At 45.5% G+C, this 70,341-nt stretch overlaps 1 protein-coding gene across 3 annotated transcripts; it reads right to left on the bottom strand.

The window, feature by feature from the left end:
* Window positions 1-7,602: 7,602 nt before the first annotated feature.
* GIMAP8 (GTPase, IMAP family member 8) lies at window positions 7,603-39,108 on the bottom strand. 3 transcript variants are annotated; one of them, XM_033193688.1, is made up of 7 exons: window positions 38,810-39,108; window positions 38,532-38,661; window positions 37,787-37,902; window positions 25,555-26,218; window positions 15,710-15,755; window positions 11,946-12,572; window positions 7,603-9,900 (listed from the first exon to the last, which is right to left on the bottom strand). In XM_033193688.1, the coding sequence occupies exons 3-7, from the start codon at window positions 37,822-37,824 to the stop codon at window positions 9,212-9,214; spliced, it is 2,064 nt and encodes a 687-aa protein (XP_033049579.1). In that variant the 5' UTR covers window positions 37,825-37,902; window positions 38,532-38,661; window positions 38,810-39,108; the 3' UTR covers window positions 7,603-9,211. The 3 variants fall into 3 exon arrangements, with proteins under 3 accessions (XP_033049579.1, XP_033049581.1, XP_033049580.1); XM_033193690.1 differs by lacking the exon at window positions 37,787-37,902 and adding an exon at window positions 37,548-37,623 and having other exon boundaries at window positions 38,810-39,040; XM_033193689.1 differs by lacking the exon at window positions 37,787-37,902 and having other exon boundaries at window positions 38,532-39,108.
* Between the last annotated feature and the right edge of the window lie 31,233 nt (window positions 39,109-70,341).

Genomic DNA, 70,341 nt, shown 5'->3' on the forward strand with positions numbered 1-70,341 from the left:
CCCAAGAAACAATGATTATTTTTAAAAAACTGTGGGAGAACCAGGTAGACAAGGTGGAATCAATATATCTTAATATTTGCCTTTTCATATTCTTTTGTTGTTTGAATCAGGTAAATATATTATTTATTCAAAAATTAGATGTGAAAAGAGTCCCCAGTCTTCCTTATCACAAAGTCATAATATATTCTTTACACTTAAGTTTATTTTTTCCAAAGGAAGTTGAATGTAACATCTGTGCTGTGTTGCAGCTGCCCCAACAACCAAAGATTGCTGTTGTACCCTTATTTGTACAGAATATAATTCTCTAGCTGAACCTTGTCTGACGTTTACAGTCTGTTTTATTTTACCTCACAAGTGTAAGGGGAGAAGTGGATTTTCAGAAACAGTCATCCATTAATGAATAAAACTTAAAACAAATATCAGAAGCCCCAGAGATTGTCTTTAAAAATTGTGTACTAAGAGTTAGTAGTAGCTAGAGGTGATTCATTCATTAATTAAAAGGGAAAATAGTTTGTAATGTTAAGCTAATATCAGAGTACTTTTGGGGAAGATAAATGTGATTAAAATATTTTGGGCCGGGCGCGGTGGCTCAAGCCTGTAATCCCAGCACTTTGGGAGGCCGAGACGGGCGGATCACGAGGTCAGGAGATCGAGACCATCCTGGCTAATACGGTGAAACCCTGTCTCTACTTAAGAATACAAAAAACTAGCCGGGCGACGAGGCGGGCGCCTGTAGTCCCAGCTATTCGGGAGGCTGAGGCAGGAGAATGGCATAAACCCGGGAGGCGGAGCTTGCAGTGAGCTGAGATCCGGCCACTGCACTCCAGCCTGGGTGGCAGAGCAAGACTCCGTCTCAAAAAAAAAAAAAAAAAAAAAATTTTGGTATGCTCTTGGAGTGAAATAGAAAAACCGATTGTCTACCCCACCAGGCATGACCGTTGATTTACTTAGACAAAACCTTGGCTTGCAATGTTGTTGGATTTATGCAAAGCCATTTTCTTGAAGTATTTGAATCGAATATTACCTTTATTTTTCTCTTGGCATCTCTTTTGTAACCAAACATATCTTAATTTCACCTGAGGACAGATGGGTGCCTCCAGCAGAATTTAGGATGTTCATGTACTTAGAAATACCAAAAAGTAAGCATGTTAATACTTTTCGAACCACTATTCACATTCCGGGTGTTACTGTTTAGATTCAGAGTGCCGATGAGCCTCTTCTTTCCTCGATAGCTCTGAATAATAGCATATATGCATAAAGAATGAAGTCAGTTGGGCAAATGATAACCTTTTCATCCAAAACACAGAACCCCCTAAGATGTTGGAGTGAAGAACACAGCAAGAATCAAAGTTCAAAATGAGGCTTCCCAAATCTTCTTTCTAAATGGAGTAACATGAGCCCACAGTACAACTCAGCTAACATCCATACCACATGAGACTGAGAAAAGTAAACCTGAAGAGGAAAGGTTAGCCTGAATCTGCCCGAAATAGACCTACTCCAGTCAGCTTATAACATGGAAACAGGAAGCCCCAGGCAGGCTAACTACACATGGGTGCAGGGAAATCTAGGAATCCAAGAGAAGGAACATGGCATCTTGGTTTGAGGCAAAGTAACATTAGTAGTGAGATCTAAAATACAATCTAAAAGTTACCGGTGAGCTGCTACTAGGTAGTATAGCTGTCGACAAAAAAAATAATTTCCAAACCAGGAACAAAACAATACTTTCCAAAACAGGTTCCAAACCAGGAACCTTTTCCTGGTTTGAGGCAAACTAACATTAGTAGTGAGAACTAAAATACAATCTAAAAGCTACCGGTGAGTTGGTAATAGTGCAGATGTCGACAAAACCATAGTTTCCTACTGTCAATAACAAACATGTTTCTATATTGCAACAAATAAAATGCTATAATGTAAATACTGAAGAGTGATCCCATTTTTAATGAGGTGGGCCTTCTAGGCACACTCTTGTCAAAGCAGCAATTCTCTACTTGCTGTGTGATTGTAAACTTGACTTTGGAACTGGCTCTTGTAATACAGTCTACTACAGCCTTCATACATATTGCCACTGTATTCATACATATTACTACTGTAGGGGTTTGGAAATCAAGGGGACAAATTGTGGGGTGTTAAAAACCACAAACTTTTTTCCAAACCTGTAGCTTCAAATTTTACATACTTTGCTTGGTGCCGAGATAAAAGGCAGTACAATGTTTATTCTGCATCCAATGAGATGATTATGCAATTTTTGTCCTTCATTCTATTAATATGGCGTAATACATGACTGATATTGTATACTGAACCTGTCTTGCAACAATTACTACATGTGCCCCCAGGTTATGTGTTAATAATAGGTGCGAGATTTTGCATTATACTAGCTCTATCCTGCACAAGAATAGCATGCCATCAAGTGCAGAAATCCTTAGCAAAAAATTCTGGACGTAGTATTTCCAATAAAATCAGTAACTTATCAAGCAGTTCTAAGTACCCTGTGAGGAGCCAATATTGCAATGACTTTTAGAACTCCAGTTAGAAGAAATGAACAAGTCATTGATCTTAAGCTGCATGAGGAGGGGCCACAGAGAATATGAAACTACAAGGGTAAACGATAAGCCATTTCCCAAAACATCCCCTAAGAACAAAGGAAGTATGAGGCCAATCGCTGCAAAACAGGAAACACACCCCAAAATATCTTCTCTCAGCCAACATTAAGAGATTTTAAGATAGTGGGGAAAACATGAGAACCTAAGAAACTGAAAACAATCAAACAACTGAAATAACAAGCAGCAACCAGCAAACAGCTAGGAAAAAAAGCAGCTGGAGAAAATTCAAAAAGAAACAGCCCTTCTCCAGGAGCTAGAAGATTTAGAAATGAGTCTTTTAGATATTTAAGGAACATAAATTGAATGCCAGAAATCAGTATAAATATATCTTCTTGTTAAACCTGATGGGGTACTCTAAACATTCTTATGCCCATACTTGATAATCATTTATGACGTATCCAATATTCTGAATACGTGGGGTTTTTAAATGTTTATTAAATTGACTTTTCCTACCTTTCAGTATAATGTGGAAGGGGGTAGGAATGAGTTTTCTTAACCAAAGCTTGACAGACTAAAAGAGAGATATTATTATCCACTAAAGAACAGTCTCTCAAAGACACAAATAAAAGCATCTTACACTTTTTTAAAAGAGAAAGGAGCAAAAGGAAGAGTGATCAAAATCAGGAAGGAAGGCTGCGTGCTGACTCTGCATGTTCTCTGCAGAATCTCCAGTAAAATTTCCTGAAACTAACACAACAGGAAAAACAAAAAGTCAAATAGGAATAATTGTGCGTGTGAATACCAGGTTTTTTTGTTTGTTTGTTTGTTTTTTAAGTAACAGTAAAAACACCACATTTTAGGCTTTCGGAGTCTTGCACCAACAAAGAAACAGTGCATAATTCCATAGGACTGAGGATGTAGGGGAAAGGCTGAGGAAAAAGAGGACTTTTAGAAAGTGGAGAGGATTTCAGGATTTTTCTTTCTTTTAAATTAGTATTATATTTATTCTTTTTCATTACCTTGCTCCTTTTTTAATTTTTATTTTTATTTCAATAGTTTTTGGGGTACAGGTTTTTTTTTTTTTTTTGGTTACATGGATAAGTTGTCTAGTGGTGATTTCTGAGATTTCAGTGCACCCGTAACCCAAGCAGAGTACAGTGTATCCAATGTGTAGTCTTTTATTCCTCATCCCCCTCCCAATTTCCCCCCGCCCAATTCCTCAGTCCATTATATCATTCTCATGCCTTTGCATCCTCATAGCTTAGCTCCCACTAAGAAGTGAGAAAATACACTATTTGGTTTTCCATTCCTGAGTTGCAAGTGGGATCTCCCAGGGCACCACTAGACAGGTCAAATAATGACGTTTTTCTAGAAATGGGACTTTTAAGGAGGTCTAACTCCATTCAGCCCCCTTCAGTGGCTTCCAGGCTGCTAGTTTTCACAGTGATTTCAGTTTTTTGGTTTTTGAGGTTACCACAGAGTCCCTGGGGGTAATTAGAAAGGGGCAAGTTGAAACATGACAAAACTCACTATTCTTACTATTTTTCTTGAATGAACACTCTCAATATTGCTTCAAGCCTTGGATTGATACCCAGAGTTCTGGGGAAAAAAAAAAAAAAAAAAAAAAGTTGATTCTTACTATCTTTGACAGTGTTCTCTATTTTTGTGGAGATTTTTGGAGGGCATTATTCTGCTATTCCCACTGACATCATCTCACAATTATATTTGTCTTATAAATATACAGCATTATGGTTGCAGTGTGAAAGGTAATTTGAGAGAAGCAAGCCTCAAAACAGGTCCAATCCAAAGAAACAGTTGCAACAATCCAATCCAGAAATGATGGTGACCCTAACTTGAGTAGAGATAAGGAAAAAAAAATGTGGATGCTCCAGCGAGATATGAAGCCTTTATAATCACAACTCTTTGTTATTTATTGGAAGAAACAGTCAAGGCTTCTGGCTTGGACAACTTGACAGATTATGGCACCATTTGCAAAATAGGAAACCCAGGAAGGAAGGGATGAACAGCCAGTGGAGCCAAAAGTGGTGCCCATGAGAACCTCATTACCCAGTGAAAACACAAATAGAGGAAAGACCAAAGGTGTTTAGCGCATGCTCCAATACCCAGTAGACCTTGCAGTGTTGACTTGAAGCTATGGTGGCCAGCAGGATTGAAAGGCATGCTTTGTAGTTAACAGTGCCTAGTAAGCAGCACCCAGTGGAGAAGGATTTGGATGAGGACAAAAGTAAAAGATAAATGCCACGTGACAAGTGACAGAAGTTTTCGGAGCTAATGTAACTCATCCATTGGGAAACCTCAGAAATAAATTGAGAGGAAACAGGAACTTGCTGGCAGCCCATAGTGCCGCAGGAGCAGGTGGGTTGCAAGCTAGGAAAACATTCATAATTATTGTCGACACGATGTCATTTTAAACTTCAGGTTACTGATGATTTTCGAAGGACAAGTTACAAATATATTCCCAGAGGGTCTTTTAGGCATGACACCTTGGCCCTGGCTTGGCCCCTTTTAATCAGCCTACACACTGCCCTATAATCTGTGGGTCAGGAAATGCAAGCCCGCCACACCACCACCCACCAACATACATGAGGACGATGTGAAGTGAAGAGCAATAAACAGGAGCTGTTTGTAGCTGAAGAGGAAAATACATCATGCTGATCAAGTTGTTCACAACTAGATTCTACACCAGCCTGTTGAGCACATCCTGTGTGTATTCACAGAAATACAGAGGTGCAAGAGTGAAGGCCACGGAGGTTTGTAAGGAACATCAAGCTGCCTCTCATGGGAGAATGAGAGGTGAGGCCTGCTAATGCCTTCATCTGCTAGGGAGGATGATAGTGCGCTAGTGGTAGAGGCTGGACCAATGGGCCCATGGAACAAACTAATGTAATGATGGGCTAAGAAGGAGAGGGCTTTTACTGAAAAGGTGGATGCTTCATTTGAGGTAGGAGGAGAAGAGGCTCATAGCTAAGTGGCCTGGGGATTCTTCTAGGGAAGTGAGCTTGCTGGCAGGCTTCACAGATCATGTCAACAACTTAGCTGACTCCCTTGCAGAAATGTAGCCAAATTTTATGGGATTTTCTGTCTTTATGGTATCATGAACCTTTTTTTTTTTTTTTTTTTTTGCTCTTTATGCTAAGTTCATCACAAAAGCCTTGTCCTTCAGTACATCTTTCTCAGTGCAGGAAAAGAGAGAAATGAAGTGAAAAAGATTGCTATGAGGAAGGAGAGGAGGCTGGGGGTGCTGGAAGACATTGTGAAAAAATAAGCATGTTCTGAGTGCATTAGCAAAACAGAGACACTGTAAATAGGCAAAAACCACTTCCTTAGAAGTTACCTCTCCCACTGTCTAGTGAAAAGAGGTTTGGACCATCTGTATGTCCTGCAATCTAGCACATTGTTCCACTGTATCAGGGTCTCTCAGCCTCGGGACTATTGACATTTGGTCCAGATAACTCTGTTGTTGGGGACTGTCCCGTGCATCTCAGGATGTTCAGTAGCATCTCCGGACTCTATTTACCACATGCCAGTAGCACCCACTCCCTGTTGTGGCAACTAAAAATTTCTCCAGGAGGCAGGGCGCGGCGGCTCACGCCTGTAATCCCAGCACTTTGGGAGGCCAAGGTGGGCAGATCACGAGGTCAGACGATCAAGATCATCCTGGCTAACACGGTGAAACCCCATCTCTACTAAAAATAAAAAAAATTAAAAATTAGCCGGGCGTGGTGAAGGGCGCCTATAGTCCCAGCTACTCGGGAGGCCAAGGCAGGAGAATAGCCTGAACCCGGGAGGCGGAGCTTGCAGTGAGCCGAGATCGCACCACTGCGCTCCAGCCTGGGCGACAGAGCAAGACTCCGTCTCAAAAACAAAACAAAACAAAAAATTCTCCAGGAATTGCCAAATGTCTTCTACAGGGCAAAATTGTTTCCAGTTGAGAACTAGCACATTACCTCAATGACGTCACATTTAAGAGGCAGGAAAAGCACTAGGTGCCCAGCATGATAGCGGCCTTGGTAAGGCACATATGTTTGAGAGAGAGCAGAATATCAATTCTGGACTTTCAGCTCAAGGAGGGTCTTCAGTGAGGCATGGAGGATGTCAGGCAGTTACGCCAGTGAGGAAGGGATGCCACTCTTGAAGGCTTTCACTTCAGAAAGCAACTTGCCGTTCAGCTCCAAGGAATGCAGCTAGCTGGCAGCCTCCAGCTGCAACGCTGTCAGGCCCCACCTCAGCTTCTGAGCTGAAGCCATGCTTTCTCCAGCCAGTCCCTAGCCTAAAGCTGAGCACAGCAGAGCTCCTAGTGTCTGTCCAGTGCAGGACTTGGCTATTGATCTGTCTTTGCCCCAGAATTCCTTACTGAGCTGGCCTGGGCTTTGCCAGGCTCTCCCTGCCCAACTCGGCTCCTCCCCACTTTCCTCTTGCAAGTGTCCAGTCTAAATGACAGTCTGAAGGCTTTCCCTGACCAATTCTGCTTCATCCCTCTTTTGTCTTCCATGGGCATTCCCCGCAAATAAACCTCTTGTGTTCCTAACTCTTTCTCAGCGTGTACTTCTCAGAGAAACTGACACAGCAGTATTGTCGCCCCGCTCAGACTCGGACCTAAAGAAAAACAGCAAGGTACGTTAGAGCCAACCTGTGAGAGGATGCCACATTGCTTAGCCTACACATCACCCGCCTTGTGCAGCTCCCAGTGTCACCTGCTCAGCCATAGGTAGCACACTGGGATTGGTTTCTGTCTTCAAGCAGAAGGGAAACTCAGGGAAGAAGCACAAAATGCCTTTCAGACTTTATTCCTCCCATGTTTCTGGTTCTGATACTGGTTACATTGATTTGTCTTTGCTATAGTAAGATGTCCAGAGTGAAAGATCACTGAGCTGTCTGGGACCTGCCACCCAAATGGCTGTCACCCAGTCTAAATAAATGTCCTCAGGTACCAAGGATACAAAAACCTCGCCTGAGTCAAGGCATCTAAACATCGCAATTGTTTCTTCATGAAGATAGGCTCCTTCCCTAAATCAGAAAACTAGAAATCAGAAAGAGAATATGAATTCATAATCTGATTCATCTTTATTATTTCATTCAACTAAATATATTTACACACTTTTTTTTTTACTTTCCAACTTTTATTTCAGGTTCAAGGGGTACATGCACAGGTTTGTTACATGGGTAAGTTGTATGTCACAGAGGTGTGGTGTACAGGTAATTTTGTCACCCAGGAAACCAGCATAACACCAAATAGGCAGCTTTTCAATCTTCACCCTCCTCTCACCCTCCACCCTCAAGTAAACTCTGGTGTCTATTGCTCTCTTCTTTGTGTTCATGGCACACACATTTTCTAGAAGTTCTCATGTTAAGGGTTATATGGAATCCAAAAGTATTAATGGCAACAGCCCATGCTCTTTTAAATGGATTAATGTTGACAGTAACCTGATATTGTCTAGGGGAAGAAAATGGATGACAAAGATTATGCCCTCAAACCATGTACAAAGTGCTCAACATTTAAAACATCTTACCCTATATCTACCCAGAAGAAGGTTCCAGATTTCTCTTCACATATCACCCATCTCTCAAAATAATCTGCTCAGCCATGGAAAGAACACCACTGTCTTGAAACCAAGAAGCAAGCTCGAGTGTAGAAGCCACATCCCAGTGCAGGTGCGACAGAAAGATAGAACAAAACTGGGATGTTGACACCCACAGACCCAGACTGCCTACTCCTTGGCTTCCCGACATGAGATACAGGAAGCCCCTGCTGTTTTTAAACCATTATTATTGGAGTTCTCTGAGTTTTAACCTGTTTCCTAACCTCAGCAGAAAGAGAGGGAGAAAGAGAAATGCAATGGAGATTCCAATTAACCTTCTCTAGAGGAAATCTAGAACAACACTTAGAATTATAGAACTTTGCAAGATTCTCTGATTTTGGCAATCTTACTATGCTTCTAATTTCTGTTCTAGTCTATGTCACTGTGATAATTAGCAATAAAATCATTCAGAACCTCCATGACTCATGTCTGTTTCCTCAGGGACAGCCAGCAAGAGGAGACTATGTCCCATTTCACACCTAGGCGTGGAATATGAAGAGCAGTAAGGAATAGCTACCATATGAAGAAAGGAACACTCTAGCTCTGAGTCGCATCCCAAAGGAGACAGGAGAGCTCAGGGAGCCAACAGCCCTGGACAACAGAGAGGCCCTCTGGAGTCTACTTCCCACTTCTGCCATGCCCAGGAGTATGCTGAACGCTGCCCTGGTCTCATGTATCTGGATCCCCTGGGTTGCTGCACGACTATCTATATTCTGATCCCAGGTGGCCTCAGCCTTGATCACAGTGTCTATCCTGATTCCAACCTACCTACACAGGTAAGGTGATTCTTGTGACTTGATTCTACCTCTTATTATCAGCCTAATGTCTGAAACCTTTTTCCAGATTTCCCCACCTTGTATCTTCTCTCTCTGTTATAATCCCCTACTATTCACCCCCACCTGCCATTTATTTATCTACAAATAACTGATACATCACAAGGTGGGATGCATTTGCCTCTCAGGCCCTTAAAGCCATGAACCCTCTTCCCTTCCCACAAGTCATACCATGCCCCGCCCCTCCCCCCAACCTGAGGGTATCTCTAACCGAAGAGACCCCAGGCACTTCGGCTACCTATGGTAACTTATCTTTTAAATTTTTAAGGAGTTTTTTGGCTTGGGAGGTTTGCTGGACATTTTTGGTTAGTTTGCTGACGTTCTCCTGTGTATGGGGATACCCGGACCACCCACTTTTCTTTCTCAGGTTATTGACCATTGTTAAAAGAGCTTTCACCTGGGTTTCCTGGGCCTGGCCAGTTTCTTTGTTGTTAAAAGCACAATAACGCCGCTCACACTTTTTAATAATGTTCTTAAGGGCTTTGTTATCTGAGTTCCCGATGAAGTCTTCCAACTTCCCTGTCCCTAGGTCTTCCTTCCGGGTGAACAGCACAATCGTGTATTTCATAAAGTCTGCTCCAAAGATGGCCTCCAGTTGTGCCACTGCTGTTTTGTCCTCTTCAGTGAATCGTCCCAGCTGGAACACCAGGACAAAAAATGTGTCCCCTTTTTCACAGCAGGACAAACAGCGCTTGACCTCCTCTTCTAACTGGGATGGGTCTTTTTCGACTTTCAGCATCTGGTTGAAGGAAGGAGTGTCCACAACCACCACCTCCTGTCCGTCCCAGGTCCTCCTGCCACTCTGGCTGGTCTTGGTGACTGGCTGGGCCCGGAGCTGAGAGGTAAAGACAAGGCTCCCGAGGATAGAGTTCCCGGTCGCACTCTTCCCAGTCCCACTTCTCCCCACGAGGACAATGCTCAGGGTTTCTGTCAAAGGAAAGTTGGAAAGATTCGTGACCATGGGCTGATCTGAAATTGGATTTTAAAGTTATCCCATGAAGCAACATTATATCACTAAAACAAACAGGATGTTCAAACAGCATCAAGGCCTCCTTCTCACCCAAGCAGGGGGATCTCCAAACACGGGAATGACTTGGACCAGTTCGCTTAGTCTGTGGACTCATGGCAGGACTTGGACTACAGTCTCCGTCCAGGGTTTATCCACCAATGTGGCACTGTTCCTATCACTGAATTGGCTCTGCTCCCTTTTTGCAGCACCTTCCAGACTCCCTGGCACCTGTAAGTGCCCCCTGGCCTTCTTACTCTCTACTTCCCTCAGCCACGTCCCGTCTACACATCTTATCCCTTTGTCTTCTGTTCCTGTTACAACTATATCTTCTCACTCCCAACTACTGCTAACTATAGCAACATCTCCTTACAGTATTTAAAGAATTATTCTGTAAAATTGACTTTCATGAAAAAGGAACTCTACACACCACTGATAGATTATCAGTTTCCTTAGTTATGTAAAAATTCATTTCTCATTGAAACCACATTGAACTTAATTGCCTTTCACTGATGAGTCAAAGAAACTGCATGGTTATAATAATGAATATCCGCTAACACTGTTGGGTGTGTGGTGTCCATGATGGAGAAAGAGAATGAATTTCCCTATAAATGGAATTTACAGACGCATAGAGACCTTACAATATGTGTTCTTTGCAGATTGTCCTTATGCTTTTGCACTTGCACTGTGACAGTCCAGTGCTCATTCAAGTCTCTTCATAGTTCTCTTCCATTATGAATTTCATATCAAATAGCTAATATCTACTTCAAAGCAAAGGAGGAAGAAAGCACATCTCATGCTCTTTCTTCAAGGGGAAATTATTAACCTGTTTATCCTGAACTTCAACTTCATAGTTATGCTCAGCAGATGAACAATAGCTTAATCTTCCAACACTCCCATATTTGTCATATATTTCAGTCCCTACTTCTGTACCTACAGAGGGTATGATTCTCATATACCTCTGAAATCCGACCTCACTCCCCATCCCATATTCTCTAATTCAATATTCTTAATGTTCAATGTCTTAATCTTCAAAGTTCTTGGAAGATTTCCTTTAGAGATGTGAACCCCCATCTCCACCAAGATTATTCTTTTTTGTCCCCTAACAAGTGTCATGCTTAGCCTGACATCTTTGCTTCAAATTGCTGGTATACTCTCTGGAATATCTTCCAGCTTTCTGCTCATCCATTTAATGCCTACCCATTCTCTAAAACCTGTTTCAAATTGGGTTCTCTACACACAGCCTCTCCTGAATTTCCCACGTATCTGTACTTCTAAAGGAGGGTTCAATAAGAAGATATGCTCCTTTGGGTTTTATGCTCTTCCTGGATGAGGGTGTTTGAAGCAGAAAAAAAACGGGATAAGTAAGAATGGGAAGGACCTCAGCATAGGTAAACTGAACGTGTAGCACTAAGTGGGTGAGGAGTCCTTCTTAAGTAGTAAAAAGAGCAGTGTGCCAAGCTCTGGGCAACAGTATACTGTGGGGAAACAAAGGGTTGGAAAGCATCAGCTTCGTTCCTCAAGACCCACATCATCCAGTTGAAGAGATAGTAGGGATCATGAAAAAATTAAAGATCAGTTCAAGAGAATGCGCATGGAAAGGCTCTAACTTCGGTATAATTTGAGAAGCAAAGACAGAGAAAAGAGTTAGTGAATAGAACAGACCTGTCCTTCCTTTATTTTTCTGCCAGTTTCAATTTCTTTTCTTTTGTAATTCAACTTTTATTTTAGGTACAGGTACATATGCACCATAGAATAATAGGCAACCATAAAAAAAGAATGAAATCCTGTCCTTTGCAGTAACATACATAGAGCTGGAGGCTGTCATCCTAAGCAAATTAACACAGAAACAGAAGACCTGTCCTTTTTATCTTCTCTATGCCTTTTAGAAAATAAAAAGTTATTGTATATTTTATACCTTTTTTAATGATATATATAAAAATATATATTCTATTCACAGCTTTACCTTTTTCTCTGAAAACACAATGCTTGTTCCCATTCTGATGCACCATGCTCTCAATTTTTTCCAGGAGTTCGTCCACCTGCCTTTGCTCTTCTTCTCCTGTTGCCCGGTAGTTGAAGGCAACGTATCTGTTTTTACATTTCTGGATGAGACTATGGGGAGTTTCACTGCTCCTTCTTAAGACTGTATCTAGATCCTGATCCCCTAAATCTTCTTTCCTCGTAAAGAGTATGATCATGTACTCAAAGAATTTTTCTCCAAAACTGTTTTGGATGGTGTTCAGCACTGCCTCATCATTCTTAGTGTAAAAGCCCAGTGGTGTCACCAGCAGGAAGGCATGGGGGCCTGTACAGATGTGTTTTCTAACTTCTGAGTCAATGTTCTTTAAAGTTGAGATGTCCGGAGTATCAGTGATCGAAACTTTCTTTTTTCTCCAGCTTCTGCTCTCAGACGAGAAGCTCTGGGTTACTGACCGCTCACTAAATCCAGTCTGAAAGGCCCGCCTCCCCAGAATGCTGTTTCCTGCTGCACTTTTTCCAGCACCGCGTTTCCCCACGAGGAGGACTGTCAGTTCTGATGTCCCCAGATTCTGCTTGGGTCCTGTGGACTGCAGCTGCCTCTCCCTTGGGCCTGTGGGACAAATGGACAGGTTCAGAGTCTCTTCCTGCAGTTGAATATGGATGTGGGCAGGTTTTATGATTTCTCATCCCTGCCAACTTATATAGAGAATGGCAACAACACTGTAAACCAGTAGAACTCTACTCTTGGCCAGAGGCTCTCCATCGAGGTAAAAGCCACAAACAGGAGCAGGAGTGAACTCAGAGCTAGTCATGGAGCTTAAGATTCCCCAGGAACACGAACATGCCAACTTTGGCCTTCATTGGTCTTGGTCCTCAGGGTTCCCCTCATTTTGTTATCAAATGTAAGTACTGGGGCCTACCAAAGGTAAGTACTTACCAAAGGTAAGTCCAGGGGCTAAGGCAGGAGCAGTGAGAATCTGATTTTCAAATGCCCCTTGGTGTTATAAAATCAAATACACTCAGCAATTTTTTTTAAAAAGTGAACTAGTGATATGCAATATAGATGGATCTCAAAAAACACGCTAAGTAAAAGAAGCAAGACACAAAAACTGCATACTATGTGATTCTATCATCTGAAGTTGAAGAACAGACCAAATTAATCTATGTTGATAGAAGTCTGGACAGTGTTTCTCTTTGTTGAGGGGCAGTAAGAATCTCTAAGATGACGGAAATGCTCTATAGCTTTATCTAGATGGGGACCCCATACGTATAGATACAGAAAAAGGTATCAAGCTGTTTACTTAAGACTTGTGTATGTTACTCTATGTAAATTGTACCTCAATAAATTGCTGTAAAAACCTGCAAACCTGCACCCTACAACTATCTCTGCACACATCCCCTGGCTGAGGCAGCATCAACAGCAGACCTATGTACTGAGCAAAAGGGAGAGTCAGCAACTGCAGGGAGCTTTCTCTGAGGCTGAGTCATCAACAGCCTTCATGGGAAGGGTCTGAGCAGCAAGTTGGGAAGGCGGGATGGACGCAGCATCAAAGGCCCTTGCTGTGTTGCCTTGGAAAACTTACTGCTTTGCAAATCTGTTGGTAGAATGGGAATCTAATGCCCATGTTGAGGTTCAAAAGACTAAAGGAAACAGCACCTGTAAAACCCTTAGGACCTGACTGTTACAGAAGTGTGCATGGAAGGCTTCACAGGTAAGGAGGAACTTGAGTCAGGTCTGGAAGCAGCCCTCCCTCCCTCACACTCCCCACCCCCTTCCTTTATAGCCTTCAGGACTTTTACCCATATGATAGTACTTTCTTTGCCTCCCGTTCTAACTCCTGCTGGCTAATTGGGTTCCAGTGCAAATATAACTTCTTCAAGAGACCTTCACCTAAATTACTCCCTACAAAACCATACAAATTAGCTGCCATGTGTAATTCCTCTATTCTTACCAAAATAATAATTTTATATTTATTTCAAATATGGACTCTCTTCAATTTGGAGAGACCATACAGCGCAGTGGTTAAAAGTAGGAGTGAGAAGGGATAATAAGTAACCCTTGAGAGCCAGGAGCTGGTCTGGCCTCCACAGCAAGGCCATGGCACCCTCCTGTCTCTCATCCACAGTATTGCAGAAAATCAGACACAAGTCTGTGGAAGACTCATGTCTTCCACAACCACTCTACAATCATGTCTGAGCACACAAAAACAACAGCATTGCCTGAACGTCCCCTGCCCTGGCTAAATAGATGACAGCTTCATCCTTATAGTTTTAGCCTCGCTCCACCCTTGTCACTTTGGACAGAAGAATTATTCAAACACTTCATTGTGGAACTACCCCCCACTTCCTAAGAGCATCCATCCTGGAGCAAAGTCCCACTTCCTGGAACCTTCCTCAAAATCATCTAACACGAGCCCACATCCTATAAAAAGTCCTTCCCAGCCCCCTCTTTCTGACATCCCTGTAACTCCCCATGGTGTGCTGGGCCCTCACAGCCACAGGTCAATAAATGCACTTTTGTTCAGTCACATGTGTGTTCCTGGGGGTCTTGGCCAAAGGTCATTGCCAGAATTTTGAAATCCTTCTGCCTGAGTACATGTATTTCTGGCTGAGTGCACTCAGCTGTGAAATGAGGAATGAGGTTCACAACGTCTTCTTTACAAGATTGTTATGAGAATTGAACTGTGTATTTTAAGAGGATTATATATGAATATGCTATGAAGATTGAATTACATGTATATAAAAGTTATTTCCCAGGACATAATGTCAGCTGCAATTTTTTTTGAGACAGGGTCTTGCTCTGTTGCCCAGACTGGAGTGCAGTGGCGTGATCTCAGCTTACTACAACCTTGCACTCCCAGATTCAAGTGATTCTCATGTCTCAGCCTCCCGAGTAGCTGAGACGACAGGCATGCACCACTATGCCTGGCTAATTTTTGTATTTTTAGTAGAGACAGAGTTTTGCCATGTTGGCCAAGCTGGTCTTGAACTCCTGGCATCAAGTGTTCCACCCACTCGGCCTCCCAAAGTGCTGGGATTACAGCCATGAGCCAATGCACCCAGCCTTAGCAGCAATTATTATCAATACTATTAAAATTATGATTTTATTATTTGGGAAATTTCCACAAGGAAAAGGATCTTATCTATCTTATTCACGACTGGATACTCAGAGCTCTCACAGGGCTGACCCAGAAATAACCCACAAATCCATCAGTAAAGGCATGGTTGCATTGGTTGTGTGTGTCCATATTGTGAAACAAACTGCATCTACTAAACAGAAAGAGGTGGATCTACACATCTCGACTTATGCAGATGTGCAGGATTTATCATTACTGGCAATCGTAACATGAATACTGCACCCCATCAGAGAATTCTTCAAGTTGGTGTTGTCCATGAAGGAGTGATTTCTGCTTTCCTAAGAGGAGTCAAAACTTGGGCAGGGCCAGATCCAAGGCAAAAAGAAGAGTCTGAGTTAGGAAAGAAGACACAAGAGGCAAGCCCAGCTCTGTAACCCTTCAGAAAAATCCAAGGACACGCTAGCTGGGTCCAGGAACTTTGCTGGTGCTATACCTACTCACAAGTGTTAGGAGTTTCCTGGGGGACAGGTTGCGGGAACCAACCTCAGCTAGGTCCCCAGGGTGAATTTTTGTTCTGGTTTATATGGATAATGTTTCCACTCACTTTGGCTGCAGAATGCATTCAAAAGAATACAAGCGTCAGCTTAATGTTTCTTAAAGATCAACTTACCATGTGGCTTGTCTCCCTCTTGAGATGCAGCTTCATTTACACAATCCTAGAAAATAAAGGAACAGGGGCGGAGCAAGATGGCGGAATAGGAACAGCTCCAGTCTCCAACTCCCAGCGCGAGCGACACAGAAGACCGGTGATTTCTGCATTTTCAACTGAGGTACTGGGTTCATCTCACTAGGGAGTGCCGGACAATCGGTGCTGGTCAGCTGCTGCAGCCTGACCAGCGAGAGCTGAAGCAGGGCGAGGCATCACCTCACCTGGGAATCGCAAGGGGGAAGGGAATCCCTTTTCCTAGCCAGGGGAACTGAGACACACAACACCTGGAAAATCGGGTAACTCCCACCCCAATACTGCGCTTCAAGCAAACAGGCACACCAGGAGATTATATCTCACACCTGGCCGGGAGGGTCCCACGCCCATGGAGCCTCCCTCATTGCTAGCACAGCAGTCTGCGATCTAACCACAAGGCAGCAGCGAGGCTGGGGGAGGGGCGCCCGCCATTGCTGAGGCTTAAGTAGGTAAACAAAGCCACTAGGAAGCTCGAACTGGGTGGAGCTCACAGAAGCTCAAGGAAACCTGCCTGTCTCTGTAGACTCCACCTTTGGGGACAGGGCACAGCTAAACAACAACAACAACAACAAAAGCAGCAGAAACCTCTGCAGATGCAAACGACTCTGTCTGACAGCTTTGAAGAGAGCAGTGGATCTCCCAACACGGAGGTTGAGATCTGAGAAGGGACAGACTGCCTGCTCAAGTGGGTCCCTGACCCCTGAGTAGCCTAACTGGGAGACATCCCCCACTAGGGGCAGACTGACACCCCACACCTCACATGGTGGAGTACACCCCTGAGAGGAAGCTTCCAAAGTAAGAATCAGACAGGTACACTCGCTGTTCAGCAATATTCTATCTTCTGCACCCTCTGCTGCTGACACCCAGGCAAACAGGGTCTGGAGTGGACCTCAAGCAATCTCCAACAGACCTACAGCTGACGGTCCTGACTGTTAGAAGGAAAACTATCAAACAGGAAAGACACCTACACCAAAACCCCATCAGTACGTCACCATCATCAAAGACCAGAGACAGATAAAACCACAAAGATGGGGAAGAAGCAGGGCAGAAAAGCTGGAAATTCAAAAAATAAGAGCACATCTCCCCCTGCAAAGGAGCGCAGCTCATCACCAGCAACGGATCAAAGCTGGACGGAGAATGACTTTGACGAGATGAGAGAAGAAGGATTCAGTCCATCAAACTTCTCAGAGCTAAAGGAGGAATTCCATACCCAGCACAAAGAAACTAAAAATCTTTAAAAAAGAGTGGAAGAATTGATAGCTAGAATAATTAATGCAGAGAAGGTCATAAACGAAACGACAGAGATGAAAACCATGACATGAGAAATACGTGACAAATGCACAAGCTTCAGTAACCAACTTGATCAACTGGAAGAAAGAGTATCAGCGATTGAGGATCAAATGAATGAAACGAAGCAAGAATAGAAACCAAAAGAAAAAAGAAGAAAAAGAAATGAACAAAGCCTGCAAGAAGTATGGGATTATGTAAAAAGACCAAATCTACATCTGATTGGGGTGCCTGAAAGTGAGGGGGAAAATGGAACCAAGTTGGAAAACACTCTTCAGGATATCATTCAGGAGAACTTCCCCAACTTAGTAGGGCAGCCCAACATTCAAATTCAGGAAATACAGAGAATGCCACAAAGATACTCCTCGAGAAGAGCAACTCCAAGACACATAATTGCCAGATTCACCAAAGTTGAAATGAAGGAAAAAGTCTTAAGGGCAGCCAGAGAGAAAGGTCAGGTTACCCACAAAGGGAAGCCCATCAGACTAACAGCAGATCTCTCGGCAGAAACTCTACAAGCCAGAAGAGAGTGGGGGCCAATATTCAACGTTCTTAAAGAAAATAATTTTAAACCCAGAATTTCATATCCAGCCAAATTAAGTTTCATAAGTGAAGGAGAAATAAAATCCTTTATAGATAAGCAAATGCTTAGAGATTTTGTCACCACCAGGCCTGCCTTCCAAGAGACCCTGAAGGAAGCACTAAACATGGAAAGGAACAACCGGTACCAGCCATTGCAAAAACATGCCAAAATGTAAAGACCATCGAGGCTAGGAAGAAACTGCATCAACTAACGAGCAAAATAACCAGTTAATATCATAATGGCAGGATCAAATTCACACATAACAATATTAACCTTAAATGCAAATGGACTAAATGCTCCAATTAAAAGACACAGACTGGCAAACTGGATAAAGAGTCAAGACCAATCAGTCTGCTGTATTCAGGAGACCCATCTCACATGCAGAGACATACATAGGCTCAAAATAAAGGGATGGAGGAAGATCTACCAAGCAAATGGAGAACAAAAAAAAGCAGGAGTTGCAATCCTAGTCTCTGATAAAACAGACTTTAAACCATCAAAGATCAAAAGAGACAAAGAAGGCCATTACATAATGGTAAAGGGATCAATTCAACAGGAAGAGCTAACTATCCTGAATATATATGCACCCAATACAGGAGCACCCAGATTCATAAAGCAAGTCCTTAGAGACTTACAAAGAGACTTAGACTCCCATACAATAATAATGGGAGACTTCAACACCCCACTGTCAACATTAGACAGATCAACGAGACAGAAAGTTAACAAGGATATCCAGGAATTGAACTCATCTCTGCACCAAGTGGACCTAATAGATATCTATAGAACTCTCCACCCCAAATCAACAGAATATACATTCTTCTCAGCACCACATCACACTTATTCCAAAATTGACCACATAATTGGAAGTAAAGCACTCCTCAGCAAATGTACAAAAACAGAAATTATAACAAACTGTCTCTCAGACCACAGTGCAATCAAACTAGAACTCAGGACTAAGAAACTCAATCAAAACCGCTCAACTACATGGAAACTGAACAACCTGCTCCTGAATGACTACTGGGTACATAACGAAATGAAGGCAGAAATAAAGATGTTCTTTGAAACCAATGAGAACAAAGATACAACATACCAGAATCTCTGGGACACATTTAAAGCAGTGTGTAGAGGGAAATGTATAGCACTAAATGCCCACAAGAGAAAGCTGGAAAGATCTAAAATTGACACTCTAACATCACAATGAAAAGAACTAGAGAAGCAAGAGCAAACACATTCAAAAGCTGGCAGAAGGCAAGAAATAACTAAGATCAGAGCAGAACTGAAGGAGATAGAGACACAAAAAACCCTCCAAAAAATCAATGAATCCAGGAGTTGGTTTTTTGAAAAGATCAACAAAATTGACAGACCGCGAGCAAGACTAATAAAAAAGAAAAGAGAGAAGAATCAAATAGACACAATAAAAAATGATAAAGGGGATATCACCACTGACCCCACAGAAATACAAACTACCATTGGAGAATACTATAAACACCTCTACAGCAAATAAACTAGAATATCTAGAAGAAATGGATAATTTCCTGGACACTTACACTCTTCCAAGACTAAACCAGGAAGAAGTTGAATCCCTGAATAGACCAATAGCAGGCTCTGAAATCGAGGCAATAATTAATAGCCTACCAACCAAAAAAAGTCCAGGACCAGATGGATTCACAGCTGAATTCTACCAGAGGTACAAGGAGGAGCTGGTACCATTCCTTCTGAAACTATTCCAATCAATAGAAAAAGAGGAAATCCTCCCTAACTCATTTTATGAGGCCAACATCATCCTGATACCAAAGCCTGGCAGAGACACAACAAAAAAAGAGAATTTTAGATCAATATCCCTAATGAACATCGATGCAAAAATCCTCAATAAAATACTGGCAAACTGGATTCAGCAGCACATCAAAAAGCTTATCCACCATGATCAAGTGGGCTTCATCCCTGGGATGCAAGGCTGGTTCAACATTCGCAAATTAATAAACGTAATCCAGCATATAAACAGAACCAAAGACAAGAACCACATGATTATCTCAATAGATGCAGAAAAGGCCTTTGACAAAATTCAACAGCCCTTCATGCTAAAAACGCTCAATAAATTCGGTATTGATGGAATGTACCTCAAAATAATAAGAGCTATTTATGACAAACCCACAGCCAATATCATACTGAATGGGCAAAAACTGGAAAAATTCCCTTTGAAAACTGGCACAAGACAGGGATGCCCTCTCTCACCACTCCTATTCAACATAGTGTTGGAAGTTCTGGCTAGGGCAATCAGGCAAGAGAAAGAAATAAAGGGTATTCAGTTAGGAAAAGAAGAAGTCAAATTGTCCCTGTTTGCAGATGACATGATTGTATATTTAGAAAACCCCATTGTCTCAGCCCAAAATCTCCTTAAGCTGATAAGCAACTTCAGCAAAGTCTCAGGATACAAAATTAATGTGCAAAAATCACAAGCATTCTTATACACCAGTAACAGACAAACAGAGAGCCAAATCAGGAATGAACTTCCATTCACAATTGCTTCAAAGAGAATAAAATACCTAGGAATCGGCCGGGCGCGGTGGCTCAAGCCTGTAATCCCAGCACTTTGGGAGGCCGAGACGGGCGGATCACGAGGTCAGGAGATCGAGACCATCCTGGCTAATACGCTGAAACCCCGTCTCTACTAAAAATACAAAAAAAACTAGCCGGGCGAGGTGGCTGGCGCCTGTAGTCCCAGCTACTCAGGAGGCTGAGGCAGGAGAATGGCGTAAACCCAGGAGGCAGAGCTTGCAGTGAGCTGAGATCTGGCCACTGCACTCCAGTCCGGGCGACAGAGCGAGACTCCGTCTCAAAAAAAAAAAAAAAAAAAAAAAAAAAAAACCTAGGAATCCAACTTACAAGGGATGTAAAGGACCTCTTCAAGGACAACTACAACCGCTGCTCAGTGAAATCAAAGAGGACACAAACAAATGGAAGAACATACCATGCTCACGGATAGGAAGAATCAATATCGTGAAAATGGCCATACTGCCCAAGGTTATTTATAGATTCAATGCCATCCCCATCAAGCTACCAATGAGTTTCTTCACAGAATTGGAAAAAACTGCTTTAAAGTTCATATGGAACCAAAAAAGAGCCCACAGTGCCAAGACAATCCTAAGTCAAAAGGACAAAGCTGGAGGCATCACGCTACCTGACTTCAAACTATACTACAAGGCTACAGTAACCAAAACAGCATGGTACTGGTACCAAAACAGAGATATAGACCAATGGAACAGAACAGAGTCCTCAGAAATAATACCACACATCTACAGCCATCTGATCTTTGACAAACCTGAGAGGAACAAGAAATGGGGAAAGGATTCCCTAGTTAATAAATGGTGCTGGGAAAATTGGCTAGCCATGAGTAGAAAGCTGAAACTGGATCCTTTCCTTACTCCTTATACGAAAATTAATTCAAGATGGATTAGAAACTTAAATGTTAGACCTAATACCATAAAAACCCTAGAAGAAAACCTAGGTAGTACCATTCAGGACATAGGCATGCGCAAGGACTTCATGTCTAAAACACCAAAAGCAACGGCAACAAAAGCCAAAATTGACAAATGGGATCTAATTAAACTAAAGAGCTTCTGCACAGCAAAAGAAACTACCATCAGAGTCAACAGGCAACCTACAGAATGGGAGAAAATTTTTGCAATCTACTCATCTGACAAAGGGCTAATATCCACAACCTACAAAGAACTCAAACAAATTTACAAGAAAAAAACAAACAACCCCATCAAAAAGTGGGCAAAGGATATGAACAGACATTTCTCAAAAGAAGACATGCATACAGCCAACAGACACATGAAAAAATGCTCATCATCACTGGCCATCAGAGAAATGCAAATCAAAACCACAATGAGATACCATCTCACACCAGTTAGAATGGCAATCATTCAAAAGTCAGGAAACAACAGGTGCTGGAGAGGATGTGGAGAAATAGGAACACTTTTACACTGTTGGTGGGATTGTGAACTAGTTCAACTGTTATGGAAAACAGTATGGCGATTCCTAAAGGATCTAGAACTAGAAGTACCATATGACCCAGCCATCCCATTACTGGGTATATACCCAAAGGATCATAAATCATGCTGCTATAAAGACACATGCACACGTATGTTTATTGTGGCACTATTCACAACAGCAAAGACTTGGAATCAACCCAGATGTCCATCAGTGACAGATTGGATTAAGAAAATGTGGCACATATACACCATGGAATACTATGCAGCCATAAAAAAGGATGAGTTCGTGTCCTTTGTAGGGACATGGATGCAGCTGGAAACCATCATTCTTAGCAAACTATCACAAGAACAGAAAACCAAACACCGCATGTTCTCACTCATAGGTGGGAACTGAACAATGAGATCACTTGGACTCGGGAAGGGGAACATCACACACCGGGGCCTATCATGGGGAGGGGGGAGGGGGGAGGGATTGCACTGGGGAGTTATACCTGATGTAAATGACGAGTTGATGAGTGCTGACAAATGGATGGGTGCAGCACACCAACATGGCACAAATATACATATGTAACAAACCTGCACGTTATGCACATGTACCCTAGAACTTAAAGTATAATAATAAAAAAAAAAAGAAAAAGAAAATAAAAGAACAAAATAGTGCACACAGATCTAAAACTTCATCTTCCACAAACAAAAAAAAAAAGGGAAATTGAAGTATTAATTCAGAGTGATCTGCTGAGTCAGATGTGGTCAAATCAAGGCCCTGGTCATGGTCTTTGTTGCTCTTTGTGGACCTGCCCACAATGGCATTGGATCCTTATATCCCCTGAGGCTGCTATGACTGGTTCTCAGAGAAGGTGATGTTTCCAATGTCTCCTTCCCTCACTACTCCCAGTATGGAAAGGAAGCTTCTTCTAACCTGAGGTTAATTGTCCAGTATAATTTGGAATCCTGTCCCCCACACCCCCAAGTCTGGCAAATGGAGACAACAGGATAGAGAACCAAACACATAACTGACATCCCCTTCTCCTGCCTGGGGAATCCTTATACTTAGTTCCAAAATATTTATTGTTGTGGAATCAAGAAAGGAGGTGAAAAAACAGTATGCAATCTTGATGAACCTGCTAGTCTTAGAAGCTTCCTAGACTTCGTTTTAACCTTATCTTTGTTAAATCTTCATGCCAGCCAAGGAAACCTTTCCTCTGCTTTCTTGCCTGGCTTTGCCCAATATCAGTGATACCTTCAACCATCCCTCTCCCTGCATCCTCTCCATTTAGCTGTCATTATCAGATTTCTTTAACCTTACATAGCGCAGTTCAAATTCTTTAATGTTCTCTAAATGCAAAAGATCATTACAAGATAAATGTCCGTAATATAAAAACTAATGATCTTTGCATTCCCACTCCACCAGAAAAGTAACAGTTGTTAACTGGTATATATCCTTCTATCTTTTTCTATGTTCATACAAATACATACAAGCATACATGAACATATGAAGACTTATTAAGTTATTCCTTCTACAATCTGCTTAACAATGCATTCTGTACATCTGTAAAAGTCAATATAAATAGAGCTACATCATTCTTTAAGTAGATAGAATTTATTCCATAGTACGGACATGCATAACTGATTCAACCATCTTTTGATTGATCAATCTTCAGGTTATTTCTGGTTTTACTGTTTCAAATGATGCTGTGCTAACTCTTCTTGTACATCTATCTTTATGTATACTAATTTTTTTTTTATTTCCAGGGCATAGAGTCCTCAAACTATAGCTCTGACTCAGTCTCTGGGTTGTTAAAGTTCTTAATGATTCCTTAATTTATTTAATCCTCAAGCATTTTCATAGTCATAATAATAACAGCATAATTACTGAACACCTACCAAGTTTCAAGCATTTGTTAACAACTTTGTAAGCATTTCATTTAATTCTCAGAGCAATTCCTGACATACATGTGATTATTATCTCTGCTTTACAGAAGACAAAACTAAGATGCTGTAGTCAACAAAACAGTTATGATTTCTTCTGCCCTCATGGAATTTGTAGGGAGACAACCCGTGAAATCACTTGATATGGTGATGACATTGCCATGAGGAAAGGAAACTGTGGGGCTCATTCCAAGGCCTGAGAGCCAGGATGGTCAGGGAGGACTCCCTGAGGAAGTGACTTTTAGCTGATGCAGATGGAGAAATAAAAGCAAACCTGGTACAGGGTGGGAGTGGGGAGAGGAAGAGTCAGTGCAGAGAGAATCACAGGCTTGAGGCTCAGGAGTGGATGTGAGTGTAACTCAGGGGAAAACAGGAAGGCCAGCAGGGCCAAGGCATAGACAGCAGAGCACAGGGCAAGGAGTCAAGCCAATTGAGGATTCTGAACTTTACCTTACGATCAGCAGGAAGTCACTGGAGCATGTTAAACAAGAGGGTTTCATTGTAGGAAACTTACTACATGCCCATTCTTCTCTCTACTGACATCCCTGTTCCATGCAGCCCTCAAGGAAGAGACAGATTGTCACAGAGGAGGGAGCACTCAGGCTAGGAGACAAGAGAGCGAGTGTCGTCAGCTCTCTTGAGCCTCAGTTTCCTCATGTGTAGAGCATCTGTCCATAGGGTTGTCACCAGGGCTTAATTAATTCATGTCTGTGTCTAGAATTTAATGGGCATTCAGTAAATGATTTCCCTCTTATTTCTATGCTGCTTGGGCTTATTACTCTTCCCTCTGAACAGTCTCTCTCTGACCTGAACGTCCCCCAGGCTCAGCATGTGCCTGCTGTACACCCTCTGGGGCTTCCCCTTGCCGAATCCTCTGTGCTAGCATTCCCCTCACACTCAGCCGGGAGCGCTTTGTTTCTTATGCATCAGCCACTCCAGTTGAAGTGTAAGCACCTCTAAGGCAAAAGACTGCATTTTTGTATCTTCCTTAGTTACAAATACATTTTCCTTTCACATCAAAAGCTTAAATAAAATCTCACCCTGGTTGTAATGTGTGAGATGGATTGCGGGATAAAGCCCAAGAATACAAGAGGAGAAAATCATTATGTTAAAATAGTATAGGCAAGAAATGATGTAGGCTTGGACCAGGTGGTGGGAGTGGGATGGAGAGAAGCAGGTGGATTCTGGGTATATTGATCCCGCAAGACCTGATGATTTCTTGGCTCTCCAAGGAGAGCTACCACGGTAGCAGAGCTGACATTGGCGTGTGTGAGTACAAAGCACATGGTGAACATCACAGCCCTTTTCCGAAGTATGAAGGAGAAATCTTATAGATTTAAGAGAGAAAATCAAAAATGTGGACATGTTAAGTGTGAGAAAGTATAAGAGAGACAAGTGGAGATCCCCAGCAGCAACTGTGTAAAGGAGGAAGAACTCAGAGGACAGATTTGGACTACAGTTACTACTCATTTGAAAACTGTTAGTAGTAGATGAATCTCAATGCCATAAAAGTGTGGGATCATCTGAGAAGAGAGTACAAAGAACTGAGGAAGGCCAGAACCAAGCCCTGAGGATGTTCATTTTTAGAGGTCAGAGATAAGAGAAGGACTCAGCGATCTTTGGAATAGCCAGAAAAAGAGGGAAAAACAAACAAACAAACAAACAAGGAGAGGGCAATTATATTGAAGTCAGGGAAGGGAGAGTCTAACAAATCATTGTGTTGAATAATATGAGGGAACAAGTAAGATAAAGGCTTAAATTTGTCCATTAATTTGCTAATAAAGCCTAAAGTCCTCAGGCTGATACTTAAAGTACCCTACAATCTGATACCTCTTAATCCTGCAAATTATGTATAAACACCTTATTCAACAAAACCCATGTTCCATCACACAATACAATATTTCATTTATTTGTAGCCATCTTCATCCCACTAGCTTCAGCAACATAGGAATCTTTCAAGATATTAACAAAATTCTTACTTGAAACCTGCTGCCTTCAGTTTTGAAGTTCACATGATAGGGTCCTCCGTTCATATTCACCAAACACTCAACCTTACAAAAGAGATCCGACGCCTGGGTGACCCGCTCATCCTTACTATCGGCCTTGTTGTTGAAAATGCAGTATCGGCCCTCATAGTCTTGAACCAACTGCTTGAGAGATTTGTTGTTTTCAATGAAATCTTGCAGCAAGTCATCCCCCAAATCATCCTTCCGGGTGAAGACAATAATGATGTGCCTCCTGGCTTCAGCTCCAAACACTTGTTGGATGCCCGTGACTGTTTCCTCATCCTCCCTTGTGAAATGGCCGATGGCAATTACCAAGAGCAGAGCATGGAGGCTGGGGGCAGAGAGCTCCAAGCAGCGTTGGATGTTGCGTTGCTTGTCTTCAGCACAAGCTACTGAGGAGAAAAGGTCAGGGGTGTCAATGACCACAACCTTCCTTTCTCTCAGGACCTGACTCTCTCTCTGGCACATTTTGGTCACTATCTGATCACTGAACTTGGACTTGAACACATCTTTGCCCAGAATGGCATTTCCTGTGGCACTTTTTCCCGAGCGGCATTTCCCCAGGAGGAGGAGCCGCAATTCGGACATCTGGCAGCTCTGCTCTGACATGCTTTCCTGACACAGGCTCCCACTGGTTCTGTTGGGACAGAAAGCAACACATTAATGTTCAACTCCCACACAGAGTGGACAGGAGAACAGCAAGAAAAGACATTCTCTTTTTGACTCAAATTGCCGCCAATGAATTTGAGCTACTGAAGTGCTAGACCCAGACTAGATTAGAACAAGGAACGCTTTCCCAGGATCTTCCTGCTCCATCTCTGAGACAAACCTAGAGACCTCTTTTAGTTCCTTGAATTTTTTTTACCATTGGGAACCACAAGGAGTCAGATATGTTAGAAACCATAGTAAATAAGCATGTTTCAAAGTTGAAGGAAATCTCATAATTAATAGTAATGGTCAGATGTTTAAAAAATACAGATCTCTGGGACCCAACCTAGACCTATTAAATCAGAATCTCAAAGGATGGAGCTTAGAAATCTGTATTCATCAAATGTCACAGTAATTGTAATGAGTAGCCAAGTTTGGGAAGCATTGCCCTATAAAGTGCAATGAAGTAGAAATGTCTAGAGCATACAAGCAAATATAATGTATGGTATACATGGTACTTTGAAAGTAATATCACAGAAGACAAACTAGAAAACTTCGTTTGTGGGACTCATGATGCACCCAGTGCCTGGTGAAGTTAACAGAGAAGCATGATGTGGTGGGTATGACCATGGTCTTGAACTCTGACCTGGTTCACCTTCTGCTCTGCACCCATTAGCTCATCTGTAGAGGCCACTTAACCATTCTGAGACTCAGTGTCCTAATCCATAAGATAGAAGTGGTATCACCTACTTCAAGGATTTTTTATAAAACTCAAATGAGATGACACATGAGAAAGTACCTTGCAAGTTTCTACATATTACCTAAATGCAAAGTGGTACTATTTCAGTATATAGATAGTGCTGCTTAGATTTAATTTTCTCCCTGCAAAGGCTTCCACCTGCCAGGCAAGTCAAGTCCAAAACCCTTGAGCTAATGTGCCAAGCTCTTTCCGTCTGTTTCCAGCCCACAGATTCAGCTCTACTTGTAGCCACTCTCCTCAACGCACTGTATGCTCCAGTCAAGTGAACTATTCATCTGTATTTATGTATTCAGGCCCCATCTTGTTTGACATATGTTTTGAGCTGATTTGCTGTAACTGTTCAATCATCCTGCCTTGCACAATTTCTTCTGGATTGCCCAAGAGCCACTGACCTGAAATCAAGTGAGGCCTGGAAATGCATGGCAAAACTGCTGCTGCGAGGAAACAACTCCCCCCTACCATAATCACAGGTTTTCCCTTTAGGGCACATCAGCAATTAGCTGTGATTCCCACACAGGGTTACACGTGGGATCCTCTGTTCCTCTCCTTAAAAACTTAGTTTCCAAGACTGCAAACCTGGCCATGATGCCCTCCCTTGTGAGGGTTTACCTATGCAGATCTGCAAGAGAGTGACTCTCCCTATGAAACCTTCGTACAGCACCCTCCTGGATGGCCACCCCTCCAGGGTCCATGGTGAAGTCAGAAAGTTCTTCATGTTATTTCACACCCTTGGGCAGTGTCTCTGCCCCTTGATAGGTTCCTTCCTCTTCCCACCAAGCCTGCTCCAGCATCCTTTTCTCACTTGTATGAAAAGACTGAACAACAACAAATAAAACACAGAGATACAGCAAGCAGATAAGAAAAATGTGACATACATGAGGACAATGTTGTGGGAACCCAGAGAGGAGTCAGTCACTGGGGACAGATTGGTACCACTCCATAAAAACTGCTCCAGCAGAGGGCAAAGATCCCTTAGCTGCCAATTCACAATGTGCTTATACTCATTATCTGAGTGCTCTGCACCATAACTTCTTCATTCTTTGTATTTTTCTGATTATGAAGTTTGGTGTTTATTCTAAAAACTTTGGTATATTCTGAAAATTTTAAAGAAAAAAATCTGGCTCCATCTATGGCTCCATTATACATAAGTAGTGTTTGTTAAAATATGCATATAATTTCTTTTCTTTTTTTTTTTCTGTTTTAGAGACAAGGTCTCTCTCTGTTGCCAGGGCTATTGTGCAGTGGTGGGATCACAGCTCACTGTATCCTCAACCTTCTGGGTTCATGTCATCTCCTGCATCAACCTCCAGATTATCTAGAACTACAGGCACATACCACCATGCCTAACTACTTTTTAAAAATATTTTGTAGAGATGGGGTCTCCCTATGTTGCCCAGGTGGGTCTCAAACTCCTGACCTCAAGCAATCCTCCAGCTTTGGCCTCACAAAGTGTTGGGATTACAGGCATAAGCCACCATGTTCAGCCCATAATTTCCTCATACACACATATATTTGCATCATCTAGCAATAACTTCTCTCGTAAAATATATTTTCATTAAATAAGAATAACATATTCCTTAAAATAAGTTGGAAAATAAACAAAATGATGATTGAAAAGTGATCTGCCATCTGCAAAGAATCATATCAATTTGTAGTGTTTTTATTACATGTAAATGAGCATTTTAGGTTTTTTCCATTTTATCATACTTATATATATGTGTCCATCTGAAGCTAATGTAAACTCTCTATGAGGAAAGTTTACCCTAGAAATTCTCTAAATATTGAAAATAACAAGTAGTAGTAAAATAATCTACTTTACCCTGCCTATCACTGCTGCCACCGACACCCATACACACTGCCCAGGGGCCCAGGTTCCAGTCAGCCCAGCCCACTACTGTCACCACCAGGGCCCATGCATGCCACTTAGGGGTCTAAGGGCTGGCCCACCACTGCTACTGGCACTGCCAATGCCACACACATCATCCAGGGGCCCAAGGACTGACCCACCAAATCTGCTGCTGTGGCCAACACACACCACCTGAGAGCCCCAATACTGGCCTACGTGGGTCCTCCACCTGCCACTATCAGTGTTTGTATATGCCACCCAGAGGACTGAGTACTGACCCACATAGCCCATAGCCACCAATACTGGTGCCCATGTGCATCATCCAGGGTCCAAGGATGAGCCCACTTGGTATCTCTGTCCCCAGGAAAACCTTACCATGGCCTTCACTAACAACCACAGGCTAAACCACTGAGGAACTTGCAGACATCACTGACATTGATTACAGTCAGAGAAATCATATGAAGACCACACTCCTGCACCTACCCAAAATCAAAGCCAAAGCAACCTACCCAATCAACGCTAGAGATACATGTACAGAAAAAAGTCTTTCCCTATGAAAGCCAATGCATAAAATTGAAAGAAGCAACTGTTACACCAGATGCACAGACTGCAAAAACTCAAGAAACATTAAAAAGCAAGGGAACATAATATCTCCAAAGGAACGCAGTAATTCTCTAGTAACAGATCCCAAGGAAAAGAAAATCTTGGAATGCTTGAAGAGGTATTCAAAATAATGATCTTAAGGAATATCAACAATATAAAAGAGAACACAGATTGACAATACAAAGCAATCAGAAAAAAAAAATTCATGATCTGAATGAGAAATTCAATAAAGAGATAGATACTATTTTGAAAAAAAAAAAAGAGAAGAACCAAATGGAAATCCTGGACCTGAATAATTCAATGAACAAAATATATAACCAAGAGCTTCAAAAAGAGACTAGATCAAGCAGAAGAAAGAATTTCTGAACTTTAAGGCAGGCCTTTTAAAATAATTCAGTCTGAAAAAAAACTCTCTTAAGAATAAAGAAAGCCTATATGACACATGGGACACCATAAAGTAAACAAATACTTGAATTTTGAGAGTTCCAGAAAGAGACAAGTTGGGAAAAGTCATAGAAAATCTATGTAATAAATAATAGCTGGAAACTTCCAAAGTACTGTGAGAGATATAGACATTCAGATACAGGAAACTCAAGATTCTCAAATAGATTCAATCCAAAAACATCTTCTCTGAAGCATATTGTAGTCAAATTGTCAAAAGTCAAAGACAAAGAGAGAATTCTAAAAACAGCAAGAGAAAAGTGTCAAGTCACATTTAAGGGAATCTCCATCAGACTAACACCATGTTTTATTAGCAGAAACCTTGCAGGTCAGGAGAGAATGGGATGACACATTCAAAGTGCTGGAAAAAAAACTTTTTTGGCCAAGAATACTATACCCAGCAACACTATCCTTCAGAAATGAGAGAGAAATAAAGCCTTTCCCATACAAGCCAAAACTAAGGTAATCTATTACCACTGGACCAACCCTATAAGAAATGCTTAATGGAGTCCTACTTCTGAAAGTGAAAGGACAGTATCTACCACCATGAAAATGCACAAAGTATAAAACTCATTGGTAGGGCAGGTATACCAATGAGAACAAGAAAGGAATCAAATGTTATTACTATAGAAAACCACCAAATTTCAAGGATAAACAATAAGAGTAAAATAAAGGAACAATGTGTCAGGCCTCTGAGCCCAAGCTAAGCCATCATATCCCCTGTGACCTGCACATATACATCCAGATGGCCTGAAGTAACTGAAAATCCACAAAAGAAGTGAAAATAGCCTTAACTGATGACATTCCACCATTGTGATTTGTTTCTGCTCCACTATAACTGATCAATGTACTTTGTAATCTCCCCCACCCTTAAGAAGGTTCCGTATAGTCTTCCCCACCCTTAAGAAGGTTCTTTGTAATTCTCCCCACCCTTGAGAATGTACATTGTGAGATCCACACCCGCCTGCAAAACATTGCTCCTAACTCCACTGCCTATCCCAAAACCTATAAGAACTAATGATAATCCCACCACCCTTTGCTGACTCCTTTTTCGGACTCAGTTTGCCTGCACTCAGGTGAAATAAACAGCTTTGTTGCTCACACAAAGCCTGTTGGTGGACTCTCTTCACATGGACGCATGAGACATTTGGTGCTGAAGACCTGGGTCAGAGGGACTCCTTCAGGAGACCAGTCCCCTGTCCTCATCCTCACTCCGTGAAGAGATCCACCTACAACCTCAGGTCCTCAGACCAACCACCCAAGGAACATCTCACCAATTTCAAATCGGGTATGTGATCTTTTCACTCTCTTCTCCAGCCCCTCTCGCTACCCTTCAATCTCCCTGTCCTTCCAATTCCAGTTCCTTTTCCTCTCTAGTAGAGACAAAGGAGACACATTCTATCAGTGGACCCAAAACTCTGGCACCAGTCATGGACTCGGGAAGACAGTCTTCCTTTGGTGTTTAATCACTGCAGGTACACCTGCCTGATTATTCACCCACACTCCATGGGTGTCTGATCACCAAGGGGACACCTGCTTTGGTCATTCACCCACATTCCCTTGGTGGCAAGTCAATTGCGGGGATGCCTGCTTTGGCTCCTCACCCACATTGCAGCCCAGGGCTGCTCCCCACCCCCTTATCCTTGTCACTACTTTTCTCTTTAAACTACCTCCTTCACTATGGACAACCTTCCACCCTCCATTCCCCCTTCTTCTCCCTTAGCCTGTGTTCTCAAGAATTTAAAATCTCTTCAAGTCTCACCTGACCTAAAATCTAAGCATCTCATTTTCTTCTGCAACACTGCTTGACTCCAATACAAACTTGACAATGGTTCTAAATGGCCAAAAAAAACGGCCGGGTGCGGTGGCTCAAGCCTGTAATCCCAGCACTTTGGGAGGCCGAGACGGGCGGATCACAAGGTCAGGAGATCGAGACGATCCTGGCTAATACGGTGAAACCCCGTCTCTACTAAAGAATACAAAAAACTAGCCGGGCGACGAGGCGGGCGCCTGTAGTCCCAGCTACTTGGGAGGCGGAGGCAGGAGAATGGCGTGAACCTGGGAGGCGGAGCTTGCAGTGAGCTGAGATCCGGCCATCGCACTCCAGCCTGGGCGACAGAGCCAGACTCCGTCTCAAAAAAAAAAAAAAAAAAACTAAATGGCCAAAAAATGGCACTTTTGATTTCTCCATCCTATAAGACTTAGATAATTTTTGTCAAAGAATGGGCAAATGGTCTGAGGTGCCTGACATCCAGGCATTCTTTTACACATTAGTCCCTCCCTAGTCTCTGCTCCCAATGTGACTCGTCCCAAGTCTTTCGTCTTTCTCTCCTGTCTGTTCCTTCAGTCTCCACTCCAAGTTCTGAGTCCTTTGAATCCTTCTTTTCTATGGACTCATCTGACCTCTCCCCTTCTCCCCAGGCTGCTCCTTGCCAGGCCGAGCCAAGTCCCATTTCTTCCTCAGCCTCTGCTCCCCCACCCTATAATCCTTCTATCTCCTCCCCTCCTCACACCCAGTCTGGCTTACAGTTTCGTTCTGCAACTAGCCCTCCCCCACCTGCCCAACAATTTACTCTTAAAGAGGTGGCTGGAGCTAAAGGCATAGTCAAAGTTAATGCTCCTTTTTTCTTTATCCAACCTCTCCCAAATCAGTTAGCAAATAGGCTCTTTTTCATCAAATATAAAAACCCAGCCCAGTTCATTGCCCATTTGGCAACAACCCTTAGATATTTTACTGTCCTACACCCCAGAGGAAGGCTGTCTTATTCTCAATATGCATTTATTACCCAATCCACTCCTTACATTAGAAAAAGTTCCAAAAATTAGATTCCAGCCCTCAAACCCCACAACAGGACTTAATTAACCTTGCCTTCAAGGTGTATAATAATGGCGTAGAGGCAGCCAAGTAGCAATGTATTTCTGAGTTACAGCTACTTGCCTCCACTGTAAGACAACCCACAACCACGTCTCTAGCATACAAAAACTTGAAAACATCCAAGCCACAGCTCCCAGGGGCTCCTTCAAAACATTCTCATGGACCTTGCTTCACATGCCAAAAGCCTGGTCACTGGGCCTCAGAATACCCACAGCCTGGGATTCCTCCTAAGCCTTGCCTTGTCTGTGCAGGCCCCCACTGGAGGTCTGACTGTCCAACTCACATCGCCACTGCTCCTAAACCCCTGGAGCCCAAACCCAATGTTCCTTGGCTGACTCCCTCCCAAATCTCCTCAGCTTAGCAGCTGAAGACTGACTCTGCCTGATCACCTTGGAAGCCCCCTGGACCATCACAGACGCCAAGCTTCAGGTAACTCTTACAGTGGAGGTAAGTTCATCCCCTTCTTAATCAATACCGGGCTACCCACTCCACATTACCTCTTTTCAAAGGCCTGTTTCCCTTGCCTCCATAACTGTTGTGGGTGTTGATGGCCAGGCTTCTAAACCTCTTAAAACTCCCAACTCTGGTGCCAACTTGGACAATACTCTTTTTAGCACTCCTTTTTAGTTATCCTCACCTGCCCAGTTCCCTTATTAGGTTGAGGCATTTTAACTAAATTATCTGCTTCCCTGACTATTCCTAGGCTACAGCCACATCTCATTGCCACCCCTTTCCCCAGTTCAAAGCCTCCTTCGCATCTTCCTCTCCTATTCCCACACCTTAACCCACAAGTATAGGACACCTCTACTCCCTCCCTGGCAACTGATCACATGCCCATTACTATCTCAGTAAAACCTAATCACCCTTACCTGACTCAATGCCAATATCCCATCCCACAGCAGGCTTTAAAAGGATTAAAGCCTGTTATCACTCACCTGTTACAGCACGGCCTTTTAAAGCCTATAAACTCTTACAATTCCCCCATTTTACCTGTACAAAAACCAGACAAATCTTACCAGTTAGTTCAGGATCTGCACCTTATCAACCAAATTGTCTTGCCCATCCACCCCAAAGTGCCAAACCCATATACTTTCCTATCCTCAATACCTCCCTCCACAACCCATTATTCTGTTCTGGATCTCAAACATACTTTCTTTACTATTCCTTTGCATCCTTCATCCCAGCCTCTCTTCTCTTTCACTTGGACTGACCCTGACACCCATCAGGCTCAGCAACTTACCTAGGCTGCACTGCAGCAAGGCTTTGTGGATAGCCCCCATTACTTCAGTCAAGCCCAAATTTCTTCCTCTTCTGTTACCTATCTCAGCATAATTCTTCATGAAAACACATATGCTCTCCCTGCTGATCATGTCCAGCTAATCTCCCAAACCCCAAACCCTTCTACAAAATAATGACTCCTTTCCTTCCTAGGCATGGTTAGGTACTTCCGCCTTTGGATACCTAGTTTTACCATCCTGACTAAACCATTATGTAAACTCACAAAAGCAAACCTAGCTGACCCCATAAATCCTAAATCCTTTCCCCACTCCCCTTTCCATTCCTTAAAAAACAGCCCTAAAAGCTGCTCCCACACGAACTCTCCCTAACTCATCCCAACTTTTTCATTACACACAGCCAAAGTGCAGGGCTCTGTGGTCAAAATTCTTACACAAGAGCCAGGACCACACCCTATAGCCTTTCTGTCCAAACAACTTGACCTTACTGTTTTAGGCTGGCCTCCACCCCCATGACTGTATCTCTCTAATCCACCTGGCATTCACTTGATTTCACCATATTTCCTTCTTTCCTGTTCCTCACCCTGATCACACTTGGTTTATTGATGGCAGTTCCACCAGGTCTAATTGCCATTCACCAGCAAAGGCAGGCTATGCTATAGTATCTTGCACACCTATCATTGAGGCTACTGCTCTGCACCCCACCCACTACCTCTCAGCAAGCCAAACTCATTGCCTTAACTGAAGCCCTCACTCTTGCAAAAGGACTACGCATCAATATTTATACTGACTGTAAATATGCCTTCCATATCCTGCACCTCCATGCTGTTATATGGGCAGAAAGAGGTTTCCTCACTACACAAGGGTCCTCCATCATTAATGCCTCTTTAATAAAAACTCTTCTCAAGGCCACTTTACTTCCAAAGGAAGCTGTAGTCACTCACTGCAAGGGCCATCAAAAGGCATCAGATCCCATCACTCAGGGCAATGCTTATGCTGATAAGGTAGCTAAAGAAGCAGCTAGCGTTCCATCTTTTATATGTAATTTATTGATTTGTAGAAATGATGTATATGTTCTAGTTACTAAACCTTTGTTGATTCTACACATTTCATAGATCTTTTCACAGTCTGTGGCCTATTTTTAGGTTTCTAAATATGTCTTTTGTCATACACACAAAAACACTAAATTTTAATCTACTCTTATCAAGCCTTTGTTTCATAATTTAAGCATTGTTGCTGGGAACAGGCCCCAAGCCTAGCCATAAATAGGCCATGAGAAACTGGCCACAAACAAGATCTATGCAGCACTGTGAGATGCTCATGATGACTATGACGCACATGCTGGAGGTTGCTTGTTTACCAGAATGAGGGCAAGGAACACCTGGCCCACCCAGGGCAGAAAATCAAGGCATTCCTAAACCACAAACAATGGCATGAGCGATCTGTGCCTTAAGGACATGTTCCTGCTGCAGATAACAAGCCAGAGCCTGTCCCTTTGTTCTCCATAAAGAATACTTTTAGCTAATCTATAAACTGCAGAAACAATGGGCTTACTGTCAATAAATAGGTGGGTGAGCCTCACTGTTTGAGGCTCTCAGCAGTGAAGGCTGCCAGCCCCCTGATCCCACTCTGCACTCTATTTCTGTGTCTGTGTCTTCATTCCTCTCCCACCGCTGTGCCCCACTGGTACCTCCTCCACATACCCAGCACCCACCACTGCCACCCTAAGAGCTGTCTGTGCCTCTGTGCCCCACTGACACCCCCACCCCATACCCATCACCCACCACTGCCACCCTAAGAACCGTCCACCCCTCTGTGCCCCACTGGTACCCTCCCCATACCCAGCACCCACTACTGCCACCATAAGAGTTGCAACTCCTCTGTGCCTCAGCTGCACCCCCGCCCCGTACCCAGCACCCACTACTGCCACCCTTCATATCTGCATTTACTTCCTTAATGCTTTTTAGTCTCCCACCACTAGAGGTGAGTTCTGTGAGAATAAGAACTTGCTCTGTTTTTCTCACCACCATATCTACAACATAGAGAAAGTATCTGATAAATACTTGTTTCCGAGTTGATGGTTATTGACTTGAAAAACAAGCAAAATGCAGCAGATACGCCAAAGACAGTGAAGAATAGGAAAGCCCTTTAGCCCTTTTTCTGTGCAGCGATTTGGTGGTTCATACCTTTTCAAAAAATGGGGTCTGTGGCACTCAGGGGAGAGGCGGCACTGCAGGGAATGACCCAGGGAGGTAGTGAAGGCAGTGGCACAGCTCACTTTCGAAAAGGGCAAGGCAAAGCCCATGAGGGCCTTGACAGAGGCCTCTTTCTGGAATCATTTGGATGGCTGCACGGCACAAGGCAGAGCCCACCACAGCCTCAAACACCTCAGAACCGCAGAACCGTCCACCAGGGGAAAAATATTTCTGGTGGGTTCAAACCTAATCAGCACCAGGGGTCTTCTAAGATCATCTTTCACCCAGATACACCCATGGAGAGAAGCTTTCACGCTAATGCCCTATCTCCTGTCTCTCCTCAATTTTCTAAATAACATTGATTCTATCTGATATTATTTATTATTTTATAATTATTTATTAATTTTATTTTTAAATTTCTAAATTTTCTCTGTACTACCCTTGGTACAAAGCTCCATAACGGCATATGCCAAAACTCCAAACATGCCTATTTTGTTCTGTGTCCCCAGGCCCTAACATTGTGCCTGGCATGTAGTATATGCTCAATACGTGGTGTTAAATGAATGAATGATCACAGGAGAGACAGAAATGTGAAGAAAAGAAGAAAAACGGTTTTTAGAACTGAGAGGGAGGCCGAGCACAGTGGCTCACTCCTGTAATCCCAACACTTTTGGAGGCCAAGGCGGGCAGATCCCTTGAGATCAGGAATTTGAGACCAGCCTAGTCAACATGATGAAACCCCATCTTTATTAAAAGTATAAAAATTAGTCAGGCATGGTGGTGGGTGCCTGTAGTTCCAGCTACTCGGGAGGCTGAAGCAGGAGAATTGCTTGAATTCTGGAAGGTGGAGGTTGCAGTGAGCCGAGATCACACCACTGCACTCCACCCTGAGCGACAAAGCGAGACTCCGTCTCGATGCAAAAAAAAAGAACTGAGAAGCAGATGAAAAAGATGTTACTTTGAAGAGTAAAAGGGAAGTGACTTAAATTGTGTGTGTGTGTATATATATATATGCAAGTGAAGTGAGATGTCTCTGCAAATTAAGAAAAAAACACACTAGTGAGTAAACAGCAAGCTGAAGGAAGCAGAGGCCTCCCACAGGCCTGAAGAAGAAAGAAATTTCTTTCCCAATTAGGCGACACAGCCTTGCATGGTTCCCCAGCAGAGTATGACCAAACTGATGAGTCTTTCCTGGACTCCTGCCTGCAGCTCCACATGATGTCAGGACCTACACACCCACACACACACACATGCACGCACACACACATGCACACTCCTACCACACATACAGCTTCCCAGCCGATAGCACTTCACCCCAGCATGTAGAAAGTGCACTTAAGGACAAAAAGGAACCCAAACTCACCCTCCCTCGCGCTCTGCCAGCCCACGTTTCCCTCTGCTCAATCTCCCAGGCCACTCTGGAGGCCCCAGCTGAGCAACTGAGAGAAAAAGAGAGCGTTCTTCCTGTAATTCACTGAAGACTGTAAAGGCAGCCTCCGCCTCCTCAGGAAACAGCCCAAGGCAAACGTGGACTCAGGCATCTGAGCACAGCGGCCGGCCATGCGAGGATTCATCCCACATCTAGTCGCAGTTCCCACTTACAGAGCAGGGTGATCAGAGATGCCTCCAGAGCCCAGCATGGGGGAGACCTTAGGCCCAGCTCAGCAGGACAACCATCAAGAGGAAGGGAAGGGGTTAACTGCTGAGGGCCAGGTTGGCTGAAATGTAGATGAAATCAGAAATACTGTTTTTGGTAAGGTATTGACCCCTCCAATGCCCAGTTCACAGAATCCCAACTGCAAGGGGCAGGAAATACCAGAAAAGTAGACATGGAAAAATCAGCATCCCCCCACCCCCTGCTTTAGGAGCTCTGCTGGCTTCCTCCTGGGGGCTGCTCTGCAGCACCATCTAGCTTCATGGGGCTTCTGACAGGCTCCTTCCGCCGGCTTCTTCCTCCCTTCTGCCAGCCTCAGCCCTCCTCCTCTTCAGGGCTCACACCCACTCCCCAACACGACTTCTCTCAGGACAGCCACTCTCACAGATGTCTGGGAATGTGCCTCTGTCCCCATCCTGCCGAATCTGTTCCCCACCAGGCTAGGGAGACACGCTTTGGACCAGGAGGAAAGCTTTCCAGGGTCCCTGCGATCCAGCCCCACAAGCAGCCTCTTCTCCCATGGCTGGACAGGCGACCTTCCCGGTGCCAAGCCCATCCTCCCCCACAGCTATGCACCAGCGCACACACATCTACACACGTGTGCACACGTCACACATGCACTGCAGTCCTATCCCATGATGTCCCAGTCTCCAGGCTCTGCAATCCACATGGCTCCATCCCTCCATCTCTCACCTGGGTGGAAGCAGCTGCTGGTCCCCCAGGGCACAGGATGTGAGGAGGACGAGGAGGGTGAGGGGAGAACACCTGAGAGCCACCCTCTTCCCAGGCCCTGGTCCTCCTGGCAGGAGGGTTTCAGGTGTTTCTGCAAAGGAAGAGATTTCTAGAAACAGCCTTCACAATCACAGAAGCATAAATGCAGTTGGAGAGGAAGTTCCGTGTGCAGGCCACAGGCTCAGCATGTCAACAGCCATCAGGTCTCAGGGAGGAGCCAGCATCGGGGACACACGCACCTTCCCTGGGTGCTGAGTGCCTTGTGGAGTCACAACACAGCAGAAACTGAGGAGCCCGGCCTCTCCCGCAGCTGTAGACTGAGAGGAGGGAGGAGAAATGACAGCAGAGACTTGGCCAGGGGCTGGGGCGCCAGGGTGTGTGCCAGGCTGAGCTTCAGAAGGGCTGCAAGAACAGGGTCTTGGATAGGGCAGGAGAAGGACGTCAAGCCGGTTCCTGTTCCTGAGAGGACAGAGATTGTGGCTCCGCTACAGGCTCCGAGCAAAGCCAGCTCCCGGCCTCTGTGTGCTCTGAAGTGGCCTTTAGGACTTCCTCTAACAAATCCTTCCTCGCTTCCCTTGCCTTCCCTAAAACCCACAACCCAGGGAACTCCGAGCCTGACAGACCAGCGCTGCTTCTCAGGAAATGACTGCTTTTCCCCAGCTTGCAAAACACGTGAAATGCTATGCTTTGTTGCTTTCAAATATTTCACAAAATGAAACCCCTTTTGTGAGAGAACATAGTGTCCCAAATCCCTGGTCTCTACTTCATAAGGAAGTCAAACACAGAGGAAGACTTCTTTAAAAACCTTTACTGGGGTAAAAATGATGTAACATTAAATGTACCATCTTAACCATCTTAACCATGGTAGAAAGTACATTCACATTGTTGTGTGCCAGATCTGCAGGACTTTTCAACCTGCAGCACCCAGACTCTCCCCATTACACCCCAACTCCCCTCCCCAAACCCCAGCCCGGGTAACCACCACTCTACTTTCCATTTCTATGATTTTTTTTTTTTTTTTTTTTTTTTGAGACAGAGTCTTGCTCTGTTCCCCACGCTGGAGAGCAATGGTGAGATCTCGGCTCACTACAACCTCCACCTCCCAAGTTCAAGCTATTCTCCTGCCTCAGCCTCCCGAGTAGCTGGGATTAGGCATCCGCCACCATACACGGCTAATATTTATATTTTTAGTAGAAATGGGGTTTTGCCATGTTGGCCAGGCTGGTCTTGAACTCCTAACTTCAAGTGATCCACCTGCTTCGGCCTCCCAAAGTGCTGGGATTACAGGTGTGAGCCACCACGCCCGGCCTGTTTCTATGATTTTTGGCAACATCAGATACTCATGTGAGTGGAGTCCCACAATGTCTGCCCTTCTGAGACTGAGCAGAATGCCCTGAGGTTCGTCCAAGTGAGTGCGGAACCCTCTGCACTCTGCACAGCAGGGCTGTCTTCACAGAATGCAGAGGCTGGGGTCTCGAGGGACTGGAGCTCACTGCAGTTTTCCAAATGTCTGAGGTGGTGCTGAGCTTTCCAAAGGGACCCCACAGAAGGAGGAGCAGTGGGGGTGGCTGAAGTAGAGGGGCATGCTTCAAATATGAAGTCTCTACAGTCGTCAAAACCACAGGCTTTGGGGTGCTGCTGTCAGCCTATCACATCACGAGGGGTCCACCCTCTCTGTGGACTGGTCTTCATGCGCCAGCCTTGAGGGCTGCTCTACCTTGTTATGAACCTGAAGGAAACCCTGGTTATGCCGGGATGGCCCAAGAAGAGGTTTGGGGACACACAGGACACATCTTGATGGGGAAAACTAACAAAGCCCCTCCTCCCATGTCCCACTCCACCCGCCTGCTCATTAAAAGAACCCCCACCCTTCCTTTGCAGTCGGTCAATGCACATAAAACCAACTCATTAAAATGGTAAGACAAAAACCCTAAGCCAGGTACTGCAGTTCATGCCCGCTGCAGTACTAACAGAGGCTCAGCAAGAAACTGTTTCCCTAAAATAGAGAAGAAAAGGCTCACTCATTCTTAAATGAAATATTAAGCATCCAGGGATTGCTCTGAGTAAAACCGAAGCTGCAAATAACTCCTCAAAGATTCAGAAAGTCGATTATTTGCTGAGTTGACCATTTTGCAACATGATCTTTCAACAAATCAGCTCTTAAGAGAATTGATCTCCGTGCAGAAAGAAGGTTGCCGGGTTCTGGTTTGGCGCCGATCTGAGGAAGGATGGGGGCTCCCTGCCCTCTAGTGGCTTTGTGGTTAATGACAAGTGCAGCTAAACGCTCCCCAGAGGGCTGAGAGCCCCGACTCAGCAGGCAGGTGAAACAGTGGGGAGAAGGACTGGACTTCCGGAAATCGAATAAGCCAGGAAGACACATGTTACGCAAGCAAGGAGAAATCTACCAGGACCACGCACCGTATTAGACACAGAGGGCATAAAGATTAGCAAGGCAAATTCCTGACTCGAGGGGCCCTAACTCAGTCTGAGGATGGGGAAAAGACTACGCTGTGGTCACGAAACGAGGTAATAAGCTGTGACAGAGATGCGTCCAGGCTGCCATGCAAGTGAAGAGGAGACGATGTAAACCCCACAAGATGGAAAAACAACCAACTGGGGAAATAAACTTACAAACAAATCAGTAAACCCGCCATTTCCTGTGGCAGGTACTGCCATGGAGAAGACTGCAAGGCACAGTGGAGGGAAGGCCGCGCGGGAAAGATAATGCCTAAGTCTTGAAGAGCTGTAAACATTTGCCTGTCAGATGACGGAGAGAGGACGCCTGAGGCAGAAGGAGAATGGCAAACGCCCGGCCATCGGGACCCTAAGACAGCCCGGCAGGGGCGGGAAAAGGCAGGCAGGCTGGAGGGAAGGACCCGGAAGGACCAGTCGGAGGCTGCTGCAGCGCCCAAGCTAGAAATGAGGAGAACTAACGCAGAGACAGCAGCAAGGGGAACAGATTTATTACAAATTTAGAAAATAGAAACAATAAGGCCGGGACTGGTGGCTCATGCCTGTAATCCCAGCACGTTGGGAGGCCAAGGTCGGCAGATCAACTGAGGTCAGGAATTCGAGACCACCCTGACCAACATGGTTAAACCCCGTCTCTACTAAAAATACAAAAAATTAGCTGGGTGTGGTGGCCCGTGCCTGTAATCCTAGCTACTTGGGAGGCTAAGGCATGAGAATTGCTTGAACCTGGGAGGCTGCAGTGAGCCAAGATCGCGCCACTGCACTCCAGCCCGGGCAACACGAGTGAGACTGTCTCGGAACAAGAAAAAAGAAAAGAAAAGAACAGAACAGAAAAGAGGAGAGAAAAGAAGAGAAACAGTAAAAGAATTTTTAAAAAAAGATGAATTCACAGTTGTTAACACGATTGGACCAGTTGCCACCTCAAAGGGAGTGCTATTCACTGCACAGACATCTTTGTTGTTTTGGAAAACATTATTATACGTTGTTTCATTTCAAAGATGGAAAATGTGTGTGTTTCCTACAGCTTTGGCAGATGGTAGTAAAGTGTCTTGTGACTAAATTTGTATGTTTTGACAATGTTTTGATGGAATTAAGTATCTTGTTCAAATGGAGTCCATGTCTGTTATAGTAATTAAGAAATATTATACTTATTTTAAAACTTTTAACTTCTCCTGTAATCCCAGCACTTTGGGAGGTCGAATCAGGTGGATCACTTGAGATCAGGAGTTTGAGACCAGCCTGGCCAACATAGTGAAACTCCGTCTCTAATAAAATACAAAAATTAGCCAGGCATGGTAGCATGCACCTGTAATCCCAACTACTCGGGAGACACCTTTTTCTGATTCTCATAAAGGGCAGTGGTCACCCAGGCTGCCTGGATGTGGAGCAGCCTGGCATCACAGTACTTTCTAGTGGCCTTTATGGAGAGAGGATTGAGAGGCTGGTGTTTTACTAGAGATGAGCACATCCGTGTGGGGATGCTGGGCTTGAGGCTTCTAGAGACAGAGCAAGCAGGAGCATCGAAAACTCTTGAATGATTCCTGTTTCCCAAGGATTCTTCATGCCCATCCTCCCACTGAAAACAACTAAAAATAAAGAGGATAAAAACATTTTTAAATCTTGTCGACACCATCCAAGGGCCAATGAGATGATAAAGAATGACTTTCTTCCAGCCTGTACTCTTGCCGGGGCGCAGGCACCCTGTGCCCAGCTGCAGCCCTCAACCCCACTCTGTACCTACATTCAACACAGCTCCCCTGGGCTTTGCTTACAGGTTTCTTTTTTCTTTTCTTGTTTGTTTTTGGTTTGGTGGGGGTGGGGGTGCCGCTATTGCTGCTGCTGGTGGTGGTGGTGGTGGTTTATTGCCAAGTGAGACAAAGTGCCCTCTTTTTATTGCAACGGTGACTTTTCTTCACCTTCTTAGCTGGCAGCAAAGGCCTAAAAGAGTCAAGTTGCTTCTAGAAGATTCTAGAGAGATATAGGCAGGCACAAGAGGCCCACAGACAATAATCAGGAGTGGAAATAGAAAGTTCTTAAACTCTAAGTGATTGATAGTGGTAGCAAACAGCTTTGTGAAGGTAAAAACTATGAGTCAATGGTAGTTAAAAGCTGGTGAGAGACCTGATTTTGAAATGAAAAAATCCACCAAAAGAGAAGGATCACCCAAACAGAGAGGGAGGGGCAATTCCTGTAAAATTCCACGGCAGCTTCATATGCTCCCAGGGTTTTCCCAGCACCTCACTACTGGTTCTTCTTCCTGGGATTTTCCCAAATTCTCCATATTTGTTCACCTATAAAAAGTAAGGGCCAGGTGCAGTGGCTCACCCCTGTAATCCCAGCGTTTTGGAAAGCCAAGGTGGGTGGATCACTTGATGTCAGTAGTTCAAGACCAGCCTCGTCAACATGGTGAAACCCTGTCTCTACTAAAAGTACAAAATTAGCCAGGCATGATGGAGCACTCCTGTAGTCCCAGGTACTCGGGTAGCTGAGGCAGGAGAATCGCTTGAACCCAGGAGATGGAGGTTGCAGTGAGCCAAGATCACACCACTATACTCCAGCCTGGGCAACAGAGTGAGACTCTGTTTCAAAAAAAAAAAAAAAAATTTAAGTGAGGACAGCTGGATGGGTCAGCTCACACCTATAATCCCAACACTTTTGGAGGCCGAGAAGGGAAGATCCTCTGAGGCCAGGATTTCAAGACCAGACTGGGAAACAAAAAGACACTCCATCTTTACAAAAAAGATTTTTTAATTAGCTGAGCTTGGTGGAGTGCACCTGTGGTCCCAGCTACCTGGGAGGCTGAGGTGGGAGGATCACTTGAACCCAGGAGGTACAGGCTGTAGTGAGCTATGATTGCACCACTGTACTCCAGCCTGGGTAAAAGAGCAAGACCTTGTCTCAAAAAATATATACAAAAATACAAAATAAAATAAAATTTTTAAAAAGTGAGAGTTTCTGGAATGATTTGAGCTCCACTCCAAATTGTTCCTCTGTAATATTTGATTGAGATGCATTTCCACAGCATTGTACCAAACAAAAGCTTTCTGAAGGTGGAGGCTATATTTGTCTTGCTTATGACTCTATTCCAGCACCAAAACGGGGCCTGGCACACCAGAGATGGAAGAATGAGCGAGTGAGGAATGAGAAAAACCACCACTCCTTTATTCCAGGGAGTGGATGGAACAGGTGTGGCCACAGCCCTTACCCCCACCCCTCCCCACCCACTCAGGCCCAGAGGGAAGCCTCAATCCTCATGGCTTAAGCCCCTCTTCTGATGTGGACACCCACCCAGTCCTGAGCCAGCTCCTAACACTGAGGACACAGCGAGCAGAGGCAAAGTCCCCCAGTCTCTGACTTTGCCGTCCCCCGGGCCTGGCACTAGACCAGCCTGCAAGTGCTCCAGACCCAGGCTGGCCCCACCCCGGAGCTACAGACACCCCGGGGACACAAACCCTTCCCCAGAGCCACAGCTTCCTGGGCTCTGGTCACATGCCCACAGTTCCACCCATGTGGCCTTCCCGCAGCTGTGCCAGGGCCCCTGACACCTTGCCGTGGCCGCTGGGCTCTCTGGGGACTCATTCTGCAGGCAGAGAAATGGACACCTGGCTTTCCACTTCAGCCTCTGGAGCTTACTGTTTCTCCTCACAGGCCTTCTGGTCAGCCTGGTTCCCTGGTCCTATAGCGGCAAGTGACACAAGGCCTGTGAGGCTGCAGCTGACTGTGGCGGAGATTGTCACACAGAGGCTTCCAGGAACATTCCAGGTGGAGGTCAGAGACCCCGGCCAGCATGTCCTAACTGCAGGGAGTGGCACCTGTGCTCAGAAGGACTTGGTGACCCAGGTAAAGTTCTTGTTCAGCGTGTAGCCCTGGCCTCCCGCAGATCCTCAGGCATCTGGCCCCTAACCCAATAGAATGGAGGCTTCAGCCAGAACCTGGGACAGAGGAAACTGTCACCCATAGTCCCCATTCATGCAGGGTAATTAATCGGCTGGCATCAGCCGACAGAGACATTCAAGAGAGTTCCATAACCTCGAAAGGAGCGTCAGGGCCAAGAAGTCTGGGGAGCAGCAGAGCCTGAGATAAGGCAGCATCCTACCTGCATCTGAATCCCAGCCTTGTCAATCACGCCCTGTGTGAACTTGCACAAGCTCCTGAGCTGTGCTGCCTCCCAGTTTTGTCATTTGTGTGATGGGGATACAATTGTTAGCTCATTGCATTGGAGGGGGACTGGAGGACCCAATGTCTGTCAAGCACTAAAGTACTGCCCAGGGTCCCCATGTGGTGGTGGGTGCCACAGCGTCTGTCTCCGGGTAGGGGCCTGCCGGAAGCGGGACTAGGGAATGATAGCCAGTGCAGCCGGCTATGAGCAGGGAGGCTGAAGGGCAGAGTCAAGGCTGACTCCACACATGGGGCTGTGCCCCGTGGGGTGAGTGCGGATCTGGAGGAAGAGGCCTAAGAGAGAAGAGGCCACCTGAACCATGAGACCATGAGACCCCAAAGGGCGCCCCTTGCCTCTGGCCAGGGAAACAGAGCCCTTGGTTCCAGGCTTGGGGACAAAGGCCTGTTCCTTGGCTCACTCTCCCAGGCTCCTTCTCCTCTGAGAGCCTAACCAGGGTCCCTCTGGAGTCTCAGGTTCCTGCTGCAACAGCCCAGATAGATTCTGCTCTGCCTCTGAATTCCATTGTCACTCCACACAAACCACACAGGAAATTCTAGCCCTTTCTCAGCTGAGGCCCCTTCAGGAGCTCTGCTTTCTCCATGACAGCCCTCACAGTCGCTGGGCACAGGTGGTGGTGGTACCGCTGGGCACAGGTGGTGGTGGTATCGCCGGGCACAGGTGGTGGTGGTACCGCAGGGCACAGGTGGTGGTGGTACCGCTGGGCACAGGTGGTGGTGGTATTGTTGTCATTGTGACCCCCTGGTGTTTTCTGTTGAACATAATTTCTACAGGGACCAGAGAAGGGCAGAAGTCATGAGACACTGAGAGTGGCCCTGGGGTTGCTACCAGCCTTCCTTTTAGCCCCCTCCTAAAGATGTTGAAGGAGGCAGGGGGTGGGGTCACCTGACTCCTGCAAGGGGAGCATCCTCACATCCATCTCTTTCACACATTGGGGTTTCACAGGCGTGCTTATTTGCAAAACAGGGCACTGTTACAAAAATCACCAGATGAAAATCATCAATCTACAAACTCCTTTTTATGTGTTTTAATTATGTACCATGTAAAATTATAACCAATCCCTTAATTGAAAATTTAGGTTGTTTGGGGTTTTATAATTAAAATCACATGCTTATGGCATATATTTGTGTGTACTGTTAATTATTTCCTTACAATAAATGATCAGAAATGGACATATAATTTCTACAAGTGTAGGTATAAAATCCTGGCAGTAGAATTCCTATAAATGGAAAGCACATGTACATTTAAAGGCTGCTAAATTGCCAAAATACCCTCCCCAAACCTTATCAGTTACTCTTCCACTGGCAGTGACGCCGGGTAGAACCTCTGACTGGCAAATGAACGTTTGTATCTTGTGGTTTTAAATTACTGTTCTTTACTAATTAAATGAAACTATTTCTTCATATAGTTATTACCATTTGCATATCTTGTTTTGTGAATTTTTTTATGTGCTTTGAGCATTTTTTTTTACTAGGATGTCATCTTTTTCTCATTGATTTATAATACCACTTATATATGCTTTATTAGAAAGAATGCTGGATTATAATTTGATGTATAAAGACGGTCTGGCTGGCATTACAGATTAGTAGAAAGTAAAGGATGAAATATTCAATAAACAATGATAGGACAATTAATTATTTATATGAAAAAATAAAATTACATATATAGTTTTTTAAATTATAAGTTTTATAATTATAAATTACGAAAAATAAGAACACTCTGTCGCTCAGGCTGGAGTGCAGTGGTGTGGTCTCGGCTCACTGCAACCTCCACCTCCCAGGTTCAAGTGATTCTCCTGGCTCAGCCTCTCAAGTAACTGGTAGGTACGCCCCTAGGGAATACATAGCTAGTGCCAAAATAGTGACATACAGCAAACAACCACAAAAATCGACATGGCACAGATACAGCAATAAACACATTTCTCAGTCATCTGTGGGTCCACTGGCTTCATCTTGTTGATCTCTAGGTCAGCTGGAGTGGCTTTGTCCCACGTGTCTTCATTTCAGGTACCAAGTAGAAGGAACCGAAGCCACCCAGGGAAAGCTCCTAGGCAAGGGCAGAAGCCCAGGAGGCCAGCAGAAGCCTGCAGGGTCTTACAAGAGGTGGACTGAGACTGGGAACCCTCTCACTTTGCCCCATTCCAGTGGCCAAAGCAAGTCACAAGACCAAACCCAAATTCAATGGGCAGGGAAATACAGTCCACCCAAGTTGAACAATGGCATGGGTATGAATGAAGGACAGGAAAGAATTGGAATCAATCCTTCAATCCCTCACAGTATGGAGGGCAAGTCCTGGTGACAAGCAGCAAGGGGTACCCAGGAAGGCAGGGCCTGGTTGTCCCCACCAATACCCCAGATACCCACCTCAGCCCAAAGAACAGCTCAGAGCCACGCTTTCTAGGCCATGAAAGGAGAGGGGCCCTTTCCCAGAGCAGACAGCAGAATAGACACTGGGAGGAAGTTCCAGGAGGAACATGGGAAACCTCACAAGCCTCGTGCAGTTTAGTTTCTGATAACCACTTCTCTTTCTTGGTTTCATGTTCCCCTTCCTTCCTGAAGTTACTAGAAAGTCTAAATATTTCCTTACCTTTAATTTTTTCTTTAATTTTTCTTTACCTTTTTTTTAAGTTGCCATCTAAACTACCCTTGAAATGCTCTATTCTGTGCCAGTTGTCCATTTCAAGATGGAGTCACTTGTGTCAAACCCAAACAAAGTAGAGTCAGGAGCCTAAGAAAGGAGGGTCCTCATCCACCTGCGCCTACAATAAGAACGATTACATCCAAACACAGTGGCTCACACCTATGGTCCCAGCTACTTGTGAGGCTGAGGCAGGAGGATCACTTGAGCCCAGGAGTTGAGCCCAGGCTGCAGTAAACTATGATCATGTCGCTGCACTCCAGCCTGGGCGACAAGGCAAGACCTTATTTCTAAAAAGAAAACAAAAGAAAAAAAAAATTACAAAGACTCTCTGAACGCTGTGATGTACATATGCCTGTAATAAGGACTTTTTCCAAGGGTTTTCCAAACTGCAACCTGCCACAGGAGTCATTGGACGGCCAGCCTGGTGTTGGAGCACTCTCGCCTCACTTGCCGTCTCCACTAAGAAAGTGACCTCAACTCCTGTGCCCCAGTAACCAATGTTCTCTTTGTTCAAAAACAACTCAACAACTCCTGTGCACTCCTCCTTTTGCCTTTATTTTTTTGAGACCGAGTTTTGCTCTTGTTGACCAGGCTAGGATGCAATGGTGTGATCTGGGCTCACTGCAACCTCCGCCTCCCAAGTTCAAGCAACTCTCCTGCCTCAGCCTCCCAAGTAGCTGGGATTACAGGCATGCGCCATCACGCCCGGATAATTTTGTATTTTCAGTAGAGATGGGGTTTCACCATGTTTGTCAGCCTGGTCTCGAACTCCTGACCTCAAGTAATCCACCCGGCTCGGCCTCACAAAGTGCTGGGATTACAGGCCTGAGTCACTGCGCCCAGTCTTCCTTGTGCCCTTAAAAGCTTCCCCTTGCCTCAGCCTCCTGGATGCACCCATGGCTGCCACGGCACGGGCACTCCGCATCACAATCACGCTGCTCATTTCCAAACAAACTCATCATCTTTGGAGAATCGCTTCCGTTCATTATTTAGGTTGACAATTCTTCAAACAAACAAAAATCTATGACTTCAGTGACAAAGAGGGAAGCTAGGGGGTCAGGAGGAAGGTGTGTTAGAAAGAGTGTGTCTGACTGTGGTTAGTTGGGGTGGGACCCTTCAGCCTCGTGAGTATGAGCAGCAGACCTGGGGGCAGGAGAGTCTCCTTCCTAGGTCCTATTGCCTAGGCCCACATGATATCTACCTGAGGCGTATGCATAAAGAAAAAGTCCTTAACATCTTATTTTTCTCCAGAACAACCTACAGTTCTAGGGACAGACACATCATCCTCCTAAGCTCTATCCCACCCTGGAAAATTGTAACAAAAAGGTGACTGTCTCCTTGGGGTACTGCCTGCAGCCTTAGCTAGGGGCCATCCTAGTTATCTCAGTTACTCATCCAATTTGTGATCAGCCCTACGTTCTGGCTCACTCTAGCTTTCTCCTTCGACTTCCTCATCTCTCACATGGAAGTGACTACTCCGACCTACCAGGCTGGTGTGGGAACTGAACAATGTGGCAGAGAGCCCAGCTGAGCATCCTACCGCTCCACGAGGGCCACTGAAAGGCCACTCCTCTTCGGCCTGCAGTGAGAGAGATTTAAAGTGGAAACAGATCTAAGCTCACAGAGTCAGGAAGAAGGTAGAATGCTGAATGCACGTCTTCCTCCAATCCCAAATGCTAGAACTGTGTTCCTATTGAAGTTTTGTAATGGACTTTTTAGAATCAGAAAAATGATTAAGAAACGAGCTGAGATATGCAGGTGCCTTGAGCAAATACGATTTTGTATAGCAGACACTTCCTGGTATCTCGTGTCCTGAGATCCTCAAAGTGAGAGATAAGAAAGCTGTGGCCACAGCGGAGACTTGAAACGGTAACGAGAGATCAACTCCTCCACAGGCAGGTGTCTGCACAGAAGACTCACAGGGGCAACTGATGAAGATCTGTCTACAGCCTGGTCCACAATAAACATCAGGGGTTGGATGGGGCTGAGGCACTCAACAGGGTGGCTGGAACCTCTCCCTGTAACTATCCAGAAACTTGTGGCCCAGGGTTGAGCACAAATAAGTGGGCACAGAAAGATGTTTCACAACACGAGCTACAGACAGGCAGCCACCTGGCCATCTTCCAGCCACCCGAGGTTTGCAGATGCCCTTGATGCCACCCCCCATCCCTCCCAAGCACTCTCCTCTACATGCACACAGACGCTTAACAAGAGCACCTATGACTCTCCACCAACCAGAGCACCAGGGACACAATGCCCCTGCGAGATGCTGCAACCAAGGCCACATGGAAAGAACACCCCTGTGTTCTTGCTCCGTGGTTGGCATCTGAGATGCACATGCCAGGGTTCCCTAGCAGGATCAAGCTCCAGTGGCCCAAAGTGAAAATGAGTTTCCAGTCATCCTCCAGTGGCCTCCTCTCTTTCTCACTTTCCCACTCCCCCACCAGGATGTCTCAGGATCCGCTCTCAAATAAACTACTTGCCCTTGAATCCTTCATTCAGAGGGAGTCAAAACAAGGACAACCAATCAGAGGCAAATATTCATCATAATGATGTCTATTACCCAGATAGAACTGAAATCAACTCAGAAGAGCAGGAATGTGTGAAATCTTCTCCCTTTCCCTTCTCTGCTGAGTAATTGACTCTCATGTCCTAGAGCCTTCTCTACCCCTCTATGAGCACGTGTATTCAAAACTGAATGTCCAAGTTCAAACCCAACTCCCCACAACCCAACACTCCCAAGTCACCTAGGGAAATTTGCTTCGCCTCTTCGAGTCTCCATTTCTCCAATGTTAAGACAGGAGAGTCTCAGTTCATAGCAACCAACCCACTCCTACTAGGCCACCACCCACATCACATATTATTGGGAGATTTCTCCCATTGAGTTCAAGTTCATAGCTGGAGAATATGGAAACTGTACACTCACCATGGAAGATATCACCAAGAAGTCTTTCTCTTTCCTGCCTTCTGCTGTCGTCACCTGCCCCTCCCACCAGACTATGTTTCTCTGTGACACCCTGTAGTTTGGCCACAGCCAAGCAGATCTGAAGACCATTACCTCCAGGAGTTGACATGAAGATTCTAAGTTCTCCAGGTGGGAGGAGGAGGGGGATTTACTTATGCTTTGTAAATGTTCTGGGACTTGCGTGTCCTGTTGAACTTCAAGATCTTTGGAAAAGGGAGTCACAAGAAAGACAAAATTCTCATAGTCCAGCTTCACAGGCACAGAAAGGCCTCAGCACCACCATGGAGCAAGCCCAGATACAGGGCTGAAGCGGGAGCTGGAGTCTCCCCAGCACCCAAGCAAAGCCCCTCCTCCCCACAGCACAAGGTTCCAACAGCCCCTCCCTCTCACTGCCTCTCCCCCTTCAAGTCTTCCAAGTATGCACTCCAGACTGGTACTGGTATTGAGTGTGGGCCGATGAAGGGAGAGTGGGGTGACAGAGTTGGTCTGTCTTTTTGATAACTGCCAAGAGGACTGTTCTCTCTAGAACGTGAGGTACTTGACTGTCCTCAACTTTGAATAGAATATTCAAAGTGGGAATAGAAGCTTTCCCACTCAAAAGCTAATTACACCTAAGAAAGAAAATCAACAGTATTTTTTTATAAGCAGTATACAGAATAGTTGCCTACTTTTCTTCTTTTCCTTATAGCCCTGTGAAGCTGTTTTGGAATCCATGTCATTTAAAAAAATATTTATGACCTGCGTAGTGGCTCACGCCTGTAATTCCAACTCTTTGGGAGGCCAAGGTGGGAAAATTGTTTGAACTCCGGAGTTCCAGACCAGCCTGGGCATAATAGCAAGACCCCATCTCTACAAAAAATAAAAAAACTCGCTGGGTGTAGTGGTGCATGCCTGTAGTCCCAGCTACTCGGGAGGCTGAGGTGGGAGGATCACTTGAGCTGAGGAGGTTGAGGTTGCAGTGAGCTATGTTTGCACCACTGCACTCCAGTCTGGGCAACAGAGTAAGATCCCCATCTCAAAAAAAAAAAAAAAAATGTATCTCAAGACTTGTTCATGTCAAGAAAATTTTAGAGTAGCCCAATCCCCTGAGGAAATTGGAACCAAGGGACAAAGGGTCATATCTCCTAAACTGTTCCTAATGGGCAGAGCAATGGCACAGCCAGGAGTGTCTGGGGAAACTGCACCGTCCTGAGCTCCCTCCCAAGTCATCTGTGTCTGGATTCTCTGCTTATGCCCCGCAAATAACTCGTCCAAGTAGGACATTCGAACAAGCACCCCAGACACAGAATGTGATTGGCACCACAGCTCAACGCATGACCTGCCTTTTTCTCTTCATCTTCATCCTTGTGTGTCTAAAGAGAAACGTTTGGGTGGGAGGAAATGACATTTGAGTTCATTAATTCAAAACACTGATGGTGAGATGATTCATTCCGGGAACTTCAGTTCTGGATTTCATCAAATAAACTCAGGGGCTCAACAGAAGAAAGTGACCGTCTTGTGAGTTCACTGAGCTCTGTCTCCAGAACAGAACCCCAAGGAGTCGGACACAAGAGCAGCAAAGTGCAGGCTGCCCACTGCGCCTGCGCCAAGGGGAAGGCATGGTCTCTGCAGGCACCTGCCTCCTACCCCAGCAGCTGCACGTTGCTGCCAGCACCTGGGGACTGCTGCCTCAGATGGAGAAGCTGGAACTCAGATCCTAGACTTTTCCCCTGGGGGAACGCGATGATGGTTTCTAAACTTCACAGGCGCAGGCACAGTTCAAACCCCTGCTTTGCCCTTCCTAACTGCCTGAACTTGAGCAAGTGACCTCCTCCCCCAAGTGCTTCCATTTCCTAATCTGTAGAAGGAAGACCATAATGATAATGGTCTTGTGGAGTAGGGTGAGGATTAAATAATCTCTCTCCAGTGGGGACTGTTTATTATATCATACCCCATGCACCCCAGGGACAGAAAATGGGGTTGGGGACAGGGCGTGGTGGTGCACACCTGTGGTCCCAGCTGCTCTGGAGACTGAGGCAAGAGAATCGCTTGAGTCCAGGAGGTCGAGGCTGCAGTGAGCCGTGATTGCACCACTGCATTCCAGCCTGGGTGACCAAGGGAGACCCTGTCTCCAAAAAAATAATTCGGTTAGAGTTAATATCTCCCCTTGCTCCTCACTACGGCTTTCAAGCCATACCTCTTTTGAGAACTAGTCAGCCTCTTCGAGTGTTAGCTGCTGGTCACTTCCCTTCGTGCTTCGGGGTATGGGCGTCCAGCTCAGTCCCCTCCTCTGTCCCCAGGCTTTGCCCCAAGACATGCCGGGTGTATTTGTTCTCCATTGCTGCATAATAAACCGCCACAAACAGTGGCTTCAACAACACAGATTTACTCTCTTAGCGTTCTGGAAGTCTGGAGTCTGAAATGAACCTACAGGGCTAAAATCAAGGTGTCCACAGGGCAGGTTCCTTCTGGAGGCTGCAAGGGAGAATCTCACTGTTCCTTGTCTCCTTCAGCGTGAGACAGAGAGAGAAAGAGGGAGAGGAGGGGGGTTGGTGAGGTACAAGGTGCCACACACTTTTAAATGACCAGATCTCGTGTGAACTTAGAGTGAGAGCTCACTCATCACCAAGAGGATGGCCCAAGCCATTCATGAGGGATCTGTCCCTATAGCCCAAACACCTCCCACCAGGCACCTCCAACACTGGATTACATTTCATTCAACACGAGATTTGGGCAGGGACAAATATCCAAACTACATCAGATATTAAGGTCCCCAAACCTTCACTTTAGACTCAGCTGCTTTCCTTCAGCTTCTAGGGCAGTCTGCAGAGGGCAAGTGCCTTTACTCTGAGAGCAACTGGGTAAGAACGCTGCCTTCTCTGACTACACTGAGCACCAGCCCCCCATTCACCAGGCATCCCACCCTCTGCCTCCCAACAACTGCTTTATGTAGGCCCAGGGGCTGGGCCTGGCTATTCTACACCACCTTGGGAGTCCTTCCCATCTTTAAGGACTTTCTGAAAGGTCAAGCCTGGCTGCACTGGGGAAGGGAAGGCAGAAGCCACAGCCCCTCCTAGCCGGCAGCCTGGGCAGCAACTGGAGGAGGTGGAGCACTTTCCTCTCTCTGTGGAGCTGAGGAATGTGCAGAAAATGGGCCTGGGGGTCCTTTCCAGGTTGCTCAAGAAGGGGTCTAGGGATGTATCTGAGAGGACAAGGGTTTGGGTAGGCACCCAGGCCAGGACTCCAAAGGCCCAGTGCCCTGGCCCTGAGAGCTTGCCTGCCAGTGATCTCTACCTTGGCTGGAATGTACTTTGCTGTTCCCTCTGTAGACACTTCCCTGGGCAGGTGCGGCCATCTGGTCTACTCCACAGGAGGTGGGAGTGACAGCAGCAAATAAAGAAGACAGGAGGAAGGCAGCCAAGGGGTTCGTGAGTGAACACAAACAGCAGGAGGGCACTTTGCCCGGTGTGGCTTCTGAATCTTGCCTCTGAAAGTCCCTGCGTGTGCACACAGCTGTGCGCAGTGCCTATGTTTCTGTGCATGTGTCTGTGGAGAGTGTGGTTGGGGTCGGAGGGGGTACCTGTGAATTCCTTAGAGAATCCTGGAGGGTGGGACTCTATGGGACCTGCAAGCAAGTCCAGTGAATTCCAAATGTTTTCTGCAGGTTCTGGTGGGCGCCCCCGGACACCTAAGGGGCGGGCCCAGGAGAGAAGGTTGCTGGGGAGAGGGAGACCCATCCCATGCTGCAGCTGAAACACTCCGGGGGTGATCCATGGGTCTTCCCGGTGACATTTTGAAAAAATAAGATTTTACTTTCATTTAAAAAAAAACTTTGAAAGTAGTGACTTCCCATCCAACCTCCTCATTCTTCAGTGAAGAAACTGTAATCCCCAGGAAGGAAGTGACTTCCCCAAGTTCATGAAGGAACCAGCTAGGGGAGAGTCTCAAGCCTCCTGACTCCAAAGTGGGTGCCGTCCGCAGTTTATCTTTCATCTCTCGGCCTGCAGGGCTGTGGAGGTACAGGTGGCTGGAGGGTGCACTCTGCCCAGCCTCACCCTGGTGAGGATCAAGTGTCCTGGTTCTGAGGAACACAAGGCAAGGCCTCCCACTTCTAAAGTCTCTTCTTGTTTCCTGACCTGCCACACTGGTCAGGTCTCTGGTGAAAGGCGTTCAAGGGCCTGTCAGCACCCTCATGTGACCTGGGAGCCCCAATACGCATGGAGCTGTTGACACCACTTACCACTGCTTGGCCTGGAGAAGTTCTCATTAGCCCTACAGGGACACGGGACAGCAGGATACATAAGTTGTGGTGGATGGAGGATGGAAGATCGGCCCCATAAGCATCAAGAGCGTGCAGCCGCAGCGTCAGGGCACCTGACAGGCAGCCAGGTGGTGAGAGCTGGGAGCCCTGCTGGACACTGACGCAGCCCGTGCTGCAGGGCTGAGAGCCCTTCCTGCCTCAGGTGTGGCCTCCCACCAGGAGGATTTGCCCAGCGAAGGGCAGAGTGGGCCCACACACCTGGCAGGAAGGGCAGAGAGACACCGTGGTTGGGAAAGGCAGAGGGTGCAGCCCCCAGGGAACAAATCAGCAACGTGAGGAGTCACCAAAGATGCCGAGTACTTTAGGCAGACACTGCAAAGTCAGGGATCGGTGTGAGCCACACACACACACACACATTGCCACTATAACAGCTCCTCCCCCCACCACCACCACGTTCTCCCTGACGGGGCAGGAGGAGGCCCCAGCGCACAACTATTTCAGAGACACCTGTGCCTGTGCTTAAGCCCCAGCTGCTTTAGAATGAGACACAGCGGACAATGACTGCATAATTCCCCCCTCCCCCACCCACCCACCCACACACACACACACAGAGCCCTTGAAATTGAGGAGGAGAAGGGTCTGTCCTTGGGGAGACAATCAAGTGGCATTCAACATGGCAAAGGGAACGTTCTATTGACAAAACTACCTTCTCCTCCCAGCAAGTGAAGGGGCCGAGCCATCACCGGGGGCAGATCCAGGATTTCTGGAGCTTGAAGCTTATAGAACTTGGGGGGGCCTCTTCTTCAAAAAATATGAAAATGAAAGTACTAAATTAGTGGCCTTATATCTATTAATTTCTTTTTAACCAGTAAGGCTTCACGTCTCAAATTTTCCAAATTGAGTCCTCTTATTTTAATCACTTTGTTAATAATAATAATCTCCACACCTATTGAATTTCAAGTGCTACCAGCAGTGCTGATTTTCCTTTCTCTTTTATAAGATTGGGATTCACCATATATATCATAATATGCAGAATACATGAAGAATAACTCCATATCAAAAAGTCCTACACATTTAAACATGCAAAATCATTTTACACATACGGTATTCAAGGTTATACAAAACAGATAACATTGACTCCTCTCACAGCATCTGTGCCTCTCGGTAAGATTGGCAATAACTGTGTTCTTGGCAAGATACTATAAGCTATATTTCTGGAAAACATTAAGCAGGTTTATTTTTCCCAAAAAAGAGGTTCCCTGCCTTCCCATTGAATAGGTGTGGCCAAAATTAATCACTTAACTTTGATTCATATTGCTACGAGGCCAGGCAAGGTGGCTCATGCCTGTAATCCCAGTACTTTGGGAGGCCAAAGTGGGCGGCCTAGGTCAGGAGTTCAAAACCAGCCTGGCCAACATGGTGAAATGCCATCTCTACTAAAAATACAAAAAGAAAAAGAAAAATAGCTGGGTGTGATGGCGAGCACCTGTAGTCCCAGCTACTCAGGAGACTGAGGCAGGAGAATTGCTTGAACCGGGGAGGTGAAGGCTGCAGTGAGTAGAGATCATGCCACTGCATTCCACATTCTAGCCTGGGTGACAGAGCCAGACTCCATCTCTCTCTATATATATATGTGTGTGTGTGTGTATATACCTGAGACTGGGTAATTTATAAAGAACAGAAATGTATTTTCTCCCAATTCTGAAGGCTGGGAAGTCCAAGATGAAGGCACCAACAGATTCAGTGTCTGGTGAGGGCTGCCCTCTGCTTCCAAATGGCGCCTTCTTATTGCGTCCTCACATGGAAGAGCAAAAAGAAGCCTAGCAAGTTCCCTCCAGCCCTTTCATAAGGTTGCCAATCCCATTCATGAGGGCTTTGCCCTCGGGACTTAATCACCTCCTAAGTCCCCACCTCTTAATACTGTTGCACTGCGGATTAAGTTTCAACATGAATTTTGGAGGGCACACAAGCATTCAAACCATAGCAGATGGTAAATGTTATGTTATGTGTATTTTACCACAATCTCTAAAAAGAAAGAAAGAGGCCGGACACGGTGGTTCATGCCTGTAATCCCAGCACTTTGGGAGGCTAAGGTGGACGGATCTCATGGTCAGAAGATCAAGACCATCCTGGCTAACATGGTGAAGCCCCATCTCTACTAAAAATAGAAAAAAAAAAAAAAATTAGCGGGGCATGGTGGCGGGAGCCTATAGTTCCAGCTACTCGGGAGGCTGAGGTAGGAGAATGGTGTGAACCTGGGAGGTGGAGCTTGCCGTGAGGTGAGATTGCGCAGCTGCACTCCAGCCTGGGTGATGGAGTGAGACTCTGTCTGGATGGAAGGAAGGAAGGAGAAAGAAAGAAGAGAAAGAGAGAGAGAGAGAGAGAGAGAGAGAGAGAAAGAAAGAAGAAAGAGAGAGAGAGAGAAAGAAAGAAAGAAGAGAAAGAAAGAAAGAAAGAAAGAAAGAAAGAAAGAAAGAAAGAAAGAAAGAAAAAAAAGAAAGAAAGAAAGAAAGAAAGAAGAAAGAAAGAAAGAAGAAAGAAAGAAGAGAAAGAAGGGAGGGAGGGAGGGAGGGGAAAGAAAGAAAGAAAAAGAGGCATAAGGAACCCCCAGTTACCTCTCATCCAGCTTCTAAATTGTCAAGGCATGGTCAATCTTGTCTCATTTGCCCCTCACCCACGCTTTTCCAGAAAGAAGACCCAGAGGATTCTACACCTGCCTGGAAACCATGACCAGTCTCCATTGGAAGTTGACGTTAATGCTACATGTCTTCATACAACCTCTAGCCATTTCTAGTGTCCCTCAGAATTTTTCCAAATTCAGGCAAACACAGAAATTACTTTCAAAAATTCAGCAGAGCAGTCACTTAGCCTTAATCAGAGGATTCTGTTACAGATGGGCATCAGCATCTGAAATGCTGGCATGAGCTGGGCATTCCCCACCTGCACCCCCAATTTAGTATCCAAGCAACTGAGAGATCAGGTGAAAATAACAGTCTTTTTAAAGAGCTGGAATTCTCAAAAAATATTTATATCATTTTTCCTTTTAAAAGCATTTAGTTCAAAACAACAGCAAAGACCATCAAAGCATCCCCATTTAGAACTGTCATTCTGGGCCGGGCGCGGTGGCTCAAGCCTGTAATCCCAGCACTTTGGGAGGCCGAGACGGGCGGATCACGAGGTCAGGAGATCGAGACCATCCTGGCTAATACGGTGAAACCCCGTCTCTACTAAAAATACAAAAACTAGCCGGGCGAGGTGGCGGGCGCCTGTAGTCCCAGCTACTCGGGAGGCTGAGGCAGGAGAATGGCGTGAACCCGGAAGGCGGAGCTTGCAGTGAGCTGAGATCCGGCCACTGCACTCCAGTCCGGGCGACAGAGCGAGACTCCGCCTCAAAAAAAAAAAAAAAAAAAAAAAAAAAAAAAAAAAAAAAAAAGAACTGTCATTCTGGAGAGTCAAACACTGGCACATGTCAAACTGTGAAAAGACATGGGAGAATTTTAAATGCATATTATGAAGTGAAAGGAGCCAGTCCAAATAGGCTACATACCATATGACTCCAACTCTGGAACATTCTGGAAAAGGCAAAACCATGGAGACAGTAAAAACATCAGTGGTTCCCAGGGGTTTTGGTAGAGGGAGGGATAAATAGGTGGAACACGGAGGAGTTTTAGGGCAGTGGAAAGACTGTACAGTGGATACGTGTCATTATACATTTGTCCAAGCCCATAGAACACACAACACTGAGAGTGAGCCCTAATGGAAACTATGAACTTAGGGTGATAATGATGTGTCAATGAAGATTCATCGATTGTATGAAGTGTACCACTCTGATAGTGGGGGAAACGATGCTTATGAGGATACAGAGTATATGAGAAATTGCTACACTTTCTACTCAAGTTTGCTGTGAACCTAACACTGCTCTAAAAAATAAAGTCTATTTTTTAACAACAGTTGGTTCATACTCAACTATCCAATGGACAGCAAAGAGGTGTTTGATGCAGTTCTATTTATTCAGTATTATTTGAAAAATCTTTCATGTTTTCTAGTGAATATAGAAAAGTAGGTTGTCCCCTGACTGGGGCAGTGAAGAAAAAAAGAAAAAAGAAGAATAAAAGAAAAGTGGATTCATCCTCCCATCAATTCAACCACAAAAAGTTATTTGGATCAATTATCTCATTAATTTGCCTTTCCCAATCTTTCTTTTTTGAAAAGAGACAGAGTCTCACTCTGTTACCCAAGCTGGAGTGCAGTGAAGTAATCATAGCTCACTGCAGCCTCGAACTTCTGAACTCAAGCAATCCTCTCATCTCAGCCTCCCAAGTAGCTGGGACTACAAGCACGCACCACCACACCCAGCTAATGCCTTTCTCAATCTTGAAGGGACTATTTTGAAATCACCCCACATATAAATTAAGCAAGCAGTGCTCTTAGCCCCTCCCCCTTCTCAGCCATCATGATCTCTTGGGCCAAAGGAAATAGCCCAAAACCAAAACTTCATTTCAACCAAAAACATTTCCTCTCCTCCCTGCAACACATTTGCTTTCTTAGGAGTATTAGGAGAGAAATTTTCAAAAGGAACAAAAAGATCCTATACAAACATATATTAACTTGTCATGGGAAAATTCTAGCACATGATGATAGTAGAGCAAAGTGTAATGAACTTTCCCTATCACCCCCCGTCGAAATTATCGACACAGAGTCAATGCTGTTTCACCTCTACCCCACCCTCACCCACACCCCAGATGATTCTGAAGCAAATCTCAGAGAGCATTTCATTCAGTACGTATCTCTGAAGGATACGGGTCCTCGTATTTACGTAAGTACAGCATAATTACAACTAAGAAAAATTAATAATCCTGGCCAGGTGCAGTGGCTCAAACCTGTAATCCCCGCACTTTGGGAGGCCGAGGTGGGCGGATCACCTGACCTCAGGAGTTCAAGAACAGCCTGGCCAACCTGGTGAAACCCCGTCTCCACTAAAAATACAAAAATTAGCCGAGCATAGTGGTGGGCACCTGTAACAGCAACTACTGGGGAGGGCCGAGGCAGGAGAATCGCTTGAACCCAGGAGGTGGAGGTTGCAGTGAGCAGAGATCACGCCATTGCACTCCAGCCTGGGTGACAGAGTGAGTCTCTGTCTCAAAAAAAAAAAAAATTAACAATTCTGTAATATCAAACATCCCATTGGCGTTCAAATTTCCCCAGTAAACATCTACATTTGAAACATGTACTTACAGATGAAAGCAACCAGGGCTTTTCAGCTGGCGTCTTCGGCTTCCCGCTGCCTCTCCACGGGGCCTCTCTCCTCCTGCAGTCGACTGGGAATTGGTGCCTCACCTGATTGATGCATACCCTGTTCGGTATTGTAGTCTTAGTGAGCAAGCTTCCACTGCTGGCGTTTGGGCTAATTCTCGTTAGAAAGTTACCCTACGTTTTCTTCTTATTTCCTCTTTAAACCAGAAAAGAAACACATTTCTTTTTATTTATTTATTTATTTATTTTTTGAGAACGAGTCTTGCAGTGTTGCGCAGGCTGGAGTGCAGTGGCGCGATTTCGGTTTACTAAAACCTCCACCTCCTGGGTTCAAGCAATTCTCCTGCCTCAGCCTCCTGAGTAGCTGGGTAGCTGGGATTACAGGCGCCCACCACCACGCCTGGTTCATTTTTTGTATTTTAATAGAGACGGGGGTTTCTCCATTTTGGTCAGGCTGGTCTCGAACTCCCGATCTCAGGTAATGCGCCCGCTTCGGCCTCCCAAAATTCTGGGATCACAGGCGTGAGCCACCGCTCCCGGCCCGAGAAACGCCATTTCTGACTGCATTCCTTCCACCTTCTTGTGTCCTCTACCTCAGCTGTCAACCTTCCTTTCATCTCTAACAGGACCATTTATTTTTATGACTCTGCTTTTCGGACTCACTTATTTAGGGCAGTGCGAAAAGCTCATGGTTCTAGACATTAATTCATTCGACAAATATTAACTGGACGCCTACGTGGTCCCTGACTTGCATTCTAACATCAATGCAGCCCCTGAGGGCACTGGAGAAACAGCCCTGGCTGCGGGTATCTCAAGGTCAGATCTCAAAATGTGCACTAGAGGGCGCCACTCTCCTCCTGGCACCTGTGAAAGTGGTGCAGCCGCGCACCTCTGGTAACAGGAAGCCGTTAGGTCCTCTCTATCTACCCGCGCGGTGTAACAAATGAAGAATCTCACACAATCCGCACTTTTAAAATGAAATAAATTCCATCACTGGAAGCACAAACAAAGAGGGAGAGACAAACATGGCATAATGGCCCCAAACAGGTCCATTTTCCATTAGAGATGACAAGCAAAGGACCTAGTTTACGAGTTTGGTAAAATTATGAAAAGGTTAAAGGTTGTTTTCATCCCAAAATACCAAAAGGAAACTGCAAAATCAAAATCAATAAATCTGAAACTCGTGTCTACAAAGTGCAGCTTATCAACTTTGCTGTTAAATGTAGTCCCAAATATTTCAGTACATTTGAAAAATTAATTGGTTTGATTTGCTCACATTATAAAATTTCCTGAGAAGGCCCCATAATGGCCAAAGAAACAGAGCCAGTTAATGGAGCAAACATTTCTTTGGCACCTGAAATGTGCCCGGTTTTGTTCTCGGCAGTGGAGAGACAGGGTCCCACTGTCCTGGACACTCGCGTTTGAAGCGGGAGATCCTGAATAAGCAAACATGTAAATGAACAAGGCAATGTTCGTCATCAATGTTCAGGGAGAAATAAAACTGGGCAACGTGCAATAGAGGGCTGGTTATTTAGAGATGGGTCTGACCAAGGCCCCAGAAGATGACAGCTGTGTTGATACCTAAGTGACAAGAGGGAGCCCTGGGAAGCTCTGAGAACAGAATATTCCACGCAGAGGGAACAAGGCAAAGGCACTACCCATGACAAGGTATGAGTTTCTAAAGGAAAAAGAAGAGCAGGAAAGATACAGTATGACAAGGAAAGAGAGAAATGGACAGGAGCAGAGAACAGAGGTAATCATGGAAACCAGGGTGGTTTGCTTTTTGTTTTGTTTTCTTTGCTTTGGGTTCTGTTTTTTAACTAAATTTAATCTAATTATAGCTGTAGCAGGACGAGCCATGGACAAAACTCCTCAGACACTGGATTAAAGAAGGAAGAGGTTTTTTATTCGGCCAGGAGCGTCGGCAGATTCGTGTCTTAAGAGCCGAGTTCCCCCAAGAAAGAAATACTTGGCCTTTTTAAAGGCTTACAACTTTAAGGGGTCCACGTGAAAGGGTTGTGATAAATCGAGCAAGCGTGGGAAACGTGACTGGGGGCTACATGCATCAGCTAACAGAATAGAACGTTTTACAATGCTTTTTTTCATACAGTGTCTGGAATTTACAGATAACACAAGTAGTTTAGGCCAGGGGTTGATGTTATTATTACTTTGTTTAACTTCTAGGGCCGGGTGATGGTGCCAAGGTTGTCTGCCTATTTATCTTACTTTTGTTTCTTTCTCTCTTTACTCCTGTCTTGTGTACTAGGCAAGGTGGGGGGAGGAGGGCAGCAGGAGTAGTAGTGGTCTCCTTCCTTATAGCAAATGCTTTCTTTAATCTTTTGAGATAATCATGTTTTCTCCTCCACTAATCTGCTGAAGTGGTACATTTCTTTAATAGATTGTCTGATGTTGAATCAACCTTTTGTTTGTGGGGTAACACCTTCCTTCCTGGTCATGTTATCCTTTTTTTTGAGACAGGTTGTTGCTCTGTTGCCCAGGCTGGAGTGCAGTGGCACGATCTTGGCTCACTGCAACCTCTGCCTCCCAGGTTCCAGCGATTCTCCTGCCTCAGCCTCCCGAGTAGCTAGCACTACAAGCGTGCACCACTATGCCCAGCTAATTTTTGTATTTTTAGTAGAGACAGGGTTTCGCCATGTTGGCCAGGCTGGTCTTCAACTCCTGACCTCAAGGGATTTGCCCTCTTCAACCTCCCAAAGTGCTGGGATTACAGGCGTGAGCCACCATGCCCAGCCACACTATACTTTTAAATACATTACTGGATTTAATCTGCTAATATTTTACTTTGAATTTGTGCAATTCTGTTCCTAAGTGAGACTGGCTGAAAACTTCCCCACACGGTGCCGTTCTGCTCTGGTTTCATCTTCAACATTTTACTAATCTACCTCATTAAATGAGTTTGGATGTGTTTTTCCCCCTACTCACTGGAACTGTTTGTACATGAAAGCTTATCTTTTCATTAAAGGTGGAAGAACCTTCTCAGTAAAACTCTCTGGGCCTCCTATCTTAATTAACTTGAGGGAATGAAAGTTATATTTTTGACCACTGATTCAAGTACTCTAATGTTTACAGGTATATTCAGATTGGTTTAAGTTTCTTTAGTAATTTATATTTTTCTAGAAAATAATCCATTTCGTATAAATGTAAAATAGTCGTAAATTGTTCATAGTATTTTATGATTTTCCAAAGTCTCTACTGTATCCATGGTTATCATCTTCTTTTCATCCCTAGCATTGTTTATGTGTGACTTCTCTTTTTTCTTTTTGCAGAGGTTTGTCTGTTTTGTCTTTTCGAAGAACCAGTATTGGTTTTAATGAGTCTCTTTAATATTATTTTTGTTTTGTAGTCCATTAATTTTTATCCTTATCTTTTTTCCTGCTTTGGCTATATATTCTGTTATTTTTCTAACTTCTTAAGTTGAATTTTTTTTTAAAAGAGACAGCATCTCACTCTGTCATCCAGGCCAGAGTGCAGTGGTGCAAACATAGCCTCGAACTCCTGGGCTCAAGGGATCTTCTGAGTAGCTAGGACTACAGGTGCATGCCACCATGCCCAGCTAATTTTAAAAAATTTTTTGGGCCGGGCGCGGTGGCTCAAGCCTGTAATCCCAGCACTTTGGGAGGCCGAGACGGCGGATCACGAGGTCAGGAGATCGAGACCATCCTGGGTAACACGGTGAAACCCCGTCTCTACTAAAAATACAAAAACTAGCCGGGCGAGGTGGCGGGCGCCTGTAGTCCCAGCTACTCGGAGGCTGAGGCAGGAGAATGGCGTAAACCCGGGAGGCGGAGCTTGCAGTGAGCTGAGATCCGGCCACTGCACTCCAGTCTGGGCGACAGAGCGAGACTCTGCCTCAAAAAAAAAAAAAAAAAAAAATTTTTGGCCGGGCATGGTGGCTCACGCCTGTAATCCCAGCACTTTGGGAGGCTGAGGCAGCAGATCACAAGGTCAGGAGATCGAGACCACGGTAAAACCCCGTCTCTACTAAAAATACAAAAAATTAGCCGGGCATGGTGGCAGGTGCCTGTAGTCCCAGCTACTCAGGAGGCTGAGGCAGGAGAATGGTGTGAACCCGGGAGGCGGAGCTTGCAGTGAGCCGAGATTGCACCACTGCACTCCAGCCTGGGCGACAGAGTGAGACTCCATCTCAAAAAAAAAAAAAAATTTAGAGATGGGATCTCGCTACGTTGCTCAGGCTGGTCTCAAACTCCTGGATTCAAGCAATCCTCCTGCCTTGGCCTCCCAAAGTGCTGGGATTACAGGTGTGAACCATCCCACCATGCCTGGCCTTAAATTGAACTCTTGACTTTTTGATTTTCAAAACATCTTCTTTTCTGATGAATACATTTAAAGCTAAACGTTTCCTCTAATTGATTTTAGTTGTATCCACAAGTTTTGAAATGTAGCATTTCACAGTAGTCATTAATTCATAAATATTTCATTATTTCCATCACAATTTTTTCTTTGATTTGAATTATTAATAAGTGTTTTCAAAATCCCTGAATGTACCAGCATGGGCAACAAAGTGAGAACCTATCTCTACAGAAAAAAACAGTTTTAATTAGCCAGGCCTGGTGGCACGTGTCTGTAGTCTTAGCTACTTGGGAGGCTGAGGTAGGAGGATCCCTTGAGCCCAGGAGTTTGAGGCTGCAGTGAGCCATGATGATACCACTACACCGCTCCAGCCTGGGCGGCAGAGTGTGACCCTATCTCAAAAAAAAAGAAAAAGGAAAACAAAGAAAAAACCCTGAATGTATAGAAGCTTTGATTTGCTGTCTTTTGCTATTGACTTCTATTGCATTGCATTCACAGAATGTGACCTACCAGTAATGTGTAGTATCTGTTGGGACTTGCCTTATTGCCTAAAATAGGACCGCCATATTAACTGGCCCTGTTTCTTGATTTTCTCTTATTGTAAAATGTCCTGAATATGCTCCAACAACGGCCAAGAAAACAGTCCTATTTTATAATACTCTCCAGGCACAAAGGTATTTATAAATACTTTCCCACCAGGGGGAGGCAATATGGAGCCTCAGGAGCTCCAGAAGTGATATTTTGGTTGTTCAAGAGTCCAGCTCTATGCTCAGAACAAGAATCCCACCAAGACAATCTTCATGCAACCACGTCAGCCGTCTCTTCATTGGGAGCTCACCGTGTCAGACACTGGGGGCCTCAGGCCTGCAAGATCACCTCCACGCCCTCAAGTTACACATGTGAAAGTGAACCAGAAAATGATGCACAAATATGATTTGTCATTGATTGGAGATCAAGCCAAAAACACACGAGAAACTAATCTCAAGAAAATGAGAAAAAAGGGAACACAGGGCATGCAGGATAATTAACCAAATGACAAGTTTGCACAGCAAAGTATGGGCTCTGAGCAGAGAGAAACCATAGTGTAGTAGCAAGGCAAGCCAGAGAGCGCCCCGGGCCTGTCCGTAGGCATCCCCTCTGAGAATAACGCTCACCATGCCCTTGTGAATAAGTCCCTGGGATTGATGCTTGGGACCTCTGTCACTCGGGCCATAGCTATGGGACCAGGGCATGTGCCCCAGCCTAGGGAAGCCACCTCAAGGTTCACAGATGACACAAGCAGAGCCAGGAGAAAGGATTCTGCCTAAGAGATTCCCTAAACAAGACTGTGAGCAGCCACAGTGCAACCTTCCTAGGGGTCCGCATGCGGCATAAGGAGAGGCACCTGCAGCAAGCAGAGTGCTGAGGAAGCTAGAGGAAGAAGAAGGTAATTCCTATGGAAAGGTTCATGGCTGCTGGGTGTGGTGTTCTACACCTGTAATCCCAGCACTGTGGGAGGCTGAGGCAGTGGATCACTTGAGATCAGGAGTTCAAGACCAGCCTTGCCAACATGGTGAAACCCCACCTCTACTAAGAATACAAAAATTAGCCGGGTGTGGTGGCAGGCGCCTGTGTAATCCCAGCTATTCAGGAGGCTGAGGCAGGAGAATCACTTGAACCCAGGAGGTAGAGGTTGCAGTGAGCCGAAATCACACCACTGCACTCCAGCCTGGGCGACAGAGCGAGACTCTGTCTTAAAAAAAAAAAAAAAAAAAAAAAAAAGTTCGTGGCTGACACCCCCATAACAAAAGCCAGGTCAACAAGAGAACAGCATACAAATGTATTTACTATAAATTTCATGTGACACAAGAACCTTCAGAAATAAAGACCCAAAGAAACAGGGGAAACAGGCCGGGCGCGGTGGCTCAAGCCTGTAATCCCAGCACTTTGGGAGGCCGAGACGGGTGGATCACGAGGTCAGGAGATGGAGACCATCCTGGCTAACACGGTGAAACCCCGTCTCTACTAAAAAATACAAAAAACTAGCCAGGGAAGTTGGCAGGCTCCTCTAGTCCCAGCTACTTGGGAGGTTGAGGCAGGAGAATTGCGTGAACCCGGGAGGCGGAGCTTGCAGTGAGCTGAGATCCGGCCACTGCACTCCAGCCTGGGCCATAGAGCGAGACTCCGTCTCAAAAAAAAAAAAAAGAAAAAGAAACAGGGGAAACTGTCTTCATGCATAGTCGTGCAGACATGTGATTGAAGGATAAGAGGGTGTGACTTATACTAATAAACTGGGGACTTAGCAAGGCCTGTTTATTCAGATTCTTCCTGGGGTCTCTGTAGGACACTCCTTTTCTCCAGGGATAGGGAGGATGCTTCTGGAATGAGGATCTTATGACCTGCTTTAGAGAAAGATCCGAGAATTCTTCTATGGTCTGCTTTGGGGGAGACAGGTGAGGGGAAGGGGAATGTCGCCCTCCTGCTTCTGCTGTTTTCTTGATGCCAAGGTGCTGTATTTTGGGGTGGCAAGTCCTGAACCCTGTTAAAGCCAAGAGCAGTGGCAGAAAGGAGAAGAACAGGCATTGGCCATGCGCAGTAGACCCCATGAGCGAGCACCAGGCCAGAGGTGGGAAAAGCAGCAGCCGGTGTAGCCGGCGTTGCCAGCCTGAAATACGGTTTTCACAATCTCATAAAGACAGAACCCTCCCCAGTCCCTGGGACTATATATAGTCCATTCTCCCTCCAGGATCCCCACACACTTCCTCCCGCTCCGTAATTTCTGGGAGTGCTCACATGCAGCGGAAGCTGTCACCTCTGTCCATCAGCCAGTGCCTCCCCCACCTCTCAGGATGCCTGTGCACCATCATGTCACCCTCTCCAGAAGACTCTCTCTCGTCCCACACATGGACACAGTTTTCACTACTCCTATAAACTCAGGTTCTCTTGAACCCACATGTTTTAAACCCAATCTCAGGGGAGGGGACCCTGCCATTCCCCAGCAGGTTTCCATGTACCAGGGGAAGGACCAGCTCAGCCCCTCCCTACTGAGAGATTTTCAGGTCCTTCCCACACCCCAGAGGCCCCGTCCCTGATGCTCTGCCTTACAACAGCCTTTTGACAGTGATTGTTATGAAATGGGAGAGCGAACACACCGGCCTGAAGTGTCTGTGTTTGGGATGCTTTCCAAGTCCAAGGCCAGTGCAAGAGTAGCAGTGTGTATTTGTTTAGCATTGGTTTAACTGCAAGGGCCTGATGACCTTCCAGAAACAAAGAAGTTCCGCTCCAAGGGGACTTTCTGTGTCTGCTGCTAGAAACCGCTAGCAACTGCAGTTCTCCTGCTTGAAGAAAAACAAAAATCCAGTTTCAGTTCACCAAGCATCTGTGCAGAGCAGAGATGGTGGCAGCCTAGCACAGAGCAAAGCCCGAGTCACAGGAATGGTGGCAAGCCCAGAGGAGCAGGAGCAGTGTCCCAGGGGCCTCTCCAGCCTGCCCTGTGAGGCCTGGTCACTCAGCCGAGCTAAGGGGTCACCACCCAAAAGAGGCCCACACAAGCAGTCGGGGAAGCATCAGAGAAGAGCCTGAGGTTGGCCAGTCCACCCCATTCATTTCATGTATCAGAAACTGAGCCTCGAGATGGTAAGGACCTTGGCCAAAGACACGTGGTCAGACTAGACCCCAACCCTTGACCTGTGAATTTGACTCTTGTCCCTTGTTTCCAGTGGAGAAGGGCTTCAGTGCAGCTGGTGAGGGCCACCAGCATTTAGGTCCTCTGACCTGGCCTCTCACCAAGGAGATGGTCACCTCCAATCCATTCATCCAGCGGCAGCTCACTGAAGGCCCAGAGGTAACTAGTGTCATAAAGAACTGCCAAAGAAAGGGGCGGGTCATGATCTACTGTGTGCAAGATGCTTTCAGCTTGTGTTCTTCAAAGACCTTGCCTTAGGGTGGGGATCCTAGAAGTAGAGCCTGAGACAGGATTCTTGTTCAGGCAGGGAGGGTAAGAATTGTCAGGGAAGGGCTCTAGCGAGGGAGAGTGGCAGGAAGCAGCACGGGCAGAGAAAGAAGCCAACATTGTTCCCCCTGGAAAGCAGATTCAGTCTGATCCCTTTGTGTGGACAGTCATTTGCCAGGGGGCAGCCCCCAGGCTGGGCAGCTGTAGGCCATCAGCGGCCCACACTCACAACCACTGGGAAGGTGGCTGGGCTGGGGCTCTGAGAGCATCACAGCAGGTGTCTCCACCATGGGCATGATGAGAAAGGTGAGGCGCAGATGTTAAGGAGGGTTGGGCACAGTGGCTCACGCCTGTAATCCCAGCACTTTGGGAGGCCGAGGTAGGTGAATCGCCTGAGGTCAGGAGTTCAAGACCAGCCTGACCAACATGGCAAAACTCTATCTCTACTGAAAGTACAAAAATTAGCCAGGTGTGGTAGCATGTATCTGTAATCCCAGCTACTCAGGAGGCTGAGGTAGGAGAATCACTTGAACCCGGGAGACAGAGGTTACAGTGAACTGAGATAGTGCCACTGCACTCCAGGCTGGGTGACAAAGTGAGACTCCATCTCAAAAAAAAAAAAAAAAAGTTAAGGAGGCCTTAAGGAGGGTGGAGATGGGAACCGGGAGAGGGTTCCCAGACAGCGGGTGGAGGAGCCATGCTGTGCAAGCCACCTGCTTCTGTGCCCAGGACTGGCCGTTCCCTTGGTATTTCCCTCCTGGACTGTGTCTGTACTCCAGGAAATTTCTATACAGCCAGGCTGGGCAGGCCAGGTCAGGATGGGCCCTGCTGATGGGTGCGCCAGTCCTGGAGAGTGGGGGTGGCGGTGGTTGGTATCTGGGCCCCGGGACCTTGTCTCTACACCCCAGGAGCTTGCCTAAAAGGAAACCCCCACCATTGTCCTCCCGGCAAGCAGCAGGGCCAATGGAATGTCTGAATCAAAGGCCCTCCTTGGAGGGCAATGGCAAAGTGGCGCTGGGTCTGACGGCAGATGCTGACTGCCTGGGATCGTGCGCACATGCAGTTTCTGATTAGCGTCTGGGGTGGGAATTGCAATTGTCGTTAATAACTCCCAGGTGACACCAACGCTGCTGGCCCGGCCTCTCCCTGCACCACCTCCACCCCGTCCCCATAGCAAGAGTGTGGGTCTGCTGCCTGGAGTCCATCGACCTGTCTTCTCGTCTCTGGTTTTCCTCTGCTGAACAAAACCTTCCCACTCTCAGCACGTGGACTCTAGGTGCAGCTGAGCCCCCTCGGCCATGGGTGTGCGTGTGACAAGGCCTTTCAGAACCCTGCACTCCCCTGGTCACTGAGACGGGTCTAGTAATGGGCACTGACCTGATTCAGGCCAACAAGAGCAGGCCCTCCGCTGTCTCAGATCCATTAGAGAAGGACCGAAGCTGCCAGTTAGAAGGCTGAGCTGCCGGCTTCTTCTTCCTGGCTGGGTCCGTGTGACCATCGAGTCACTGTACTTTTCATTTAGACGAGCTCATCATTTCCTTTTTTGAAATCTGAGTTGAACACAGAGCCCTGCCTGATTCACTCCCAACATCACCCACCCATGTTTCAAAGGCATAGTCCCTAAGTTCCTTACTTGCAGGACCCTCCTGGCTGACAGAGGCCATGGAAGAAGTCAGAGTCAGAGGATGTGGCACAGGGTCATGGTGCCGAAGGGAGCCCACCGCACTCCAGCCAGGCATTGCATTGACAGGAGGGAAGTTA

Source organism: Trachypithecus francoisi, unplaced genomic scaffold (genome assembly GCF_009764315.1).
Source record: "Trachypithecus francoisi isolate TF-2019V2 unplaced genomic scaffold, Tfra_2.0 Lachesis_group4, whole genome shotgun sequence".
NCBI classification, from domain to species: Eukaryota; Metazoa; Chordata; class Mammalia; order Primates; family Cercopithecidae; genus Trachypithecus; species Trachypithecus francoisi.

Bases quoted from the DNA above. Each gene is read 5' to 3' on its own strand.
- GIMAP8 (XM_033193688.1), bottom strand. From the start codon at position 37,824: ATGCTGGGCTCTGGAGGCATCTCTGATCACCCTGCTCT. The intron at 15,756-25,554 runs GTAAGAATTTTG...TTTATTTTCTAG, and splicing joins CTGAAGGCAGCAGGTTTCAA to GATTGTGTAAATGAAGCTGC. The intron at 12,573-15,709 runs GTAAGTTGATCT...TTTGTCCCACAG, and splicing joins AGAGGGAGACAAGCCACATG to GCCCAAGGGAGAGGCAGCTG.